Genomic DNA, 65,861 nt, shown 5'->3' with positions numbered 1-65,861 from the left:
TATGTTCCAACTCCCAGCCCTAAGTACCCACAGAAACCAGGGCCTGCAGAGTTCACTTCCCAGCCCCATCCCACTTCAGCCCATCAGACTGTTACCTGGAAACGCAACCCGAGGCAGGCTGTCACACTGACATTTATTAGGGAAAGAAATCCCATTTAGTACCAGGGGCCTGAACTTCTTAAACCCTTTGTGGAAGCTGCTGAGCTGTACGCTTTAGAGATGACATTTCTCTCAGAGCTGCTACTTCAGCATCATTGTTTAGAATAGGGCTGCAGGGCAGGCTTGGGTGCAGCTACTGCCCCAGGACTACAGCTGCTTCTTGAGACACTAGTTCAAACTAGGTCAGTGGGAGCTTGTTCTGAGGAGCAGCAGTGCTGATCCGTGGCTGAGGGAGGACAGTTCTGTACAAGCTTGCTCAGGGTTCAAGGGTGAACTCTTCATTAGAAGGAAAGAAAAACAGCCCCATGGTTTTCACATACATTTAATGAATAAAATGCATATCTGTTATTCATGTAAAAATGACTGCACAGCTCCAGAGTCATACGGCTGACACAAAGCAGTAACGTGGTTGCAATCAAGAACAATGACCCTTCAAAACCAAACCTCCAACAACCCCACAGAGTTTCACGTTACCCGACCTTCACCCAAAGGTTTTTACTGTCGCTTTTCACATCGTGAGTAACAAGTCCCTTAGTTACTTACAGTGGTGGGGGTTTCCAGGCAGGTGTTGAGTCAGCAAAGGTCTTGATGACACAGCAAACTTGAAATTTTGGAGTTCTGCTTCAGTTCTTGCTGCCATGGCAAGAGTCGAAAGGCACACTGGCTCTGCATGAAATCCTGACTCCTAATTTCCAGGTAGTCCCTTAGTTGAGAAAACTAAAAGGCGGCTCCCCGAGGTCAGTGCTGCTTGTTGCACAGCGTGATGCTGCTGCTGCATTGTCTGCTCTGCTGCAGTGGGTGCTCCTTTACAAAGGGAAAGCAAGCCAACACCCTTGGGAGAGCAGTAATTAAGCTACATTTGGGAGGAGGAAGGATCTCTGCTACTGCAGCATGGCTGCTGCTGGCAAATACCTTCGTAATGGCTACTTCTCCTTAGCCACTTGCTCTCCTACTAATTACACGTTGCTAGTACAGCATGAGCTGTGTTAGAAAGTGCAAGCCAAGTTCTCTGAGTACAGTGCTAGATCCTAAAATGGATTTCCCCTAAATCTCAATCTGTTTCCATCCCTACCTGCCAGACACAATGGATAACAGGAAGGATTAAAAAGGGATAATTGCAATACTCTTCCCCTTAGAGGGAAGGGAAGGAGCAGCTATAGTCTGTAAGTTTTGCACCTTACCACGGAACAGTCACTGCCAAAATTTTGAAAGAAAACTTTTGCAGACGCACAGAAAATGTAAATTCCTTCAGACAGAAAGGAGTGGTTTGAGTCGAGTGAGAGCAAGATGATGAATCTTGTTAATGTTTGTGGAGATAGCAGCTACCCCTGTCCCAGCAGTGGTAGCTGGTGGAGCTGAGAAGGTTCAGCAGGGCCAGCTGCCATCATTCTGCCACCACTCCCACTCCAGGCTCCCTACTCACCTCACACACATATTTTGATTGCACCCATATGACTGGGTCCTCCGTTGCTGGCTGAGGGTCTAGTACAGCTCCTTGAATACAGCCTCTTGAGTACAGCCACTGGCTCCCCCTGGCCTAAGTGGAGCTAAAGGCAACTTGAACACAGGCCACAAGTGGCCTCTGAACTGTGCCAGCGCCTCAGGGCGAAGGGGGGGGGGGGGAGTGTGGCCCAGGGGGAGTCAGTGCGGCACCTAAAGCTGGAATCTCAGAATAGAATCTTCAAGGTTGGGAAAGACCTGTAAGATCATCAAGTCCAACCATCAGTCCATTGCACCACATCAACTAAACCATGTCCTGGAGTGCCACGTCTGCACTTTCTGAACACAAAGCAGCAGCATTGGGAACTGAAGAGCTGCTGTTGTAAGAACAAATTATCCTACCCCCACACCCTCCCCCAGCTCAGGACAGGGTCTGTGAGATAAAAGGCAGAGCCTGGCTCTGAAGTGGTGGGCGTCAGAACACGTTGCAGAGCAGGAGGCTGTTTGAAGTGTGGTTGTATCAAGGCTGGGAACTCAAGAATTAAGATAGAGGCTTTGACCCCAACTCGCACATCTTATTTAGCTACGCGGGTGCTCCCTGGCCGCCCGGCTGCAGATGCCATCTGTGCAGCAGCATGGGCAGGGTGAATCAAGGACAGTTTCGTGCAGATTCTCAGCAGTAACCGTCCCCGAACAGAGGGCCAAGGAAAACGCTCACAAATTAAAAGCTGACACCAGACACTGGCACGACAGTCTCATCTACTCGTTACTGGAAGTCCTTTAGGAGGTCATTCCTGGGGGCAGAGAGATTATTATCCTGTATAGCTGAAGTATCCCATATCCGAGGTTGCAGAAGAGGAGAAGAAAGTTGTCCAGAAAGATGCTGGCAATGCTGAAGTACTGAAGAAAGAATTTCTAGCGCTCAGCCTTGGCTGCAGAGTTTAATTTTAACTGTGTTAAAAATAGAAGCGTATGATAGGAACCCTAACTAAAAAATTTACAGCTAGAGTATTCACACTGTGATTTCTCAGCAGCTCCTTTCCACTCCACTTCTGCAGCGTGGTGTCAGCTCACTGTAGCTCTACTGTTTCTGTTCAGAGCACCCCTCTACCCCACACTCCCCACCCCACCACTTTCACAAACACTGACCTCAGCAGCACCTTCCTAGTGATGTGGCCTCGTGTCTCTGCCCAGCACGTACAGTGCATGTTTCCTGCATGTGAAGAAAAGCAAATGGAGTTTTCACTCAGGTCTCCTCAAACCCTGCAAGGGAGGTGATGGCACAGCGTGCAGCTGGTCTTTCTGCCCTTGTAGCCTGCACCCTCCTTGCAGTGCTGTGTACAGCTATGAAGTTCTGGATTCTGCATCACGTAATGGCGATACAGAACCAAGTCACAGCAGAGAGGAGGTGAAGATTTGTTGACCCAAATGTTAGTGGGTAGGTGTTGGCTGCAAGTCAACCCTGTCCCCTCAGAAGCTGCAAACCTTCAGGTGATATATATAATTCTATTGCTAAGCAGTGTAAGGAAGGCAAAAAAAGTACACAATCCAAAGTCACAGTGACCTATAATTTGCTGTGTCTTTTTCTGCCTGTTGAGATGGCAAATTTAAGCTCTATCTAGAAGAGGCCCCAGGCTGGTCTGTAAATAGGGGTGACCACAGTGGGAACACAGATCCACCAGGAATGCTCCTGCTCTTCTGACTCTGCTCTGCCACACCCCACATTACTGCAATAAAACAAACCCACAGAAACACTCGGGTGCTGCCACGAGGCAACCACAATGCAAGAGAAAGTAAGAGTTTAGTCAGCAAGGCAGCTGTGTGCAACTCCTAATGGGCACCCACCAGGTCTAAAGCTCTCCTAGTCCCAGACCCCTCAGAGCTCCCAGAGGCTGTAGAGGCACTTCATGGCCACCTGCAGCAGTTGCTGCCCAGTTGTACGTATAGATGCTGCGGTACCTGACCTTTGCTGTCACTCCCCTTTGTCTGTGCACGAGGTCCTACTGCAAATGCACCTGTCTCACCTGCTGGCTTCTCCCAGAAAAGACTGGCGACAGCTGCCCCAAACCCCACGCTGCTCCAGCACATACAGAGGCAGCCAGTTATTCCACGCCACATGCGTTGCCTTGTCACTGCAGCCTTTGCAGAAAGGCCTAGAGCTGGGTTCAGTACTTGGAGCTGCAGAGGTTGTCCCACCATGAGCTAATCCTAACAAGTGCTTGAAGGCCAAGAGTTTCCCTCCACCCACGGGCATTTTGCGTAAGCATGAAGCAAAGTTCTGATGGATGGTCGCATCAACCACCACTTCACTTACCTAAAGCATCTGCACCCACTGAGGAGGCAAAACCATCCTAAGTTGTATTTCACCTTCTCATTTCTAAGGCCTGAGAGGCCACGTTTTCAGGTTGGCTTTGAAGGCCGCTAGGTTTTTCAGCCTGAAACACGAAGCACGCTGCTACAGCTCCGGAATTTTATGACAGGCGCTGGTCAGAGCTGTCAACACCAAGCTGCACTTGGACACTGAGAGACACCTCGAGAGCCACGAGTCCTTGGCTCAAGCTGTGGCAAGGCATGCCGAGACCCAGCGCCGCTCCCTCTCCTTTGAGGACGAGACGGCATTTCGTCTGAGCTCCGGCCAAACTGACGTGGCAGCACTGAGCTGGGCGCAGTTTAGCTGTCTTGGACTTGACTGATCCATATCAGTTTTTGGTCTAGATCCAAGCTGGTTATTTTTAAAGTAGGCTGTGATAAAATACAGCTGCTGTGGAGCGGCTTTGTCAGAAGTTTGCAGGTATTCATACGCAGCTGAGTGCGGGCAGGCTGCTGAAGCTCACCAGCGAGCCACTTGGTTGAATAATGCAGCCGTTGCAGAAAAGTTCCATCAGGGCTGTTAGCCCAGAGACCTCAGTCTTAATTTAATCCAGCTGCCACACAAGAACCATTATAATCAATGAACAAAAAGATGATGTGCAGAGTCAGCACAAAACACCGCCTTAAGTACCTGCATATTTGAGAATCCGAGTAATGCCCCTATTCATACATAAGAGGCTTCCAACTGGGCGCGTAACAAATGAAGTAGGTGGATGCTGGGCTGCGAGGCCTTTGGAAAAGCTGGGGTGCCCCAGAAACATGAAGCGCCTTTAGTCAGGGCTGGGCTGTCGCTGAGACAGCGCTGCGCGCTGGGGTGGTTTTCAGGCTGACTGCCAGCACCACTGCCCTGATACGGGAATTCCTGTTTAGGGGAGGCTGACACCACCATAACAAGGAGCAATTGCTACCGACCCTCCTTCGCACCGCTCTGACCCCAGACAGACTGTTCTGCAGCAGCACTACCCACTTGGACAGTTACCCTAAGACACTCATAACTATTTTTCAAGGTTCCTCTGCGCTGCTTCTTTCTGGTCCCTGGTAAATCAGAGCAAGGCAAATGTAAATTCTCCCCGAGTTTCACGCAGAGGGAAGTGCCCCCTGCTAATGTGCAGTGTTTTACCTTTGCTGTGCTCATTAATGCCAGCGGCCACAGTGTCACATACCCTCCCTTTCTGATGACAACGCACCAAAGGTGCAAGGAAGAACACAGAGTAATTATCCAGTCCAGATCTGGACCCATCAGCAGCATTCCTGCACTGTGCCAGAGCTTTCCAAGGTAAAAAAAGAGGAAAATCCCAATATTCTGCTCACAACCGCAGATGCAGTTTAAATGTTACAAATGTAATCGGAGCTGTCGTAAAAACTGCAGGCATGACATAGCAATTTCAGTAAATACAGCACGGTAAATTGCTTATTAAATCAAGCTGCCCTCAAACAGGAGCTGTGGTGACAAATTCACATGATACAATGACATAATTTAACTGCACCAAATCGCACCGCTCCCAATCCTTTTCTTCCAACCCTGGGATTTCAGAGCTGCTCAGCAGAGCTAAAAAACCTCCCTGAAGCATGAAACCTTCTGGGAGGCATAAGCAGCGTGCACAGAAGGGTAGTGACTGCTTACGTGCTGTGCTAAGATGGTCTGCTGCTCTCGGTAAATAGAACTTAACCTCCTGAACTTAAACCCTTGGACTCTGTGGGATGAGTACGTTTGTTTGCAAATGTTTTTCTCTGAAGGAGCAAATGGGCCATTCAGGGACTGTGCCTGGGGCAAAGGCAACCAGAAAGGTGCTGCTGGCAGTCGCTGCTCAGGCTTACTGTTGTCTGCCCAGTCCCGTGCCCATTCCGAAGCACAGCCCCTGCTGATGTCTGACACCACCCCGACCACAGCTCATTCTCTCCCATTCTAGGAAATTCACCTGTCTTACCAAACAGATCGGTCCCCACCTGAGCAGGTATGGCAGTGGGACACCTCTGAATTCATCAGGCTTATTACAGAAGTGACAAACCTCAATGAAGGAGGAAATGAGCGTTTTATGAACTGGATGCTCTGGGATTTGCCAGTGGGAGGGACAGCCCATGCCCACCACTGGGAATTCTCATCTCCACAGCACAGAGCTGAGAACAGCCGCTCTCATTTCTGAGCTTCCAAATCAAGGTCAGGAGTTACCAGGACAAAAACAGATGTTAAGTCTTTCACAACTAAAACTGCCACACCAACAACTTTATCTGATTTGAAATCCCACATTTTTCTTTAGGGCACACATGGAGAAGGTGAAATTTAAGGAAAATGCCTAGAATGCAACGATAGAAAGGCAGCAGGTAGGGCCAACCACACAGCGCAGGGATTACGACTGACTGTGGGTGTCCAAAGATCAGCAGCATGTGCAAAGGGTCTTAAATGGAAGTTGCCAAACACGTAGGGCAATTAATACAGCCCATGTGTGCACAGAGACTGACCCTCAGCACATCCAAACCCCATCAAAGGTAAGAGAGAACAGCTACAACTGTTTTAAGACAAAGCAATCACTTTATAGGTAGGCTGGGGAAAAAAGCAGCAGGTTGAAGTAGTCAGCAAGACGCCTTGCTACAGCAGAACAGCTTAAGAACACACTCAAAGGCTATGTCGCTGGAAAGGTGGCATTCACAGTTTGAGACATCTAACAGGAGACTGGAAATTAACTTTGGTATCACTGAGCCACCACCTGCAGGTTTTGGAATAGATCTGCCAACCCCAAGACACTTCACTCACTACTGATGCTGAGACAACGTGCTGAAGAGGAACTGCTCTAGTCACATGCTCGTGTGAGGGTGGGGGAATCCAGCCCACAGCCCACTGCTTGACTCTTGGAAAGAGCAGCAGCATCACACCATGCCTGCCGGGGGCCCGCTGCCCGGACCACAGGCATATGGGGGGTGTTTGGAAAAAGATTTATCATTGGTCAGAGAAGGGATAACATGTTACCCAACTGGAAGGAAGAAGCTTCTTCAGCCAAATGCTTGCTTAACTTAGGCACACAGAGGTAATTAATCTCAAGAGATCATCGTTTTCACCCTAAATCACAGGCTCTGCCTTTTGGAGACAGGAAGATGCAATTCCTGACCATTTTTATGATTTTTTTTTTTTCTGGGTGCTGGACATTATGGTGCTGTCAGAGCTAAGCCAGAGCTGCGGGCCTGACCCTGCACAGGAGCCAAGTAATATAAAGTTACCCATACACAGCCATTTGTGCAGCCCGAGCCAGGGCTGCTGCAGTCCTCTGCCCCGTCCGCCCGGGGAGCTGACAGGCGGATTCCCCGTTTACGAGGGGACGCCGCGTACAAACGCCGTTCTGACCTTTCAGCGCAAAGTCTCCCACACGACTCCAGGTTTCAAAGGCTGAATTTATCCTGCTGGATGCAGAGCATAAGCTCTGCTACAGCTTAGGAGGTAAATCCTCCCCTTCCTCAAATTTACAGATGCTTTTTTGAGCAGCCCACATTTTAAAATCCCCACGTAGCTTAATAGACCCACTGAGCTGAAACTGCCGTGACTTTGTTAATTTTCACCAATGCTTTCAACAAATGCACAATCACAAAAGAAATCCCTTCTACCCAGGAAGAAAGGTTCTTATTTTAGAATGAAAACAAGGGAAGGGAGTGTTCGCGTAGTAACCTCACTGCCTTGAGCACTGGTCTGCAGAATACTTTATTTAAAGCACAAACAAACAAAACCAACCCAACCAAAATTCTTTCGTTCCTTTTTCAAGTCGTCCTTCCGAAGGAGGATTGGATTGCCTCTTGTTTCTGAACCACTAGAAGTTGGCTGTTCGTACTCCTTTGGTACCTTTTTCTTTTGGTCACAAAGCTCCAAGGAGAAAAGGTGAGGAGCAGAGCAGGGTTGGACGCTGCATCCACAATGCTAGAACTGTCCACACAGTACTACTGACCCCCTTCAAGCCAGCCCTGCGAGTGCAGCATGAAAGAGCCTTACTGGTGACACTGGGGGCTGAACCAGGGGAGTGGGGGGAAAGAACCCACTTCATCCCCATTTACAAGAACAATGAAGGGAGAAAAAGAAAGAGCTCTCAAACCCGTCCAACCAAGACTTGAGAAAACACCCACAGCCTTGGCTTTGACTTCCCAGGAAGCTTGTGAGGTGAAACAGGGTGCTGTGGAGGTCAGCAGGTGATTTGCAGGACAGCCTGGCCAGGGCATCTGAGTTCGAAGTGACAGCAAACCAGAGAGCCAGCGAGGAAGCACACGACCCCCAGCCACCGTGGAAGCTGCACAGCAAAACAAGCGCAGTGGCACCCAGAGAAGTTCTTGAGGTGATTTTGTTAGAGGTGCAGCTTTGGGATTATTTTTTTCCTTGGACAGCCTACAGCAGCCTGGCGCAACGAATGCTTCTCCCAGCTTGTAGATTAAAGGTACGATTTTTCAGAAGCATCTACAGGCTTTAGCAGCCTCAACTGCACTGCAAATTCCACAGGAACTTGACCTGTAATTAATTCTGATATCTGTTTCTTCGGATTTCCCACAGTCGCTGTTAGTTTCTTCCCTGGGCAAAGGGGCTTAAGGGGGTTTAAGGCTTTCTTGAACTAAGCCCCTCTTTATGTAGCCAACTGCAGCACACTGGAAGCACAATTATGCTACTAAGATAAGACGAAATGCAGCGGTGATGCACCAATTCATCATTTGTGGGTTCTTCTAATGAAGCCCATTACTCACAGAAGAGAATTTTCTCAAGCAGTTAGTCACCAGCAGACAGCTTCCCCCATTACTCCTTCCTTTCCTACAGCTGGTAAACAGTCTGGTCCACCCCTCACCATGCCAAAAGTGCAATATTAGGAAAAGTCTACACCTAAATTAAAATAATCAAACAGTATTTAACTTTCCCTTAACCAAAAAAAACCTCAACAATGGAACAGCTTTCAGGAACAAGCCAACGTTTTTCATTAAAAAGACAAAACCAGCCCGCTGTGCTTTTAATACTACTGAAAGATATTGAATACCTTTCTTTAGCTTATTTTAATAAGCATAAAAACAAACTACGTGCTAATTGCAGCTTGCATAGAAACGTTTTGTACTTTGTGCAAAACTGTCTAACTAAGGCATGCTTGAGAGTTTAGGTAGCAACGCAGTAGTTATCAAGGAATGCTGAGAAACTGCAAGGAGAATTCCAGGCAGTCTGCAATCCACATCCACTTACACAGTTCATTTGACTTCAAAGACCAACAGCTGATCACTGCAGATCTGTCTGCAACATAAGGCAATATGGTATGTGTAGGGTCCAGCACCTGCTTGGGGCTAGTCATGGGTTTAACACACATAAGATCACTTGAATTCGAACAACCCGAGCCCTAGTTAAAAAGAGGGCTTTGGGTGTGGATTGGTAAGACTGTGCTAAAGGGAAAATGAAGGGAAGGGGACAAAGACATGAAAAAGTACAGCCCTTCACAGGAAGGGATTTTGTGCAGATTTTGTGTGTATTTTTATACCCTGAACTGTCCCCAGGGGCAATGTTTTTCCTAACAAACAATCTTATAACAAGCTATCCAGAAAAGTGTTCCTGGAACAGAAAGAGCTAAAACACTTGCCTCTTGCAGCCAACCTACAAGTCTCTATGCAGAGACACACCAGGGATCAGTGACACTAAGAGCAGCGCTGTGTAAAGAGCAGATGAAGTAGGAAGCTGGAGTAAAAGCAGTATCAGAAATCGCTCAAATAAGTTACGCAGCACAGAGGGAAATTATAAGGCCTAACATAAGGTAACGTGGAATAACATTTTGCCACCTCCTTCCCCCTCCAAATCAAGTATTTTCAGGAAATATTGAAGTAGAACTTTCTTTTGTAAGCAGCTTCGCATTAAAAATCCGTTTAACCTCCAAAAGCTTTTTAAAAACACATTTAAAAAACCCCACTAATAATAATCCTCAAAGTCCCCCAGTATTTTGTAACACAAAATGGAATGTTCCTGGGCAAGAGCTGCCAGCTCCTTCAGGAACTCCGGGAAAAGGGCAGCTGCGAGGACGGCATTCCTCACGTGCGCGGGAAGGCTGGGATGAGCCAGGCCTTTCTTTACTTTATGTCCCAGGAAAGGCTGGAGTACGGCCGGGCAAGCTTCAGAGAGGTTCCTTCCTTTCCCTGTGGTGCTGCCGTGCTGGACACTACCTAAAGCCAGGAAGAGAGGGGGAAAAAAGAAGAGAGTTGGTACATTACACACATCCAGGGTTCACACAGTGCCCAGCTCAGTTTACAAGAGCTGCGTTCAGAGCTGCGGTTTGCAGTACCCAGCTCGTGCAGGGAGATACTCCACTAATCCAACATTTTAAAGTTCTACGTGGCTCAATTGTATTGCATTTTTTATTAGCTATCTTTCCTCAGGTTATGTATTATTCAGTTCCAGCTCTGGTGAGAGAAATACGTGGACAGAAGAGGAGTCAAGGGAAAGAGTAATACAGATTTACCTTATGAACTAGCAGATAATACCTACCATCTAGACCCAGCACGGCTGCTCAGTTTAAATGGTACTGTGCTCTAGCCCTCCCCCACATCAAAATACCATTTGGACTTCACTGCTTGCTCTCTTTATCTGCACACCATGAATCAGCATGCAAATAGCTTTGAGGCAAAGCTACAGCACCACAGTTTGTAGCTTGCTTCAAACTCCTAAGGGAGGAAATGTTTGAAAAGTTGATTTTTTTTGGACAGCAGTAACACCCACTAACTACAATTACCTTTAACTCCCTGTAAAGCATCTAAAATTTAAAAAAAAGAGCAAGTGAGAAGCACCGTGTGCTCTGCTATATGATCTCTGCTGCCAAAGTTCAGAGCATCAGGGCTCAAGCATGAGAACGCGTGGAATTACAGTGACAGCAGCACTTAAACCTCAATCAATTGCTTCCTGCTTCCCCCTGAAGCAGAACTGCACTTTAAGTAAATGATAATTAATTTAGTGAAACTAAAAAGGTGACAAAATTTAACACTGACAGGAATAAATACCTTACAGAGAAAAACTAACTTGCAGAACTCGCTGCCGCAAGACGGCACTGAGGGCAGAACTGGAGACAGGTAGAATCCTGCCTGACTTTCCAGTGGGTGTTCTCATGAGCTATGTAAGTAAATCATGAAGAAAAAAGGACTGCCAGATCAACTCAAATGCTGCAGCTGAGCCAAGGGCCACATGGCTGCACTGAGAGGAGGTTTCCCCTGAAGTGGATGCAGTTCATGCTAAGGCAGCTCAGTCTCTGGTTACACCACCCTTTCTCTGAAAGCCTGGCAAGCAGCTAAGGCAAGGACCCGGAGATGAACGCCTCGCTCGCTCCACATGCAGAGCAATCCTGCCCTTCCAACAGCTCTGCTCCTTTCCTAGAGCTCTCCTAAGGCACTGTGGAATTACAGCGTGCTTCCAAATGCTCCAAAAATGTGCATCTTAATCATCTAACAGAGCTGTACTTTTCTTGAGTTTCAGAAAAACCAAACCCCAACCCTTTCCAACTCCAGCCTTATCAATCATTCATATTGTTATTCTACAAATTTTTATCTACTAGAGATAGAGAACAGAAATTTCAGTTCTGTGGAAAATTCAGACTGTGGGAGGAAAACCAACTTAAATTATGAATTACAATGAAAAGAGAAAGTTTTGAGCATCCCTTGAAGATTTTTTTTTAGATTTTCTAAAGTCAACATGTTTCATAATTAATATTTTAAGGTTTAATAGTTTAGCCAATATACCCAGAATGCTAGTACACTGTCAAAGCTTTTCTTCTTTTATTTAACACACTTCTCTTCAAAAAGCATCAAAATGGATACATTTCCCTAAAAACATCTTGATTCAGATTTGCCTGCTTATTGAAGAAGAAAAAAGGAAAAAAGCATGGAAAGCTGGTCTAGGGACAAGGGTTTTATACTTTTTTTTCTTTCACCAGGACTGTCTAACTTCCTACGAGGGTCAGGACACAAACTGCATCATACAACTGAGAAACTGGGAAAATGAGCACTCTGGAGATACCGCTACCAATGCACTGAAAGAAGGGCAGCATTTCATAGGGGATCTACATCATGACAGCTCCACACATCTAACCAGAACCCAAGCTGCTGTGTACGGAAACTACATACTGCTGCAAGCAGAAAATAAGCTGTCCATTTCTGCTCAGACACCTTCAGAGACCACTGCTGTCAAGAGAAAGAAATGCTCTGCAGTATTTGGGGTTTATATCTGCACTCCCCAGTAAGTCTGGCTTCTGTTTTTCCGATGTGGATTCTGTAGGAGCCAGTTATGTTCAGACCGACCCCTAGAGACAACCTTGGGGTTCTTCACCACTTCCATCTGTAGGAAAAAGCCCTCAGAGAACAGCTCATCTGCATGACGCTCAAGGGTGGTGTTCAAGCTAGTGTGAAGAAATCCTATGGAAGTTCCTTATTTATTTTTCATTTACTACTATTGTAGTAGTTCCTACCTTGCCCTTCCTAATCGATATAATGAACTACTGCAGGTTGATGGACTACTGCACCTACTTGCCCCAAGAATTGCAGTTTGATTACTCACATCACCAGTCTTGTTGGGAACCAAGGCTGCAGTTATCCAGACACCTATTTACTCCCCACCTATTTGTCAAGAGGTGCTTCTTTGCAGCAGTTGCCACAACACAGAAGAAAATGTACCAGGAGGGTGACTAAGCAGCCTTGAATCCAATTCCTAAATAACGGCCAGCATGAGTCAACTTGGCAAATTCTGTTTGTGATGTAGAAGTGGAAATATAAATAAATGCCATTGGGAATGCATTACATAAAAGTTCTTATTGCCAGCACCTGAAGAAGAGACACTAAATGTTGCCTCCTAATCTCATCTCACACGCTAGCTGCAATACTGTCTAATTGTAAGGCTTCCCAATGTACAGCTCCAGAATGCAAAGCCTAAAACAGTGCCAACACTTGCAATGTACAGCAGCTTTACAGCAGGCTCTTCCACAGACTACTGCTTCGGGAAGCAGACTTCGCAGACCGTAATTTTACAGACCAGAGGTACTGCAGACCTTAGAAACACAAACTTCTGCCTAGAAACCAGGTAAATTATTATTCAAAGCCCTGAATCATGAAGATACGATCAAAGTGGCACAGGGAAGAGTCCTGCTTTCCACACCTCTGGAAATTCAAGAAAAATACCAACATCTTTGCAGATGTTGTAGGAGTGGGTAGAGTGGGTGATCATTAATGACACCCAATGATGAGTTAGCACACATCTGTAAATGCAGCCTCTCCTAAACCTTGCTGCTGAGTCAAGCTCTTAATCACTGCAGTCACTGCTCTCACCAAACTCAACATTCCCATCATAGGGAAGTTGGCTTTTAGGGGCAACCTGCACCAAGCCTGGCCACTGCAGCAGGAACCTGAGAACAAGCACTTCCTCAGGGCAGGGCCCAGTTTCTACCAGTTGCCTGGCTGAATCTGGAAAGCTCTCAGAATGTAACATTCCCCATTTTTCTTGTTTGTACCAGCTTCCCCCACAGCAGCGTAAATACCCTTAACTGTCCAGACTGGTGTAGCATGCACTGTGCTTGAGAAACAGCAGATGTTACAGAAGTCCCCTGGAAAGCTGGCTTGTTGGGATATCTGCTTAACTCCCCACTACTCTCAGAGTATCCCAGCTTTTACACCTCCCACCCATCCCTTTGTCTGTTGGTTTTATTTTTCATTCAAGAAAGCACAAAGTTTTCTGGCTAATATCCATCTCCTTCAGTAGCAGCCCAAACCCCAGTATGAAGGCTTATTCAATTGTTGCAGAAACCAATTCATTCTGGACTTCTGTCCTCCCCAACATTTATCAAAAAAGAACCCCTGACTAGCTGAAGGTCAGGCTAAAAATAAAATGTAATCATGCACATATGCCATCCTACCTTATGCCTTGAAAGCAAGTTTGTTTACGGCCAAACTGACAGGGAGCCAAGAGCTGATTTTGTTACTCCTTTGAACATTTTCTGTAGGAAATAAAACCTTCTAAAGAGTGAAGAATATCCAAATAGACCCATATACTGTGACCTACCGAGCATCAGCAGTTTCAAGTCAACTAATGACACTCACAACACACCACACCTACTTTTACCCATTCTGTAGAAAATGAGAGGTAGCCAGTGAGTCATTCCACCCAGCACTCCTCTGAGCGTGGCAAACATTTACCTTTGGTTAGAAATTCTTCTGCAGCATCAGACATGTCCATACGAAAAAGCAAGTACTGCTGGGCCTCCAGGAGAAGACCTGGGAAGTCTTTTTCAACAGAAGCAAAGTGTTCAATTTTATTTTTCACAGATGCCAGCACCTGCCAACACAACAGAAACGATTACTCTTTCCTCTCTTGCTCCCAGTGCAGCCACAGACTCAATACTCAGGCCTTCTCTAGCTGCATTAAAACAGAGTTATGACAAAAGTTACAGTCACACAGAATTTCCAGTTCTTTGCACAAACGTAATTAAAACGCTGAAATGAGCTGAGAGGCTCTCGGCAGGTGGGAAAACAACAGGTGGAACTGAAAAGAGCCAACATAAGGTTCAACCAGACACCAAAAATACTGTTCTGAGAAGTGAAATACCTGATAAAGTGACCGCACACTAGGCTGAAACACCATGTTGGTGTTGAGCAGAAAGGAGCGAAGAAGAGGCTGTGGATAACTTGCCAGCTGAGTAATAATCCCAATAAGCAGCAAATTTACATGCAAGGAATTCTCCAGCATGTTCTCCAGCTTTGACAACACTACGCTGATGAACGGTCCTGCAAGAAAAGAAGAAACCAATTCTTTTGTTTCCATAGAAGAAAAATCCCAAGATCCAGGAAACAGGCATTTAAAAGGAATTTTGATCATTAGAACCAACCAAATGAGACTTCCCACACGCTAATTAAAGACAGCAGGGAGAAAACCCAAACTGTATCTGAACAGACAAAACAGAATTAACAGAGGTGTTAAAAGCTTCTGTGAGTAGAGCATTTTTGCTAGCTAGCCAAAGAGTTTACATTAATGGCATATTTAACATGCAGAACTATTCCACTTTACACCCGCCGATACGGATTGAGCCTCGTATATTATGGTCTACTGTTCTATTCCCCTTGAAGTCAATCGATAGCTTCAATGCAAACAGAATCTGTCCTTTTTTACTCTTCTTGTAGCTTATTTGTACACAGGCACCGGGCAAAGAAAATTACAGATAGATAGCTTGTCACCTCTAAAAACCGGTGTTCTAAAAATATGAATACGCTACTCTTAACATAAAAATCAAGACCTGTGATAGCTCACATCACAAGAAAATGCATTTTCAGTACTGCAAACTGTCACACAAAGCAGGGAAGACATTAAAATAGATTTATAAGGAAAATTATTGGTAGACATAGGCTTTATCATATAAATGTCACCAATAAATAATAGCTTTAGTTTGTGTATTCGTGCTGCAGGATAAACACTGCAATACAGAAGCATTTACCATGAAAGTACACAAACCCTTAGTGCTCAAGCTTAAGAAACCTTCCTAAGGCTGAGCATGACTTTAACCAAACACTGCATATTGTTAGCCCAAACAGCCAGTGAGATGCTTGAGACAACCTGTGACCTGATCACAAGTAAGGTCTTAGAAACAGCCTTCATCCCACAGCTAGTCCCACCACACTATTCTGGCTGCATAAAAGCTAGGGAAACCACCCACCCTGGGTGGGGGGACTACAGCACTATTAGCTTTTGAGGATCCCTCCCTAGTCCCCAGTGCAAGATGCATGCCACGGGCATTTCTAGGGTGAAGCAAATGACGATAATCTGACCCCGTTCCAGCTCCCCTCTGCTCACAAATAGCTGCCATTCAGCCCACCTGCACAGAGATGAGCCCAGACTGATATGCCTGCTGCAAACTATGGCAGAAGCTTCAAGAAAGCATTTCTGGGCCAGTGCAACGGTAAGAATCAAATCAGAAGCGCCTATGTCACCACTTCACCTAACAGGGCTTCAGTAAAGGTTGAAGTCTATCATGTTTTATAGCTGCCGTGAGTACAAAGCAAGCACTCCCTCGAGACTCATCTATCATGGCTGATGCTGGCACAGCTCTACTCACAAGAAGAAACATAGGAGGGCCAGCATTTACAAGGCTTTATGTGGCTGCTGCCCTTCAACCACATCAGGGATCAGAGGGAAGGTTAGTACCATGTCCTGCAGGACTCCCCCCTGCCTGGGTACCCAGTGGAGCAGCCCCAAAACCTTCTGTTAGTGTGCAGCTTCTCCTGTCCCAGCATAACCTACTGCCTCCCCTCTCATGTTCATGGAGACATTTCCACAGAGCTCCTGAAGATCCCAGTGTAGTGGGAGCTCTACTGTATGATGAGGGACCACAGGAGAAGGAATTGAGATATATTACTGTTTCGCTCCTCTAGGTCAGGCTCCAAGGCTAAGTAGGTAAAGCTGAAGCTGGCACTAGTTGTAAGTGCTGTATGCCACTGTGAGAGAGGGTACACCAAGATGCATTAGAACAATTCTCAGTGGTAAGAGTGTTTTTCCTCTCCCAAGAAATTATTGGAATGACAATCAGAGGAACTAAGCAGAGTTTGCAAGCCTTGTAGGAAACACAGAAAAACGGATGAGAAGTCAAAAAATTATTCAACTCCTGACTGCACATCCTTACGTGACCACAAAGTCAAGCACTGGGAAGGGGGGCAGAATATAAATTCCTGCTCCTGAACACCACATTCTTCCTTGCTCAGGGGAGAACACTATAGTGTTTAATACTTTAAAACTGGGCATAGACACCAACAGAACATTTTATTCATCGATCCATGGGCCTTTGTATTGCTGAACTTACTGGGTGAGGAAAAACTCTCGTTATTTGATTCTGCAGAGAGAAGCCTCATCCCATGAGAACACCCCAAAGCAGCAAGAGCAACTAAAACTCCTTCTCTCACACATCTATAGACATAAGATAACAAGTATAATATACTGTTATATTTGAAAGCATTGCAATCTCAACTTTCCTGAGATACTGTTATGAGCAGCTCCTCACTTGCAATCACTCATCTCCATCAAAACAACAGTCTAAGACTAAAACATGGTGTGGGTAGGGAGCAAACAGCAAGATTTTTGTGAGTTTTCTCTTTGTTTTGCTGAGCTGAGGGTTTGTGGGGTTGCTGTTTGGATTTTTTTTTTAGGTGGTGGTGGTGGTGAGGTTGAGTTTTTTGTGGGTTTGTTTTAGGTTTTTAAAGGAACAAATGGAGGGAGGGACTGGATGAAGAATGACAGACAGGGATAATATTTTTGAGCTACATTTGACAGCAGATAATGAGAAACAGAAAGGTTTGTATGTGATTAGCTTCTGGTACAAGGAAATTGCCACCACAGCAAAAAAGGCAAATTGATTGGAAAACAGGCTGAATTTTTCAATTAAGAGACAGTGCCAGGCAAGCTGGCTGCAGCTGACCAGAACGGCCTGCATTTCAATGGACATAAATGAATGTTTTCCCCCTTTCCAAGGAACGAGAAGCCAGCTAATAGAGGCTTTGGTTTGGATGAGAAAATCTAGATACATTATTATTTTTTATTATTTGCATTACTGTGGTATCTAGGAGACCTAATTAAAGATCAGAAGCCAGCAGTGCAAGGAGTTGTACACATAGAGATCAAAATCCCACTCTAACCTCCGATGGCACTGTCACTCCTGAGTGGCTTGGGCAGCCAGCGGAGACCAAGCTGAAATCGCTGCCTGGCACAAGGCAGGAAAGCATACCAACAGCGAGGGTAAACCTGACGCTGGAGGAACAGGATGCCAGGGCAGAGCATGGAGACCAGCACAGCACGTACAGACATGTCGCCAGTGCTGCCACCTCGTGCTAAGATGTGAAATAGAAGCGGGAAAAAAATATGGCAACGTGATCCCACATCCATAGTGTCAAGAGATGAAAACTACCAGAAAAGCAAATTATTTACCCGGACTCTGTATATTAGAACAGTTACTCTGGTCCCCTTTTGACTGAAAAAAGCTTTCCCTAGAATGATGGAGCTCTGACATACAAATAATGTATCCCCTGCTGAAGTTTTTAAACTATTACTTTAAAAAGCAGCCAAAAAACCCCAAGCAACCACCATTTGCTGTCACCACACTGACTGCTCTGCTCTTTCACGTTGGATCTCTTACTCCCTTTGGACTGGTCTCAGCTATTTGGGCTCCTTAGTGCCAGGACTGTTCCTTGCTCTATGTTTATGCAGTGTGCTGCACAGTGTGATCTCATTTGGCCACCTTTAATGACCATGCCTTCCTGTATTCACTATGTGCATAATTAACAGGGCATTCCACCTGTAAATGGAGCACTCTGGCTCCTCACAGCATGCTTGGGAGAGATATCCTCCTTTGGTCCAAAGGGAGATGACATGCTCTCCGCAGAAGGGGTGTCTGCTGAGAAATTCTCAAAGTCCTCCTCCTCTTCTGCAGGAGAAACAGGATCAGGAGTATCCAAATTCTGCTCCTCCAAGCTTGCACTGTTTGGATCCAGTTCCTTAATAATTTTGTCATACTGTGCAATGAAGTCCTCACCATCTGTGCTCAGCAGTCTTACACTTAAGTTACAATCTGCCTCCTGAGGAGAAGGCTTCAACTCGAAGTCTGGCGGTGGATCAATCTCAGTCATGTTCTGGTTTATTTGTTCTTTCATTACACCTTGAGTCAAACTTGAATTTTTCTTACTGTGCTCATCCAAGTCTGTTTCCAGCTGGTTCTTTGCAAGAGGCCCATTGACTACAGTTTGGCTTTGGATCTCGTGTTCTCTGGCTACCTTCAAAGTTTTCTCCTTGGAATTATCCTCTTGAGTATCCTTCTGGGCACACAACCTGTAAACTATAACATCATCCTGAAAGTCTGACTCCTCTATGTAAGATCCTTTGATGAGCATGATTGCATTTTTTTTCATTTCTTGAATGTGTTTGGGTGGCTCTGCAGGTGGTGGTATCTCTGTGCTTCCCATATCATCATACGGTTGTGGTGAGCTCACGTCAGAACCAGGAGAAATCCCTGTGTCATAGCTATCATCCCATTCTAGCTCCAACTGCATCTTCTCACCAAATGGAGTTACTTGAGAGGAGCTACACATGCTAGGTGTCCTTTGCTGGAGCTGAAACATGGGGTGTTCCACATCTGTACTGTTCTCCTCAGCAAGCATTTGGATAAAGGTGTCTGGATCAGGGTTTACTCCGTCATACAAGGCAGACCAAACCTTACAATCTTTCAGACACTGGAGAATGGCTTCTTGAGCTTCTCCCAGGTACTGCAAGTAGCTAATGTCCACAGCTCTCCCATATTCCACAATGCAAGTAGATTCAGAAGAGCGTCTACCAGAATCTGAAAGTAAAGAAGTTTACTCATATCATAATGTAATAAAATGACCCAAAAGTTCTCTAGCAAGGCAGTCACCAAGACATGGCAAGTAGAGTCTTTAGTCCCAACCATCCAATAAGGCAGGAAGACCAAAGCATAAAGACTAAGTGATTTGCTCATAAATGTACATGACTTGCTCCTACTGCCAAGAAAGAGCTGTAACTCAGGATTTCTGAAAGACCAGCCCACATTCAAACCTTAAGACAGCAACCACTTTGAAGCAGCAAAAGTTGCAGTCATGTATCTATCTGTACATGACTTCCATGAATACATATTCAAGCTGAATAGCTGTTCAAATAAGGTTTCAATAGAGCTAGATGCATAGAAGGAATTAAATAAGCTTTCCAGGCCATGCTTGCCCACTTTATTGTTGCCCACCACATTTCCTCCTCCTCCCATCCTTCCCCACCTCCTCCCACAAGCTGCTGCCAAATCAAACTCAGTTTATGATCTGGTCTTCCCCTGAGCACCAATTACCTTTAGTTTGTGCTGCTTTTGTCCACAGAATATAATCTTTTTCTTGGCTTTCAAGTGTCAAGGTGATCCCAGTGGAGCAGCAGACTGGTGTCAGGGCAAGCAGTTTTGCAGCAGATACAGAGTAACAGTCTCTCTCTTTCACAGCACACCGCTGGCTCAACATCATGTGGTTACATGGAATCAGGTACCTGAAACGGCAATGTCTAGCATCACTTCATCCTCCTTTCATGTCAGAGAAAGCAACAGCATACAAAATTCCCTTCCCACCTTCCTGCCCTCTCCAAATTAAAAGAAACAGCAATAATAATCTTGACAGCGATCCATACTCGAAACCTCTCAGGAGCACGAAACGCTGACTCTTCATGTTGTGAAGCTACAGCCTGATAAGGAACTGTCAAGATGAGTAGAGATAGAGGATCAGCTGTATAAGTGAACAGTCCTTTGCAGGTCAGAGCAAACTTGCTGTGAGAAGGGATGGAGGAAGCGTGGGGTGAGCAGGTTTCAAAGGCCAGTAGGGTGGTTTGGTCCCAATCTGAACAAGTTCTGTCTCAGAATCCTCTATTTTGGTTTCCCTGGGAAATCCAGAGACAGACAGTTTACATGTGCCAGGCAAGCAGACAGAAAAAGGAAGGAAAGGGTCATCAAGGTTTTCTACTGCACAAGATAAAGACTGAGCTCTCAGGAAAAGGAGGGCATGAGCTGAGGAGTACAAGGACTGCAGAAGTAGTCTCATGTTGCACTTATTTAAAGCATTTTTGCTCAACTTTTTAATAGTGCTTTATTAAAAGCTTCAGTGTTAACTGGACTGATGTTTTGCTATTTAAAATGCAATCAGATTCTGAAGGAGTCCTTAAAAAGAAGATTAAATACGGCACTCTACTGCTGTTAGTGTGGCAACATACTTGAGTTCATATAGGTCCTAACAATGCCCAGAACTAAAGGCAATTTCACCTTACTGCCTGTAGGTGGAGGGACAGATGGGATCCAAAATGTTCATGTGATCTGTGGTGCTACAATTTAGTTACACCAATATTTCCAAAATAAATAATCGATTCTCATCCAATACATTTACAAAGTTTATAAGCAAGTACTTTGAAGCCATGCAGAGAACCACCAGTTAAAAGCAAAAACAATCAATGCATTTAGTACACTGCATAATAACCTGCCTACAACAGTTCAAGAACCTGAAGTACTCTCGGTTGAGAGAGGAATCAAAAAGGTGGAAAACAACAAGAAAGGTGGAAGATCAAACAAGCATACAGCTCTGTATCACAGTGTATAATGCACTAGGGAAAACATGCAGGAGAGAAGAATTATACATTTAGAAGCAGGGAATAAGCAGTTTGGAGATGATAAATATATTCTTAGCTTCTCTTCTCTCACTTTTATAGAAATAAATCACAAGAAAAATCTCTTGCTCCTGAAGATCATGGGACGTAAATCACACTTCTTCAGGTCTGGTAGACTTTTGTCAGGATCATAAATATTCTTCTCTCTGCAGCTGCTGGGATTTCTGCTCTCTTGGAGAATGCTCATCTAGCTCTGCATCCACAGGCAGTGACTGAGTGTCCCAGAATTAGGATGAAAAGTGGAAAAAAGAAGTTTGGGCTTTACCTTAAAACTAGCTGTAACATCACATCTTCGCAGTGCAAGCCAATGAGTGTTCTGAACAATGCCAAGGAGACCACACAGAGCTGGAAAGTGATAAAAGCTGTCAGTTTTTCATCTGGAAATTATACCTGTTCCAATCTTCCCTGCATACTACATTACAAAATGGTTCTGCCAGAACATCATGCTTTTTATAAGACACTGTTAGTATGATATTTCATTTTGTCAGCACCCCGTGGGATTTTCTTTTTTTTTTTTTTAACTATCTAGAGCTATACACATAACATGCTGCATTTTAACAAAATCCAGAATTTTCCTTCAAGTAAACTTAAAAAGAAAAGCACCAATTTACCAGTCTTTAGGATAATTCAAATTTATTCAATTAATTTGACTCAGCATTAAAAGACCCCTGTAACTTCCAAGACTGTTAGTTTTTACCCTTGGCATAGAATTTGAACCAACTAAAGGTCTTTTCTGCAAGAAAACTTATAAACCACCTGCAGCTTCCATTGCTTTAAGTACAAGGAATGATTAATGTTCAACACATTAAGAAGCTGAATGCTTCTATACATACTGCTTAATATACTGACACAGACCAGGACTAAGGTAGTTTTTAATCAGAATCTACTCCTCTATGCCATAATATGGAGTGTTCACAATCCCTCCACTACAGGTGACTTGAATGGCCAGGAACTGTAGCAAGGCATAAGCTGATCCTTTGCCAGAGTTTCAAGTTGGTGTTTAAATCTTGCTTCTCCCTCTATTAATTACATAAGATTAAGTAATTACTATATGAAGTTAATTGCACTTTTCAGTGGCTAACAAAAAGAAACTTATTAGGAAAGATAAGGAAAACCCTACAGACATTTATCTACCTCACTTTCTCAGTTACTGAACACCCTTTGTAATTCATTCAGGATTAAATCCAGCATCCTTCCTGGGTATGGCTTCTCCTCCACATGATGGAATTTCCTCCTCCTCTCTCAGTCACTTCCCTTACTCCCACTGTTAAAATGCTCCATTCTAGCTCCGTAGCAGCACATTGCAATGCTCCTCTCTCCAGCCCATGCTTTCTCAAGAATGTCAACTTAAAGACTCTTTCTTTTACCGCTTCCAATTCTCTCTTTCAGACCAATGACTCAGCTCCCCTACAATATAATTGGCTGCCCATGAGATGACCAACACCAGATGAATGCATATATTTCTTGAAAAAGACATACACATACATGTTTTTTCCCTTACTTAGTAGCTCTATCTGTGGAACAGTTAAACAGCAAAGTTTAAGCCAATCTCACTCGATAGCCTGTGTAAAACAAAAGATGCTTTGACTGCATTCCCCAGTCTTGTCACTGACCTAACACCCAGAGAAGAACAAAAGAAATGAAAAAAGCAGAGAGAAGCAAAGACAACCAGGGAATGCTCATGACCTAGCTTGTAGTGAAGTAAAGTGGATGTCAGATTTGTTGCCTTGCCACCACTACCCACTACTTGTACTAGGAGCCAAGAGGAAGGCTCTCCAAGTTGTTAGGCCAAGACCTCAAGTCTGCAGAAATAGATGGAGAATGTAAAAGGGCAAGAGAAGAAGAAATAAGCAGAACTGGAGTTCTTAATAGGAATAGGAGCTGAAGAGCTTTACAACAAGCTTTTAGAAGAGGCCAAATCCTTCCATGAAATGTGTCTTTTAGCTGGGGACAGAGAGAAATTCTGATTTCCTCAGTGAAATTTATTGACAGCCACGTCTTAATTTTTCTTCATACTGTGAAAGTTCCAGAAAGCTGCTACTGCCTTACATTTTCCTATATTTAAGAAGTTCTAGTTTATGGGGAAACATTTCTCATTTGGCTTTGCAACCATATTGCAAGTTAGGAATCGTCTTTGTAAGTTAAAGCTAGTCTACTTATGCCTTTTGCAAGAAGAAAAGATTTAATGTACGCTCAGGAGACAAAGAGGATAGTATTTTTACAAGTCCTTTTGGCCACGTGTCTGTACATAAGTTTAAACCTGTGAATTATTAATAAGTGTTTTCATCAATAATTACATATGCAGCTTTTGTGCTATGGAAACACAGAAGGCTGCAGTTCTGGCTTTTAGCACTTGGCCAAGTTATACCACAAAAACCTCATTTAGCATCACAGAACCATTTTTTGGCTGAGATCCTGAGATGCTCGGGGCTGCAGAATTTTTTACAATTCCCATCTTGTTTGCCTATGGAACAGTAATTAATGATTAGCAGAGACAACAGCATTTGCATTTCTGTCGACAGAAGCTGTTTCAGTTTTCAGTGTTAATCCATCTTTGAGATGCAGTAACAGCAGCATATATTCCTACTTGCATGCACTCACATTTCAAAACAAATTTCAGATGAAGCTGCTGTTCCTAATACACAAATTTAGTGCACATGCTGGTATTCTGGCTTCTCCTGTACCTGTACTAAAACAGTATTCTTGGTTTCAATCCATGCAGCTGCCCATCACACAAGTTTCAGCCATGACTACCAGCTAAGCAAGGCTCACAACAGTAGCCCAGTGCAACAAGTAGACATTCTTTGTGCCAGAAGATCTAACCGTTAGCAAAGGTCTCTATCATCTCACTCTCCAGCCACTGTGCTGCACTGTGCCTAGGCTGAGAAGGAGCTCACTGCAAATTTCAGAAAAACCTTGCTACAGAGAGCAGTGAAGACAAAGAACCAGCAATCTGACCACTTGAGCAAGAAAGCACCCTTTTAGTCAAAGAGTAAATCAGAGCATAACACAGTTAAACAAAATTGCTAGAATAATACAGACTTGATTCCTGAAAAATTTATTGGCAATACTGCAGTTCACACCTTGGATCAGTTTGGAGACATCCTTAAAGGTCTCCCATCACTTCTCACAAGGACTGTGTGAAAATGCTTGTTGCTTGGAAAAACTCCAAAGATAAAAACACTCCTCACCACAAATTTATTTATAAGTCCCAGGGCGAGTTATCTATGGCAGCACTAATTCAGCAGGCTCCAAACTAAAAATGCTCCAAATTCACCTTTAATCTTCTAACAGAACCCAGTCTTCCAGAAGCTCTCTTCTCTCTCAATCCCATTTCCTGCACACACGAAGCCACCTCACACATTACCAATTTGGTTCAGTGGTAGCCTCATGTCACCACATGCACACACACAAAAATTGAGGGGGTGGAGAAATCACACATTGGTCAAGGGGGGTACTAAAAAAATTGCTAAATAGACACCCATTGAATATCTGGAACCTCACATGTAAGTATTTAACCCCCATCCATGCTGAGTACCTGAACTCGCTTCCTGCTTGTCTTACCCGGAACGGTGTGTTGATCCGGCTAGTCAGCGTATCCAGGATATGCACGTTCTCATGTCGGTGCAGCAAGATGAAACGGAGGAAGATCTTGAGGAGGGCTGGCTCTGACACACTGCGCAGAAAGAGATCCAGGTAGGCAGTAGTAGTCATCACTTCTTCAACAGTCACCTACAAGTGAAAAGAATGGAAATGCAAACATACTACACACAAAATACCCATCCATCCCCTACTCTGAGCTCTCCACTCAAGTTTTTGCTTTTGAATTTGCAAACAGCATGTTTCTGAATGACCCACAAGCATTTTGAACCCATTTTTTACCCCACTACTTCCCCAGGAAAAAACTCTCCCTCAAAGAGACACCTAGATCTCACACGCACTGGAATACAAAGAGCTGAATTACACTAGAAGCTCCCCCACCACTTTCTGCCACGTCAGCTCTTTTGCTGCACACTTCTGAAAATGCTTCTGAAGGATGACAGGTGTTGTGAATACCTGCATCTACCATTTTATTAAAAATGAATGACAGAGCACACTCAAAGCACAGTACAAACTAGATTTGGTTCTAGAGCTTTAAAAGAAAAAAAATCCCCATAGAATTTTGCCAAAGCTTTCCTTCGTTTCATCTTCCCACAGTACAATTCCTCATCTCAGTTTTTAAAAGGAGCTTCTATGTGCTTACATATACATACACACACCCAATCCAAAACCCAAAATCTTCGCTGCTGACTATTTGTGTATCAAAATACAATTCAAACACTCATGTGGCATTTGCATACCATACCCCACACTGCTCTGCTTATGGCAATCCTTTGGAGCTTATCTATTCACAGTATGCACTGGCAAAGCACAGAAAATTCCAAAGGCCACCTCTGCGCTGCTGTCGCAAAGTCAGCTTTTTAAAAATAGTTACCCAGGAACCTAATAAGCTTAAGTGCATGAAGATAAACCTTTAAATACAAGAATCTGCCTATATGAAAGGAAGTATTAAACATCTTTTGTTTACCAAACTTAGCTGGATAAATGAAAAGACTGATTTTATTAAAAAAAAAAAAAAAAGAATCAAAGCTGTCACTTAAGAGCTAAGAGGATTTACAAAATACTCAGAAGGGCAGCATTTACGTAACATGCTGTAAATATTAAAATCCCTGTTCCATTATGCTGCATGTTAGCCACGTACACAGTAATGTCATGCTGCAAGCGCTCTCTTCGAAGCATTTAAGATCCCAAGCTGATTCTGGCTGGTTACACAGAACATAGGAATGCTGTATGGAGCCTACAGACCTTCTGGAGAGGGGGCACCAATCAGGAGAGCACAGAGAAGCTCTACGGTCGTTGATTCACTCTCATTCTGCGGCTTTATTCTAACACACAGCTACGCCATAGATCCAGTGGCCTACCAGCTCATTTTGGCATGAGAAACAGAGCACCAATAAAGTAGTAACAGTTGAGTTTTTCACCACTATGGAAGAACAGTTCACCTTCTTGGTTTGTTGCTGTAAGAATGGTCAAAATCAAGCACTAAAACATAATAGTGAAAGGAAAGGAACAAGGCACGCTTTCCCAGGGCCTGTGATATTTGCAAGGCTAAGTAAGCAACAGCTAGATGTATTTTCTAAATCTGTATTTCCATGTTCAGTGCTGCCAAAGCCAAAAATGAGAATACAGTTCCTTTACAAAATAGACTCTATTAGCGTATGTTTCAGCTCAGAAGAGTTTATTCCTCCTCCTTCCCCAACAAGCGTCAAGTGGAAAAAAAAGTTACTCGGTTAAGCAACCCAAAGTTGCGAATTGTCAGAATTAGCACTGTGACTACAGCTCTAACTTAAATTCTGTATTACTGTAAATATGGTAAAGCAAACATGCTTATGCACACGCAGACACATTTCCATAGGGCCGCTGCCACAGTTCAGCCACCAAGAAAGGTGCACAGGAAACAAGCCAGGGGTGCCAGACAACGGAAATTGTTTCTGGTTGAAGCTGAGAATTTCTGGGTTTTTTTTAATAGCGGCAAACTGTAAAAAGCAAAGCCCAAGAAATCCATCATGTGACATCATTATGATAGCATACAGTTCATTGAAGAGTTTAAACCCTCTGCCAAGGAAAGGCCAGACAGAAGTAATACATCGTTATGTCTCTGCGTCACTTCTTCATCCTTTATGGGGAAAAGGAAGCACGTTCTTAGCCTGCGGGTTTCACAGATGTTTGCTGACAGCAGAGGAATGGGTCTATGTAGATGTATAAAATACTGAAGCTGTAAATGAAAGCAAGAAAAGCCAGCAGATTCACAAGGGCAGTGACCTTTCTCTGAAATGGATGCTCTTTGGACAACTCATCCTACATTTCTATCAGTGAGAGAAACCCATCTGCTTTTCAGAGCGCGTACCATGAATGAAACAAACGGCAGAAGAAAGCCAGCCAGACTACTTTAGAAAAGAAATGTTCCATTCTGAGAGCACGTTCAGTGCTCCTAACAGCTTAAGGACTAGACAAAGGAAAAAAAAAAAGAAATCATGTTTATTGTAGCCAATCCCTCACTCATACCACTAAACAGAGCTAGAAGCACCAACCAATGATTAATGAAGCCCAAACAGTTCACAAAGGACTGACTTACAACCTTGTTAAATCTCAGTTGTTTGAATCAAGGTTTTCTATGTAGGGTGCCACATTACACTTGTTGCTGAATCTGCCTCAACCATGTTTTTGAGAAAGTGGGAACACTGTAAAAATTTAATTTGATACATAAGAATCTTTTTTCATTTTTCAATGAAAATGCGTTGCCTTATCCCAACACTCCTTCAAACTTCCACAATAAATGAAATTAGGATCTATCTCACATCTTGCTGTGCAGCACTCAAAGCAGCCAAGTTAACACCATACAAGTGATTTTAATGCTATTATGTTCATATGCTCTCAGTGCATCTTTGCTGGCAACTTGTCCATACAAACCAGCAGAGAGACCTTCCTTGCAAGAGCAAATCAAACAAGCACGCTGCTTTCCAGCATTTCAAACTGAAAGCCATGTATGTCATTTAGGAAAAGATCAATTAACCTGGCAAGCAGACATCTGTGCTTTTATATTTGTATCTTATTTTATCACCTCACATCCTGGGTTTGCTTCTTCCTTTTACCACATCTGAAAGTAAGAGTAGCTTCTGAAGATTTGAGGCACCTAGAGAAGTATTCTGAAAAGGCTAATTTCAGCTCCATGGGGCTAATTTTCCTTCTACTCAATAGGATATATTAGCCTGCTGTGAACGAGTCTCTAGAGAACTCCCTTTTTTGCAATTAACTAAAGGACATTGGAGAAATCAGTTACACTAGGCAAAATCCAGCCCTGGCAAAAATCCTTTTAACTCTGTAAACCTTTCCTACAGATCACATTATACATAATGCATCGAGTGCTGAAAGTCAGACTCACTCAATTTGTGCAGCTATTATTGAAGATCTCTGTTTTCTAAGATACTACAGCTATGATGTTAAGCTTCACTCAGAATACCTGCCAATTGTCTAAACTAATGTCTTGTGAGACAGATACAGGTAAAGTTGGGAAATCCTTTCAAATAAATTCAAATTGGTATTTAGGTAAACAACAAAAGGACAAGTGTTCCCAGAGAACAAAGCATTTGCTACCCATGTCAAGTATGTCCACCACAGTCAAATCCTAGGGCAGCTTAAGAAACCCCTTTATATCTTTGTAAACATTGATTACAGTATAATTTGTCCAAATAAACTTTTAGGTAGCTCTCAGAACTGAGCATCTTCACAAGGATGATAAAAAACAAGCCGAAACATCCACCTATCCACAAGCTTGATATTTAATTTTAATTTTTTTTCTCTAATACTTCAAGTATGAAGAAAAATATCATAACTATGGTAGTTTACTAGAAAAGTCTTTTGATAACTAGGTTTCAAGTTATGTTTTTGATGAAGATATTTCAGCAATTGTAAAATCCACCACTGCCATAACAGCAAAAATAAAATCCCATCCATCAGGTAGCATCCCTTGCATTAGAACCCTTCTACTAATGTTAAAGACCAGGGATATTTCTGCTCCTAAAATAAAATTCTAGGACTGAAAATGAAAACTGAGAAAAATCCATATACATTGGAGTAATGAGACCAGTATTCCACGGCTTCTGTTTTCATTATCCACAGTTGTAACAAGTTGTTGAATTTTTTTCCCCCCAATATAAAGATGAAGTGTCTAAAGACACTATTCAAAAACTTCATCCATGTGTTTTTCTATATAGCAATCATTTTTATAGATATTTTATAAAATGTGATCTGCTGCAAAAGGGACTATCTGAGAATCTTCATAGTCAGACATATATTTGATTAGAGATTACTGAAAACAAAAAGCCACTTTTAGCCTTGTAATACCCTTCTCTAATTACGCAATAATTTTAGCAAACCTTTTTTTGCCTCCTCTGATGACTGATTAGATGGTGAGGCAGAACACTATAAAGAGATCCAGTTTTTACAAGTCCCTGTGCCAAGTAACAGGGAAGAGCCAGAATTACTGTCATTGTGAGTTCAGTTTAATATATTATGCTCCCTGTGTTAGACCAATTGCACTGATTCTTTATTACTGGCTATTTTCCCTGGGATCCACATACTATATTTTCTAATTTACAGCTTCATGCCCTTTTACAGGAATAGGGCTATCATGATTCCTCCTTTCTTCACATTTTCCTTTCTTACATGAATCTCATATTGCCTACGAAGAAACCATGAACGTTTGTATTAGAACTTATGCTTTAGATCCATGAGCAGTCTCAACCTGAACAAGCCCACGTCACTAAAAAAAAATTCCAGCCATTCACTCTCTCTTCTTTCTATACATTTTCAGTTTCTTGCCCCCTAATTACACTGGCAGAAGGGTTCATGCTTCACTTCCTTGCACAGTTAATTTGCTCAGAGAACTGGTTCAGGTTAAAGTTATCCAGGAAATAGAGGTGAGTTTTAACCTCTATCAGTCTCCCATAGGAACTGCTGTCCTGACAAAAGAGAGGGAGGGCATATGGGATCAGGGACAGGGACAGTCAGTGTGCACACTGGGGTAACCACAAAACCAGGACAGCTTCTACACCCCTCAGCTGACACTTTTAGAAACTGCTCCAATATATACCAGGTTAAAGTTCAACTCAGCTACAGTGTTTGATGCAAAAAGTGAAAGGTACCTTTAACACATATCCAACTCTGTAGTTGATAAAAGTAAGTTTTGTAGCGATTGATGGGCTTCTCCAAAGCATGAGATTATTCAGAGTTTTCCAGTAATACTTGGTTTACACCTTTTTACAGTAGCTGTTCAAACACTTTTCAGTAAGGTGAAAGATGGCATTCTTTCTAAATGGGAACTGACAGTCTTGCAGGATATTTATAAAGATGTTCCTTCTAATCTGTACAGTATAATTTACAGGTCATTTCCCCCCAGCTGAGCTGTGTAATCATCAAGCAAGTGTTATTGAATTATCACAGTAGCATACCGTGTTAGAGGTTTTCGTTTAGATGGGTTAGTGCACAATGTAACTGAGGTCTGTCTGACAGAGCTTATTTGACAGGACCATGCCAGTGCTTCCACAGAGCTGTTCTGTATACTTGGCCAACAGCAACATTTTAGTCTAAAATGCTTTTTTTCCATTATTCAGATTAAAACAAGCCTTCCAAATAGAACAATAATTATATCAGTTAGCATGCACTGCTATATTGTGTGGCATTTAATTGCTAAGACATTAAAATTTGCTTTTATCAAATAGTTTATGAAAATTTTAGCACTGTCTTCAATAAAATGAAACAACACAAATTACATAAACACTCAAGATGTTCTGAATAGCTATCTTTGTCACCCACATTCTCTGAATGCCAAATTAAAACTAAATCATATGTACTTACAGGAAAGAGATGTACATAACCAATCTGAGCTGTATCAAAGTTAGCATAATATTTATATATATTACAGTGTGGCTCCTAAGTATTTAGCACATGGTTTTGACTGCAAAATATATACATATTAAAGACCTTCTGAAAAGGACTGCACTGATCAGATTTTTACAAAAGGGCTGCAACTACCTAAAAGCATAAGGTAAATCAGCACTTTCTACTACCAAATATGTTAAGACTAAACAAAGCAGTGTGGTCTCCAGCAGAACCAGTAAAACTTAAACTTTGGTAGAGCTTATTCTGGATTCATCCTAGGATTTCAACTAGGCTTTAACTGAAGAGAAAAGTATCCTGATTTGTTTATGATTTGGCTTCAGAAGATCTTATTTTTTCACATGGCTCCAAAAAGTTATTTTTGAAAATAAAGCAAGAAATAGCCATTGAGACAATTCTGCTCAGGCACAGCCATACCTTCTGAAAAGTATGTTTTCCCTTAAGTACCAGAACCTAGAGAAGAACATGTAGAATCACACGATTTCAAGTTGTAACTGACACACCATCAAAAAATACTACTCTTAAATTAAGAACAGATTCTGCCAAATAACCTTCATTTTCTCCAATCCCAGACTCTTACACTAGAAAAGAAAAAAAAAGAGTTTTGACAAAATTTTAAATGATGGATTGTTACTGCAAAAAGCAAACTACCAAATTAATACTTTCTTCAGCTCTGTATTTTTATGGACAGAATATTTTATTCCTTCTATTTTTAACTGAATTCGTACAGAAATAGGGAATTTGCGTCCTTGCAGAAAGACAAATTCCCTCGATGTTATTGAGCCACTTTTTTCAATGTCTCAAGAAACTCAGATGTCAGAAGCAAGGGAGGTAATTCTTTGTAAAAAGCACCATAAAATCCAGACAACCAAAGGCCATGACAGGGTTACCCAGCACTGCCAGTTAACACGTGGCCCCAGCCACGTAGTGTAAACCTGTGCTCTGTGTACCCATTCAGCAGTGTGCTGCTTCTGAGACAGGAACATGTTTGGCAGCCGCTTATTCTGTGTGTAGGTGGGATAACCCACGCAAAGTGACAACAGACTAGTACAGGTATAAATTAGGCTACAAGAACATGCTATATTTAGGATGCTTATCTTTAAGAAATGAAGTTAGGGAGTCATAAACTTGAGAATGTTTGGGTTATTTAAGCACATTGCAGTTAATCTGCTACATAAATAACCTTAATGTGGCTCACTGTGAAAAACAGGTTATTTCAAGCCAGCTAACCAGCCCAATCAATTTGAAACTTCCTTAACTGGAAAAAACCCTCAACTAGCAGATCCTTGTTTCAACTCCATACTAAATTTCTGGGATCAAAACTATAAAAATCAACAAAGTAAAATATGTTGGTCTCCCCACCCCCGACTTCTTCACAGGAACACATCTCTATCATTAACACTCTTGTACTGTTCCATTCACACAGTGAACCATGTACATAGTAAGTATGCACAGGGAGATAATCTGCAAAAATGATAAAAGAGAGTCAGATCTTACATAATTTCATAAGTGTTACAGGCATTTCAAGACCACACACATACATGTCTCAGAGCTTTGGACCACATACTAAAATTCCAAGGTGCTTTTACTGAAATTCTACTTACTGCAACTCTTTTACCAAAAGTCTTGTTTGATAGTCCAATATTTAAAGTGGGGAGAAGAGAAGGAAGTCATGGAAAGGAGACAGAAGGTCTGCATGGATGAACTAGAAGCTTCTAACAAAACTGAAACTCAAAAAAGAAGACACAGAAGCTGGGAGGATTAGGAAAGCCAAAGCCCAACTGGAATGGAAAAAGGGCTTCAACAGAAAACAGAAAAAAACGTGCCTGCTGCTGAACGGGGAAGGGGACTTGGTGACAAAATACGTGGAAAAAGCCACAATACTCATTGTTGTCCTCACCTTGGTCTTTACCAAAGACAAATTTTTGACAGTAATGCTAGGTCCCTAATGAAAGTAAAAGTCTGGAGCAAAGAACACTTGCCCTTTGAGGAAGGGGACCAGGTCAGGGAAACAAGCTGAATGTAGATGTCCACAGGGCCTGATAGGTGATCCAGGAAACTACAGACTGGTCAGCCACACATCAATCCTCTGGAAAGGGATGGAGTAAAACCTCCTGGAGGCCATTTCCAAACATATTAAGGATAAGGTGGTGACTGGGAACAGTCAATGTGGTTTTACAAAAGGGAAATCAAGTCTGACCAACCTGATTGCCTTCTACAATATGATGACTAGATTAATGGATAAGAGCAGCTGACATTTATATTGCAAGGCTTTGAAAACCCTCTCATGTACAACATTCTCAGAAAAAAACATGAAGAATGCACTGGATAACTGGACAGTGAGGTGGATCAAAAACTGGTTGAACTGCTGGACTCAAAGGATTGTGACCAGCAATGAAAAGTCCAGTTAGAGGCCAGTGATGTGTGGTCTACACTGGAGACTAATCAGTCAACACTGTTTAATATCTTCATTAATGAGCTAGATGAAGAGATGGAGTGCACCCTCACACAAATTGTAGGTGCTACAAAACAGGGAGTAGTTGATAGACTGGGTGACTGCTGGGATTCGGAGGGATCTTGACAGTCTGAAGTAAGAGGCAAACAGGAACCTCACAAAGATCAGAAACACAAATGCAAAGCCCTGCACCTGGGGAAGAATAACCACAGGCACAAGCACACACTGTGAACTGACTGGCTGGAAAGCAGATTTTCAAGAAAGAACCTGCAGGTCTTCATGGATTAAAAAAACGGGCCATTTGCCAGCAACGTACCCTTGCGGCAAAGATAATCCACAGCTTCTGGGGCTACATCAAGAATGTTGCTAGCAGTTCAGTGGGGGACATCCTTCTCCTTTACTCAATACTGGCAAGACACATCTAGAGTGCTGAGCTCCCCAGAACAAGAGATATGCTGACACACTGGAGCAAGTCCAGAAAATACCCTCAAAGATGTTGTCCAGAGAAGTTGTGCCATCTCCAGCTTTGAAGATATTCAACAACCAACTGGACGTGTCCCTGAGCAGCCTGCTCTAGCTGACCCTGCTCTGAGCAAGGGAGTTGGGCAGAACAGTCTCCAGAGGTGCCTGCCAGCCTCAGCCATTCTGTAATTTTTCTCTTCAATTCAAAAATGAGTAACTCTCCTCACACCAGACATTTCGCTCATAGCTGCATACATCAGTTGCAAAGGCCAACGGATGTTGCAGTTACTGCACAAGGGATTAAAAGCTAAGAAGACTATTAACTACACAATTTTTTAATAGCTCTTGTAGAGTTTATTTTATTTTATATACTTGCATCAAGTAAATTTGATTTGGTGATCAGACAGGAAGTCATGTTAATATGATTTGCTTACGCTGCTGCTGCTGTTTTAAACAGAAATCAAGTTCTATTACATTGAGAACAGAAGAGATTGAAGACCTCTTTCCTAGATGTCTACATTCTTGACTGCAGCTGTCTTTGCAAAAACAATTAACACAAGTCTCTGTCTTGCTGCAGAGCAGTTTTTTCCTCAAAACATTACTTCCTGAAGCAAAACAGGAATATAGTAGAGCGAGAACAGTTCTGTAGTATGCCTATCCAGTAGTCATTCAAGAGCAGAAACAGGAGCTCATCTCTTCTGACTTTTGCATAAGGTACAACAAGGTCTGGATTCCCTTCCTTCCATGTCTAACACCAAGAGTTACCAGAAACAGCATTTCTTATTCAAGAAGTAAGGTTTATAGGAAAACCATAGGAATTTGGACCAATAATTAGCATCTCTTCTTACCACCCTTCACTTTAATCTTCCAGAGATACGTCTTCCTAGCCTGGTATTTATACCATGCTCCATTATTCACTGTATTTAAGACAGAACAAGTCAGAACAACCCAATCTGAATGACTGAATAAAACCTAACATTTTCAGCCACAAGTAGACTTTAAGATACCAAACCAACTTCACTGACTTTACAAGAAGGAAAAAAAAAAAAGAAAAAAAGAAACAAAATCAAGATCCATTTAGTATCATGTTCAAGGAAAGAAATTCTGTTTTAAAAACACTGTAGTGCATCTGGCCTTTCTCTCATTTTGGTCCTTCACATTCTTTTTTTTTTTTTTAAACCAAAAGGCTAATTACCACACTTAAGTCCCCAAACAGGTGATACAGTCTTTAAAGCCTACTCCTCAATTTAGCATGAATATGTTGAATGGCAACTGGAAAGTACTGTTATATATGAAAGAACTGTTGCACCACAATTATCTCTCTTTATGCACAGACATTTATCCCAAAACCAAAGACATAAAATCGTTATTTTCTGTTAAATTAATGTGGGGCACAGCACAGAAAGACCATAGAGGTCTATTTACTTGTTTCATTTTGCTGTGTAGTTTGGGTCTCACATATGAGAGCCTTGTAGCAGATCCACTAGATGGTGCAATCCATCTTCTCCACTAAATGAGTTTGAAGTTTATACACGTTATAAATTTTTAAAGAGGAAAAAGCCAATCTTAACACTAATCAAGGAAAGGTTTATTATTGGAAGAAGAGGGCACCAAAGTCAGGAAAGATTTAGGCTTGAAACTCAGATGTTAGCAGATATCTCCATTTTCAAAAGAAATTTGACTTCTTCACACAGAGTATGACAGAGATTCAAGAAAATTTTCATCACATGAAAAACAAATAATCAGAACAGCACATTTTAAGTGATTTAAGTAACATCATCAGGGAAATAATCAAGCTAGTAGGAGGTTGAGATTTACTGACCAATAACAGTGGCATTCAGCAGCATGCTAGTATTCAAAACAACCTAAAATTTGCCTCAAGTACTTCAGAGGTAAGAAACCAGTGCCCACCAAGACCAGAATCCATAAAGCTACGTTCTGTTATCTCCCTTGTCATCCAAGACCTTGAGCTAAAGCTAGTTAGCTTTTCACTTCTGATTCTAATTCCCAGTCTTGGTAAGGGATTAAGTCAAGATACAGAAACAATTACTTCCAGGTAAGGAAGAGATCTCAATGACAGACTACAGCCTTGATCTAGATTGCAGCCAAATTTTATTTCAGCCCTTGACAAGTTCCTAAACATCTGATGTCTGTCAAATCACTGAGGAAGATTCTATACTACCTACTACTTTTGGTGTAAGTGCCTACTTGCCACAAAGAATTGTATGCACTGCCAAGACAATCCTAGACTAGAAAGCAGGGTATGGTGTTTCACTGGCCACTCAGAATGGACAGATGCAGTGCTTTCTGCTTGGCAGGCTTAGTAAAAAATTAGCAGACCTTCAAAAAAGTAAAATATTAATCCTCACTTGGCACTTTTTGGTGGATTTTTACTCTCAGCAATTCCTACTTTTTCTCCTCAGATAAGGTGGGGTTTTTTACAGGGCAATGAAGACTGTTGACATTCTGCAACAGTGGGAAATGTAGCTTCCTGTACCCTAGCAAAAAAAATAAATTCACCAGTATCAGTGATATTTTGCACAGAATAATGCCTGAAATCCAAAGAAAAAATTTTTTTTTTCTTCAGAACACCATAAATTGCACAATAATACATTAGAAAATTAATACCAAACTCCATTTCTTCTGGACTTTATGAAAATAGCTCTACCAACCGTGATCAGGTAGTGTAAAACAATATCAACTTTGCTAACATTAGTGTAATATGTCTTGACTGAACATTTTCCTTGTGGGCACTTCCTTTTGGAAAAAAAAATCCTCTTGTAAACATATCTGCCACAATGAAATGTTATCTAAAAGGTCACTGCTTTTTTGAGGATACATCAGCCTATCACAAAGAAAGTATTTTGATTCTTCACTTAAGAATTTGAATCAGTCTTAGAAACACCTATAGCGTGCTTAATATATTACCTGCTTAGTGCAAATAGAAAGTATAGAATATCCATAATGCTTTTTTCTGTTGTTATTTCATGTCATGCTTGCATACGCTACTGACCTTATGGAGTGCAGGAGCCATTACTGGTACCAAAAATCCATTGTAAATGTAATTCACAAGCTGGTTACGTATCATAGGATGTGCCACCTAGAACGGTGTGGGAGAGAAAGAGACAGAAGAGTTCCAGTGAGATTTAAAACAAGATGTGGCACAGACTACTATTATCCTCTAGCAAAATCCTTTCCCATTTAACAAGACAGGTTCATTTCTCCTGCTCACCAGCATTTGCTATGATTTGAGTTAAAGATTTCTCCTTTTTCATAGAAATACACAACCTGTTTAAGTACTGTAAACCTGCCAAAGTTAGAGAACAGGGCTTTTCAATCTCCCTGCATGCTGACAAAGATGAATGGATGGATAGAAAAGCATGTATACCCCATGCAGCAAAGAAAGATTTGAGATTCTAAATTTAGTTTTTGCAACCTCATCAGGGTCATTTGAAGACTGACTTGCCATTGTTAACTTGTCCTCTTACAATTAGAAAAAGAACAACTGCTTCTCTATGGTTCAAGAGTAGGTAAATGAAAGCGCTCTCTAGCTATGGAGTAAGAACAGAGTGTTCTCCTGCCCTTCTCCTAACTGTTGTAAAACAAACAGAAGTGAAAACAAAACCTACATTATTAATTCAACAGGTTGCTTAGGAGCTTTTAAAAAGAAACTGTTATTAGCAGCCAAAACTCTACTTTCCAAAATGAAGGATTCATTTTGTTTTCAAAAGAAAACTTATTATCAGTTCATGTATTTAAAATAAATTTGACAAAAGGAAAAATAATCCATTCAGAAGCAGTGTAAGTTAATATATTCTGTTGGAAAGTTCACAGAGACTGGAATGTCACAGCTCACATGTGGCCACGAATACATTCTCCCACTTGCAATTCTTCCCAGAGTCCCTTTAAACTGTAACCCTTATTTTGGAAAGGGGAAGAAAACGAGTTGCCCCTCCTATGCTGTGATCCAGGCAAAAATGTAGTAAATGGCAAGAGGTCTTGGCTACACTGTCCCCTTTTAATCTCTGGCCAAAACTTTTACGTCAACCGAGCAAGCCACACCATGAAAACCATTCCATGCACAGAGCAAAAATTCCAGCAGTAATTGAGCTTTCAATTCAGCTGAAGAAAGACTATAAAGACGCAATCAAGCAGCAGTCAGAAACTGCTCTTTCTGCATGTCAGCTGAAGATCTTTACACATTTGCAGTTTCTTTGAAAAGAGGTTTTAAAATAATATGTTCATTTGTCTGCAGTAACCCCTGTATCAGTTTTTAAAAAGTGTCAAATATGACCTCCTGTGAATGTCTATCTGGAGAAGAATTATGCTTAGACATCAAAATTAATGTCTCCTATTCACATTTAAACATGTACGTTAAAAATCTTGTATACCACATTTAAAGAATGACAGCTACTATTTATTTTCACTTCCTCAATGCTTTAATAGTCAATCAGTTGCTTTACTGTATTTCGCACACGTCTCCCTAAAACATCTTTTATTTAACAGCAAATGTGACTAAATTTTAAATCTTATTCAGCATATTTCTTCAAGTAAAACAAATCTGCAGTTTCTGTAGAATTTATATCACGTTTAATAAAATACAAGTTCTATGGGGTTTTCTAGCCTTAAAAACAATATAAAAGACAGAAATACAATTTTATATTAGAGCATCAGGAAAAATAGTGAGGTATCAAAGCAAAAAAAAAAAAAAATCCAAACAAGGAATAATCATTAGAAACTGAGAGTAGATTCAAAACAGGCCAACCTAAAATGAATTTATATTTCTAGGCAAATACCTAAAATCTGTTTGGGAAGCTTTCTTTATGCAGTACTCACAGGCAAAACAGACTCTTGTATGCAATTATGAGAACTTAGACAAAGACATATTTTTTTTTAATGCTTAAATATATAAAGAACACATTTTCCTACGTGTAAAGGCATTCACTTTACTTTTAGCATCAACAATGGCATTAAAATGCAATAAGCATTTTTGGGGGTCTTTTTGAAAACAGAAAGTTCTCCCAATTACATAATGAAATACCAAGCCACCACATGGTTCTAGTGTTTCTATTAGAAATACTCATCACCTGAAAACTGAAACAATATTAATTCATCCTTATAACAAGGACAAACAGCATAAAGCATTCATTTTATAAGCAACTTATTTTAGTATAACTTCAAAAGTCTTTGCCATTAATAGAAGTTAATAAACTCTGTAATTTACACATTTGGAATGGAGGGGCCAGCTCTGCTCCATTACCTGTATCACTGCATTGCAAAATTCAAGAGAATTCATGAATTGTACAAGGGCTGGTGACAAGAGCCAGTCATCTTTCAGCAAACAGTGCCACTCCTCTCCTTTTTCTTCCAATTTTGTAGGCAAAGATGAATAGAGGCCGCTTAGTCCTGTTGCTAGCACCTGTATTTCAAAAACAGGAGAGATAAGCCAACTGTCCATCTCCTTGAATGGCAATGCAACAAATCATTTGCCTTACTAGTTTTAGTAACATAAGAGAGTGCTGAGATTAATTTAATTTCCTTTTGAAAGTGTCCTATGGCAGAAAGGCATGACAATTTTAAAGAGCTTTCCATATAATATCCTTCTCTCAAGAGGTAGTATTTAGAAGAAAGTGAAGGGGAAACGCAGGTTGTGGGGTTTTTTAGCCTGAAGTTATATTTTCAATACTTGTAAAATCATTTTACACTTCCATTCAGTTTCTTCCCAAAGAAGTCATCACTGTCATCCATCTACAGCTTGTTTTTGGTTGGAGATTTGAATGTTACTGCTCACACAGACCTATAGGAAGTGATTTCACTGGGAAACAGGAAACATTAGAAATGGAAGGGGAAGTGCCCTGCCCCCATGAAAAAACCTGAAGTCCAGCCTTCTGCAGCTCACAGATACATGTTGACTCTCATTCCTAGGTACGTGAACTCAGCTGAACCCACTTTGAAAACAACCAGCCAGCCTCTAACTGTTCATCATTTTTCATTTTCATTTTATTTATTTGGAGGGGGAGGGAAGAAATAAAAAAAAGTCTGAAATAATTTAGTGTATAGACATTGTTTCCAGTGATATTAAGTCTTACAGATGATTTATGTAGAATGTGTTAGTGAAAGACAAGATTGTATTTTTAGGTTTAAAAGTATATTTCCAAAAAGTTTTTTTTTTAATTTTTACTGAATTGGTGGATTCAGACCAAGTTTGCCATTATTGAAGTTCTTTGCAGCTGTAAACTTTCTAAATATTATTACTCATTCTTCTGACGTGATTTTATACATCTTCAGGATAATTTTTAAGATGATTCTCATCTTAATGGCATCATTACGTCTCAGCCTGATGAAAATCTTGTTCGCTTTCATTCAATAGACTCTTGTATCTCTCCTCTTTCTAGAAAGGGCTACTTGGCATCTACAGGGTTAGACAGTCAAAGCTTACAGGAAACAACTGTTTTATCTATCAGAAAACAAATAGCTGACATTGTGCAGGTCAAAGACCAAGGGTTCACTGAAGGGGGTTCAGGTTTTGGTCAGACACAAGCATAACCAATTAGAGTTGCTAACTCATCCAGTCAGACAAAGAAAGCATTTCTGAATGCTTTCCGTTCCTACATCATGTAATTTTGAAGATGGATTTATTCTAGCATACATAATTAAGACAAGGAGGGGACTACAGTGGAACATTCACTACTTTATCACACTAATATAGACATAGATATATAAAGACAGAGGCTGGAGAAATGTTAAAAATACAAGAATCTAAATTCATTGAGCAAAGCTGTATTTGTTCAATCACATTCTTCTGTTACCATAATCTTTTCTGCTTTTTTTCCTCTCTCAGAGTATAAATGCTCAAAGTAAAAAAATTAGAGACTTTACTAAACTTCACTAACCCCTCACTCACAAACCCAGGCTTCAGACTATTCTAGGAAGGAAAAAATTCTGAAGGGAGAACTTAAGTTTCTTTTCTGTTGTAACATGTTAATTAAAACACACTTAATTTTCCATTGTCTGCTTAATTACAGTTCATAAGCTAATAGCCTCTGAATAAACAATCTAATTCTCAGAGCTGTGTACCATCCACACTTCATCATATGGAAGTTTACTCCTTAAGCACAAGGATTGACTTTGAGCAAAACATACTACTCCCCACTAAAAGGAGCAGTGAACTCACCATCAGTCAATATCTTGAAGTCAAGAATTCTTTAGTTTGTCTGCCTCACTGAAGAAAAATGACAGGTGTAGCTGATAAAATCTATAAAGTTTAAAAAGCTCGTATTTTTGCTGTGAAATACAACCCTAATGGCTTTATGTGAAATTATGTTTCTAAAGCTCTGAGACAGAGAGTAGCCACTGGAAGCAATTTCATTTCTTCAGGTAAAAAACATTTTTAAATTGTCATAGAAGCAATCCTGTATAAACAGGATTACTGCTTGAAATCACCAACAGAACTCTTCATACTCTATAAGCAGGCACATAAAATAATGCACACATGCAGACTACATTATGGAGCTTTAATAAACAGAATGATAAAAACATCAATAAAAAACAACTCTGAAAGTGAAAGAAATTCTGAATGAGTTCACTCCTTGGAAGGGCAAGATTGGCTTTAGTTTTTGTTTTAGCTTCTAAACTTCTCCCAACATTCATTAAGTCAATCCTATATGCTCATGTAGGATCTCCAGCAGTTTCCTTCTCACCATTAATATCTTTGCAAACCTGTCTCCTTGATTTACTTTCTCTTGACACACTGAAGACACTGACTGACTATGTGATTTGTAATCCCAGACACGTCATAGGATTAAAATGTGGGTTTACTATATAATCAATTGCAATCTGGCCAGTTCATTCCCTTTAACTATTCCCTTTCCTTCCACATCTGTAGTTTTTATCTCTGTGCAGCCTCAACTTTTCAAGGACAGTGCAGAGCCATACTTCCTACTTCCATACTTGCTTCCCTAAGCTGTGAGGTATTTACAGACACAAAGCTTTATGGCAAGACTTTGAGATGCTACCCCACTCAAAACTCTTTAAGAAACATTGTTTTATTATTATTCTTCCTTATTATAATGCTGAACAGAAAATATCTTTAACCAGATTCAGAAAGCTTTCAGGTCCAAGTGTGATAAAAATTACATGGCAGAAAACCAGTACAAATGAGAAAAATTAGCCCAACATTTTTTCTACATGTACTATGTTAAAAGTCATTTGTTAGTGATGTAACTTAGTGCAGCCTGCCCTCTTCCTTCTTTACAGTTTATTCACCTACAGTTTTTAATATCATCAACAATTTTGTTTTAAAAAGCTGATAACCAAAGTTAGTTCAGAAAACAGTATCAATAAAGGCTTCGCTTTGGCACAGAACTAACACTGACTGTGGTATCTGAGACAGCAGAGCTTTGTGGTCAGACCCCATCCCAGGGCATGTCTATACTACACAGCAAGACACAGTAAAGAAAACCCTATATGCTACCAGCCAACCCAGAACCAGAGGTAGCATCTCTGTCACCCAAATGCCACTCCTACCAGCACAGGACTGCGCCAGCTGTCTTGCAGAGTAGCTGAGGCCACATCTGCACTGATTTGAGTGATATCCACCAATACCACTGACACCTACAGAGCCTTCCACCAGAACAAAACCGGTTCCCTCAGCTCATCACACCCAAACTGAGAAAAAGAGATGTTGTGCTAGTGAGCTAATTCTATGGCACTGCATTAAAGTTTTATTGTAGACTTAGGCCAGTCTCATTACTGTTCAGAAAAGTCTGATTTTAGCACATTTTGACAAGAAGCCTTCCTAATTAGAATGATTGTCAATCACGGCTCCCTGCTGTTTGAAGGTTAATATAACTGGCTTTTATCTTCAGTGTAAAAAGGCTGCCTTTTTTTTTTTTTTTCTAATTAATTGGGAGATGTAATTATGGAAGTTATAGCATGGATCCAATAACAGCATGTCTCAGGGACAGTTTGAGAATGAAGTTCATATTCTTTAGCAGCATCTATTGAAGTCAACTGGAGTTTCTTGGCACAAAAAATTTGATGCAATAGTTACAAATGAAAGTATTTAGAAGTTTGTTTTTGAACTTGTAGGCCTCCTCCAGCCTGCAAACCTGGCTCTGCTCCATTGCTCAATGGATATAGCAATCTCAGAGCAAATGCAGACCTGCAGCTGGAATAGCTGATACGCACTAATGCTTAAGGCAGGGATTCTAGTGTTCTCTGCTCTAAAGCTCCCTGCTTAATAGCTGTGTAAGGCTCTTCTCTGCCTCTCCTGACCTCAAACTGATTTTTGTGTTAAGGCATAAAGAAGCAGCTGTTGTCATGTCCATTCTGCTTCAGCTTTAAAACCACAGCTGGACAGCTTTGTTTGTTAAATTAGATTATTTACTTGCTTAACAGCAAATGTCTTTTCATGTATTAAGACTGGTTTGCCAGATCTAACACAGCACTACTACCAGGTTCTGTAACAGACTACAACATAGTGAGATGGTGGTTTGCCTGAAGCAGCCATAGAAATGTCCAGTTCTGTGACAAAATGCAAGTGTCCCTTCTATCTTGCAAAAATGTTACATTTCTATCAACTCACATTATTTTCACGCTTATTATTTGACCTGTTGAATTGATGTTACGCTGTGGCAAGCACAGCCCACCTTAGCTAGCACTTCCACCAGAAACAACAGCCTCAGAACACTGTTCCCATTTCTCACTCCCTTCACCTCCAGAATCTCACAGGGCCTCGCAGCGAGACAGAACATGTTTCCCTCCCACCACATTCTGCTCAAACTTCCTTCAGGTCCCCAATTCAATTCACTACGTGACTGCAGAAACACTTGTGCTGGCCCAAAAACACAAGACACTGGAATGGAAACAAGGAGCAAGACTGTTTGGGAGTGGGGCTGGCTTAAAAACAACATTAAAGTTTGTAAAATAGCTGTTAGCAGAAACAAACGTGCCACAACCCAATGTATCAAAAATAACAGAAATTAATTGTAAGAACACAGGGGAAGCAGTTTAGCATTAAAGATCCAGCAAACCAAGAACAACTTACTGGGCAAAAATAGGTGTTTTCTGCTATGTGGTTTGCAACAACATTGTTTTCAGCAGACAGAGACATTATGAAAAGCAGGGCATCACGGGCTTGTTGGCCTACTGTTCCTTCTCGATGGATGAAGGGAATCAGCAGAGAAAATATGAGGAAATTGGCAGCTCCTTGGTCCTCGCTGGTGTGGAAAAAAAGTTCTAAAATGGAGGGATCTTTGGCTATTATAGAGCAGAGCTGGTTCAAGAGGACGACCAACTCTGTTTCCACTGTTGGAGTGGTTGTTCCCGAGCAAGAACTCAGCAACATCATCAAAGGCTTCAAGATAGGCTTGTGATGTAGCAAAGGCTGATGAGACTGGGTTACTAGCATTTCATACATTTTGAGTTGCTCGATTTTTGTCTCATCGGTGAACTCTCGCCGAAGGCTCCAAAGAAAGAGCTTCTCCATGATGTTTTCTGAGACCACAAACTCCAGGATAGGCCCCATTGAAGCATCCTTTGCTTGCTCTTCAATTAATAAGAAAAGCATGTGCTCCACATAGTTCTGAACAGTGCTGGCCTCATCAGGTGAGATTGCCCCATACTTTGCCTGAGTGTTTTTCAAAGGATCATGCTTCTCTAAGATTTTCAGAACCTAAAGAGAAACAAATGCAGATCAGTTATTTGAATATATTTTTTAAAAATAGACCTTATCCCTAAGAGGAAAAAATCATCAAAATTATTCAAACAAAAAGCCCAAACACTTTTTATCATTTTAGTTTTTGTCTGTCAAGCTTCCTAAATTTTTAAGTTTCATGCTTGGCATGTACAAGGCCAAAATCTAATTCTTTTGTTTATTTTTATAAGCACGTAAATTTGCCAGTTGTACTGTAGCTGAAAACTTGGGAGTTCTCTGTATAAGCTAGGTTCTCTTAGCCTTCAGACACTGAGTTTTGATGATGTTCGCTGCAAGTTTCTTTACCACAGAGGACTGAAACCAGAGTGCCTGCTCTTCAGCCAAAGTAATGGTGATCAGCAGTATCAATATCATGAGATGACTTGCAGTAGAGTGGTAAGAGTGGGAGTGGCAGTGGCCCATGAAGTTCCTCTTTCCTTGCCACATCTTATATCAAATGGCCACTGAAACACACATAACTTTTACAACATTCAACATAGATTTTGAATGGAGTAACAATTGCCATCCCAGCACTTATACCCTTGGACTAAATCCTGGTTTGCATGCAATCACTGAAGCTCCTTGTCTATGAAACAACAGCTGTCTAGCCCTTTTGTGGAGGATAATTGCTACAAACAAACAACAGAACAGCGGCTCCCCTAACATGACAGCATCACTAGAAAGAAGGTGGCTCTTGAATGACGGTGCCTGTGACACTAGAAACACCTCAAACACCAGCATTTGTTTAGTTTGCTTCTCAGGACAGCCAAAACCCAGCAAAAAGCATCAGCACAGAAATAAATTTTACATAACCCATTAGTTATTCATGCTACTACAGCAAATAAGACCTTACAGTATGGTGCTCAGAGCAAAACATCTTTCCCTAAAAGCAATTATTATCTTGAAGACATGCAAACAAGCTTTAGAATGTACCGTAGTGCATAATCACATCTATCCATAATAAACACCACTGCATACAGCTCTGCACCACACATCTTACAACACTTTACAAAAGCCAGGCAAGTCTTACCCAGCACAGCGAAAGGAAGCACGGAAGTCTGCAGCAAGGTCCAAGTGACAGTGAATCACTAGGAAAGCCAGTAAGATCATCTAGGCCTTCCATAAGAAATTACTGTGTCCTACCACCTCCCATTTAGATCCAACTCTGGAGTTCAAAGCATGATTAGTAAAGGGTAGTCATACCTTAAAAGGCCAATTACCTTTGTGTTTTAAAATGTTTCAATGGCAGCTATTACATTTGCCATGAAAGACATTTGATCCAGAGCAATTCAGGATTTTCCCAAAAGGTGGACTGAAGCAAATTCCCATTAATGCAGCTTACTTCAAAAATCAATAAAACTAATTTACATTACCTGTGCCCAGTGTGTTCTAAACACTATCATGCATGTTTCTGGGTCAACACCCTGGAGGCTCGGAGCCTGACGATTTTTGCTGACACTGGTTCCAGAGGACATTATAAATTTTCCAAAGGTCAAGTCAACTAGGCCATGCTGGATTTCTTTTGAAAATCCTGTAGTTGGCTACATAGGTTCAAGCATCATGAGATTGATACCGTGTTTGGAGCTTCAATATCCTCAGAAATCTGAAGAAAAAAAAAAAAACCAAACCTAAACCAAACCACACATATACACATAAAAAGGTTAACTGAAGAATATATAATGAAAAGAACACACTTAAAGAGAACACTAAAACCATTTTTCTGTTAATTCTGTTGGAGGATGGAATTTTTTAAAGCATGTTATATGGGAACATCTTCCCAAACTTTTCCTCATGGTAATATTCCTAACGCTCAAACTTTTAAGATCAGTGACTGAATTAAGGTGCTACTGAAATAAGCATAACAGAAGCTCATTCAGTAAGTGTTTTATGCAGGTGTCACCATGTTTTTAATTTTTCATTATGACGTTTTTGCTGTCTGACCACGTCTCTTCAGAGTTGTTTAGTAACTAAAGTTGCATAGGCTATACAGGTTAAAAAGTAGTACAGGTCATTTCTGTATTTTTAAAAACAGTATTTCCATTAATAGATATAGTTACAAACTTAAATTTTCTGTCAGAAAGAATATCATAAGCAGTTGGAAACATCTGAAGAACACCATATGCAACGTAAACCCAAACCACACAAATGATAAGGCCTTTCTGTATCCAAAATCAAATATATTGAGATGTCATATTAAAGGACAATGAGAATAAGAGCAAACATCAAAACATTCTTGTCATCCATTATTAAGTATTCTAGATACCAGAGTATCAAATAGTTGCACACCTGGAAGGGAAAGTTAAAATGAAACAAAGCCAGGTATCTTCCAGATATTTGAGAGGCTTTAGAGAACACACTATTCCCTCAAGCACTAATATCTAAATCACACAGTTCCCCTTCACACCCCACACACCACTTTTTTTTTTTATCCCCACCATGAGCTATCCATTTCTGCTCTACTTTTTGCAAGCCAACTAGGCTTTTATTTAATTCAGATTCGGACCATAGCAAAAACCCAACAAAACTCCCCAAGAATCCACAATATCAACATACAGAGAGTTTAGGAAGACAGCAAATGCACAAGTTCCAACAACTCATGTAAATCACAGCAGGTTTTAATTTTCATTAGAGACTCCATTTTGAAGCCCTCTCCTTTTCTTCAGCCATCATTAGGATTACAGTGTTATTCACTGGCTTAATGAAACAGACAGAAACTTTTTGTACCATAAGCTGCCACAGCCCATTCAGCAATTCTTTGCCAGTATAGAAAATATTTCTCTGCATATATCTTAAAATATAAAAATCTTCTCTGCTCCCTACATGATTATACTCTTTAAGCTGTTAGCACAGCAAAGCATACAGCCTGTCCCAAAAGTAATTGCAAATTTTGCTTTTTTCAAAATGTCCCAAAATATACAACTTTAAGGGTTCTGAAGCAAGCAAAAAGCAACAGATGGTTATACATTCCCCTGTACCTATATATGTACATTCATATGCTCAAAATGCAGATTCAGGGTTTTCCCCCCTCCATCCCAACCCTTGCTTCTTACAGCACGTAAGATGCATTTTCTAAACACTCTCACTGAGATAGAATTAACATCATCTAGTTCATCCTTTTTGCAGATAAAACATTCCAGGTGTGGAGAAGCCAGCATAAATCCTGGATGGTTTATGTTTGGTTAACACTGCTTCCAGAACAAAGCTGGCACTCCACAGAAGGTACCCCTTGGATAATAAACCACCTGGAAACATGCACCAGAGACCACTGTGCAAAAGCAGTGAGAATTGGCTCATGAGAGCCTGCTAATGCTGGGAATGAAAGTAATCCCCTTATAAAATTTTACAAAATCTCTGCACTCCACACCCCCTACTCCATTCATACTTCTCACCTGCCTCTCTCTTCCTTGCTCAGATTTGCCTAGCGCTTTCAAGTACTCTTCTCCCCAACAGCAGTTTGGTTCTTATGCTCATTTAATTGAAAGCAAATATCAGCATACTGCTACTTCATAAACATTCCTGTAAAAAATTTTTTTTCAAAATAACCAAACATCAGACATCAAAGTATCAGGGAACCCAAATTCAGGGGCCTATGTTCTGGTTTGGTTTTATTGGAACTGACTTGAGTCGGTACTACTATACGTTCAACGCTTCTGCTGACTTTCAGTTGCAGCTCAGAGTTCAATGTTGCTACTAAAAAACATTCTGAAAACATGATGCATGCTTAGAGCCCATTAAGAAAAAGCCTGCTCTAAGGAGTTTGCCTAATACTGTAATATAAATGAATATTTAATTGACCCATTCTTCAGATCACCTGTTTACTTCTTTCTAGTTCTGTCAGCCTTTTCCTTCAAACAGAAATCTTCTCATCTCTGTAAAAGTTCAGCAAACTCCTCCAGGCAAGAGCATCCTTCACTGCTCTGCCCTGATTCACCCTTCAAGCAGATCTGTCCTGTGCATGAAGTAAGTAGCTTTGGGAAAACTACTGTGGTTGTGTAATTAAAGATGGTATCATAAGGCACAGCAAGAGAACTTCATTAACAAGGCAGAGGCAAGCTCAAATCTGGAAATTACAAGTTGCTTGACTTCACAACTAAGAGTTCATTTCAACGTAGACTTTGAATGTTATTTAAGAATTTAAAGAAACTGATATTAATTCATCACATGACAAATTCTGTCAGCAGTACAGCAGTATGAGACTAAGAGTAGAATCAGAAACATCAGATCAGCCTCCACTATTTCAAAAACAGTATAGGAGATTATGGCTTTCTTCAAGATTGTTGATTAAAAAAAAAAATCCATGATCAGTGATGTAAGGCTCTTGAGATGCATGCAAAGCTCTAGGATGTACCACACACAGAGCAATCCAAAACCATTTAAACTTGTTACCCTCATTTCTCATCTAATCTGTTCTAACTCTCTCTCCTCCCTAGCCTTTGCAATTTTCTCTTTTCCTCACACATGTTTCTTATCCCAGCCCCAGGCTGTTATTCCACAAACTTCAAGATGGTATTGCTTGCCCCCCCTCTGCCCCGATCAGACCCTCCTTTACATAATTCTTACAGCTTTCTAAACATCCTTATTTTGGGGTAGCAGTTCCATAGTAGCGCTTTAGTCATTACAGACTCCTGAAACATTGCCCTACTTCACTGCAGATATGAGGCCACCTAAAGTGAACAGATACTGTGCAGCTCTCACAACAGTCAAAATACAGCAAAATGCCAAGTGATCCAATGACAGAATTACCATTTGTGTGTGTAACAGGGAAGCCCACATTCCACACAAGTGCTACTTAGTTATTGATGTTTATGTAAGAATTTATAAATACCACTGTGTTACTGAACACTCAAGTCCTGCCTCTGTTAACAGCTTACTGAGCAGGTAACTTGCTGCACAAGGAGAGCCTAAGCCAGGCTACTATACAGGAATATCAGATACAGCCGCTGTGAAAGAAGCCTCCAAGACAAGCAGGTGTGCCCCTCGTGCACTGCACAACGTCCCCCAAGGTCTTTTTTCATCAAGATGTTTAAGAGCTTCCTGCCATTTCCAAATCCTAATTTGGGCACACTCAAGTTACAACACGGAGTTCTCAGATACAAAGGACATTAAAAACTAGCAGCATTTTGATTCAAATCAGATCTTTTTCAGAGTCAGATAACACTAGATCAGAAGGGAAAGGACTTTCAGTGTTGCCAACTGCAGAAATGCCTGCCAACCATAGGAAACTTTTAGGAAGGTTCCCCTGATCTGCCTGGTCCATTTACTATGCCTGTTATTACATGCATAACTACTACCCCATTGCCTGAAAAAGATCTTTCAGAGTATGTGATGGACAAACACTGTAAAGTAGTAAAATTAAACTAAAAACTGCACCTACCAGTAGATTGCACATGCATACAATCACAGGATTAAAGCCATTTACATCTTGTAGTAGCAAAGAATCATGAAAAAGACCATTTGTCCCTTGGTGACAGTCAGTCACATCCCAGTAAAATTCAAAGCATTCATTCTGAATTTTCACTCCTATTGAACTCACTCATAATCATAAACAGGCTGAGAAAAGCATTAAATGAAGAACACTAATACCAAATTTAAATAAATAGCTGAAAACAACTTGTCTGCAGCCAACATTAAGCTGGCGAGGGCTAAGTTCACTTGCATCTTGTCTAGCTATACAGGATTAGAAATCTAGGAGTGGCAATAGAACACAGACATTATCCTCACAGCAGCAAATACTATGGCTTTTTAATCATCTCTAATTTAGAAGTAACAAGACAGCAACAAGCAGACTACAATGTGCAATAATATTTCTAAAGATCAAATCAATTCCCTTAAGGAAGCAAGTATTTCCAGTTTGGAAAGCATCTAGGGATACTGGGATTTCCTTAATAATACAAAACACTAATAGACTGTGCAGGCTTCAAAGACTTTAAACTCTCTAATAGTGTTTTTAAAAAGCATAGAACATTTTTGACAACTTAAGTGGTCACAGAGTAGAGCCTAAAACCAGCAGACCTATTTAAAAATGGAAAGTAATTGAATTGGAAGTGATATTATCTTTTCGGATTCTTCTCAATCTAAAGTTAGTATGCTCTGGCTGTAGCAGTAGCAGAACAAATACATTTATTATATTTGTGGGAAGCATATTTTGTTACTAGAGTAGTAGTTTTTTCTTGATTATGTTGCAAGGCCAAATGTGCCATAGTACTGCAAGATCACATTATTCCCTGCGAAGTTAAACTAACTCAAGTTAAACAGGACTAATAACCTGACCATATTGAGCCCAAAGGTGAGAAAATAATTCCTAAAAACATCAATTCATGGAGCAAGGGGTAGAAGTGAAATTAGGGGCCACTAAGAACTAAAGTAATGGCTTACTTTAATCAGTTCATGGTTAAAATTTTACAATAATTTAGCCTTTTCCCTCTGGTAAATCCTACTGAGGGTATTACTCCACCATTTGATAGTCCTGACAGGTACAAATACACCACTCCCAAGTCCACTCAAAACTGTACTTCCAGAATGCCCCACTCAAGATCAATACTTTGACCCTGCCACACAATAGCAAAGCCTTCTTAGCAGGGAAATTTTTCTGCCATTCAACCATATCTTATCAGTCATTTAACCCTATTATAAGGCCAAGTCCACGTACATGTGCCTTCTAGAGCTATTTCAATTGCCTATACTGACAACACTTTGGTCTCTAATCCCTCCTCCCCTACACAGGGCACCTGCCCTTCCTGCAAAGGGTCTATACAAGAAGCCCCAGCATACAGATCACACGCATGAGGAACTGAAATTCAAAGGGACAAGTCACTGTCTCCTCAAAGATCTTCCTATATCCTTTGTGTAATTGGACAACAGCATGTGAAATTAGGCAACTAATCTGCACTTATATAGACTTTGTTGGTTTCACATTAAGTATAGGCTTGGTTAGTTGGTTAGGGCTTTTTTCCTTCAAATCTGGTCAACAGTTGCATATACGAACATGCTGACAAACCTGTCTTCTCCCTAACCAGCAGAGAAAGTTATACAGTGACATACAGAAGTTACCGTGGCTGAGCAGCATGGGACGAGAAGAGGAGGAAGAGAACAGAAAACTTTAGTACAATTCAACCTATTTTTTTTTTAGCAGTAGTCCACAATTGCACTGAGTAGTTTTAGATTAATGATGAGATTGAGACCCAGTCATTGAACTTGTGGAGGATACCTGCTTTCAGTTTTCCTTCAAATGTCTGTAAATCATCAGCCCTTTTTCCACAGCCACGTACAGGGCTGAACTCCCCAGCCAACAGGAGCACTTATTTTACTGCAGAGTGCACTGGAAGAACAGCCTACTAGAGAATCCCTTGTGAAGTCCACTCCCACCACAGTGGCTCTTTTCAGAAGTTTCACTTTTGAATTAAAAAAAAAAAAAAAAACAACAAACAAATAGTTGTACAAAAGTTTTCAGGACTGGGGTTTCCAAGGCAATGCACAGCATACAAACAAAGGATACACTGCCTAATACAGTAAGGTACACAAGATATGCTGCAAGGCTCTGCAATTCAATTATCAAAGATGTCTTCTGTCAAAATGCTGTGTTCTCCAATAGTTCTTGAACACGTGTACCTCTGTTACCAGATACTGTATGCTTTTGCTCTACCAGACAAAGCTTTCTACCATGTCAGTACAAGTACACAATAGAGAGATGGATAAGAAGCCTTGATGGCCATGAAAGAAACAGCACATATCAAAACATTTTCATAGAGGGCTTGAAATTAGCCGACTTCAAAGAAGCAGAGGGAAATTATATGGTCTAATGCAAAGTTGTGAAATGACGTCTCTGCTGTCTCTGATAAGTAGATGAGGGAGGGTAGGAGAAAAATGAGTGGCAAATTTTAGAATTTAATTCCAGCTTGAAAGGGACCTTGTTCGGGTTTGTTTATTTTTGATTGAAAAGATAGCCTTCTGCATAAACCTGGCAGTTTTTCTTTAGGGACTAGGAGGGTTTACATTTTATTAACAAGAGTGTTTCAAAGGAAGATGTCAGCTCTTTCAAGTGAAAGGACACATCCTGCTTGTGGTTACATTTTGCTACAAAAGCAAAGCCTATGAACAACAGTCACATCCTTGCTCCTCATAATGATCCTACACATTCACCCCCAGAATACAGAAGGATTATAGCTTGCCCACTAGAGAGCAGTAGGTCTGTGGTAGGCAACTGAGGAAATGACAGTGGTTAAAAGCCACAGTATCAGAGTGGTTTTTGCCTAAGTACTATTCACCTTCTGAACCTCTACTAGCAAGAAAGCAACAGCAGATTACTAGAACAGTTTAAACTACATGAAACACGCATCCCCCCCTTTCATCCTTCTTCATTTGTTCTTTCATGTTTCAATGCTGCAGCCCACCAATTATCCTGTCCTTTGTCTACCTCAAGCAAACATCTCACATTCAGTCAGCCTTTTTTTCCAACCTATCTTTTCTACCCAGTATCTGCCAAGACACTATGCCATCCGTGTGTGGGTGGGAGAAGATATGTTTTACACTGATAAAGCATCTGCTTAAAAGCCTAACAGAGAACAAGTCACCACAAATTGTAAAGCAATGTAGTTAATCAAAGTATCAATCTGTTCTCATCAAGCACAATTTGATCCAACCTGCTAATGTGAAAGTAAGACTGTCTTGTGACTTGTCCCCACAGAGACTGCCTAACAAGATCTATCTCATGAGAGAAACTACTCTCAATATGGTTTATAATGAGACAAAAGTTACTATCCCATCTATAGTCAGTCTGCTGCAGTAAAAAAACCACAATTCATCTTTTTCTCAAATCTCTAGGGAGCTGTACTACTCAGATGCTTATTGCAGATCCACATCAGCTCAGACTACTAATTGGGGTACCACTAACCTCTTTACGTGATGGATGTAATCCTGTGGCATTACACATTAGGGATCCAGGTTACAGCGTAAAACTAAACACATGGTTCTCCAGACCCATGAATGGGCAACTTTCCCCCAATAAGCACGGCAACACTGACAGGCAAGGGGTACACCTCACAGCCCCAGCTCAGCAGTGGCATAAATGTGCACACTTCAAGGGCAAACAACAGGATCACTGGCAGCCTGTGCACTGGGACACAGGCTAAGCCAAATCCCAAGAGCTGGCTTTCAGAGATTTCTGCTGCATGAGTCAGCCAAAATAAAGTAACAGCAAGGCCAGTTAGGTAGTATTGGTCCAAGATGCAATAGGCTAACATTATACACCGTGGTCCTAGGGAGGTATACAGCTAACCAGCAGAGACAATTCATCAACAGGCATGTTTACAAAGCTAGAGAAATGGCAGTGATTGCTTAGGAAAACTACTTGTCAGAGTACTTTGCAGAATACTTGTCAGAGATCTTGACCTCCTTAAAGTGGGCTCTATTTAACTGAGCACCAAAGAGCACATTGATCTACCACATGCGTTTGCATATAGCCAATTTCACTGCAATTTAAGAGCATACAATCACTGAAGTTACTCTTGCAAAGTCCCAGGAGGAATGAACTACAAGTTCACATATCTAGGTCATAAATCCGAAGCTAGGGAGGGAAAAGGTTGCATTTCTGGTGGTGTGTTCCTTTGAGAGAGATGAGGAATAGAATACATCTGTTTCCCCGTTGTATTTATCTGCCCACATTTGGCCCACTACCGAAAGGCAACAATTCAGTAACAATCGGTGGTTCAAAACACAGAATAAGTTGGTTAAAAACTTAAGAATAAAATAGCAGTCAGGGTTTCCAAGATCCAAGAGAGAGATCTCGATGGTTTTAGTAGCAATCAGGCACACTATGATTTAAGGTAGGTTGCCTGCTAACAGACAACTGCTGCAAAAGGGATATTAAAACCTTAAACTAAACTGGAAAAAAATTAAGAATAGCAGCTCAGAGAAGTTCTTTTCTACCTATGCAATGCAGGAAGACAGATGTCAAACAAATAAATTCAAATGGTTTAACTTTGCTGGTTCATTCCCAAATCACCACCAAAATTGCTGACCCAAGAAAAGCATTTTTCCATAAAAAAAAACAAGTCTTAAAATGTCTGAGGCCCAAAGACTAAAGTGTTTGGTGTTTTACTGAGACAGGCATTACAAGCAAACCAAAAGTCAGTTTAAAACTTTGTACTATGCTTTCATACGAAGTTTCAAAGAGAAAGAGAACCACCCCAAAGGGCACAGCAGACGTCACTTAATGAAACCTACCTTCCATTCCCTGATTCATAGGGGAATTGCAGATGATAGCTGCTGTGTCTACACTAGTAATTTTGTTTTGTCATAATTGAAGTGAATTATTGCAAAAAAATAGTTGTTGCCAACCTTCCCCTCTCTACTGAGAATTTGCACAGGGTTTATTTCAAAATTTATCACTCTCCAGGAGTGGAAGGGAGCAACACATCAGAAAGCAGACATTTTACAGCAACTACGTTATGTTCTGGTTATGCTAGTGGAAGAAAGAAATCAAAATGATTCATGCCATCTGCAACATCGATTGTGCTTTCCAAGGTACTTCTGACATCTGTGTGGCATGGTGACATACAAACTTGGCCCCAACATGCTCATAATTTAGGAAAGCCACATGCTACTTGAAGTCATGACAGTGAAGTGAATGGAACATTTTTTTAAGAAAGGTGAAACAATGTCTACAGCTAAAGGTATAAATTAAATTCATATGGAATGATTAAGTTGCCTATCTAGAAAACCTTCCTGACAGGAAGATGAATGAGGCCAGCGAAGCAGTAGAGGACTCTATACTCTGAAGATTTAGAACTATTTTCAGAACACTGGCATACTGAGTAGGAAATACTACCTGAGAAAAAGATGGTCTGGAAAAAAGTTATCAATATACCTGTAATTATCATATGTAAGTTATAGAAAACAAGATTAAGCTATATATTTTATGGCACCAGAAACAATATGTAGGACAATTTTTCAAGTGATTTGTATAACATGTCAAACTACTCTTTATAATAAGCATAAGATGACCAAGAATAATTTTCCCAAGTTTACAAAGTGACATTAAAGACGTTTATGCTTTCAACACTGATCCACAGTACAATGCAAATGCACATACTATCTAAATATTCCACGTTTCACGATAAAGGGGATTCTTGTTTCCAAACTCTTCGATGATGCTGCAGATTCTAAATACAGCTCAAGCACAAGACACCATTAAGATTATCCTGATTACTTGATCAATAAATTGACCAACAAGCTCGCCCAGAGGGTTGTCATTAAGTTTTGACTGATAAAAGAACTTCTGCTTTGCAGATGGAATTCCTCTCCTGTCTACATGCACACATTACTTCTTTTTATCTGTCTCTTTCAAATAAAAGACTCTGGAAAAGGACAGAATATGCCACAAAGTCAAAATTGTGAGATATAGAATGGATTGTGCACAACATTTAACATACTTACTCTAGAAGCATTTTTATTTCTCCTCCCAGTGCTTCATTCACAATACAAAGTTGGTTTATTTCCTGGAGAAAAAAAAATTACTTTATAACTGTATATAAATTTAGGTGGCTCTCTATCATAAAATAAAACCTTTTCATACTTCAACATGTTCATTAAAGTACATGGACTATACTATTAGAACTGTCTTGAATCTGTTGTTTATCTTTCTGCACGTGGTGAACTGAAACTACTTGTTTTAGAGAAAATTACCACCCCAAGATACTTACTCACCAAGTCCGTATTATTTCTTACATTCTGAAGTGATAACCTGTTAGTGATACAATGAACTTACAAAGGGAATGAGGAAAAGCCAATTGTTACACAGCTACTGGACAACTGTTTCACTGCACTGTAGGACGGCAGAAGCCACTTTAAACCTAGCAAATTTAATGAGCTACTAAAACCAGAAAGGTCATTCTCATATCTAACCCAACGTATCACCTGACATTAGGTAGGGGGCTATGATAAAGTATTATATTTAGTGGATTGATACTTTTCAATTATGAGCACTTTTAGTTTTTTAAAAAAGAAGGCTAAAAAGACCAAAGAACAGGAAATACACTTTGTGAACCAACATTGTTTGCATCAGACGTCTGCATTTTACCCTGAAAAAAGCTCCAGGATCTAGCAAACTCCCTTTGTCCTAAATTATGTTCCAGGCTTGGCAAAGAGAAAAGCACTTGCAAAATCCTTTTTCATTTTGTTTCTATGACTTTGAATTGTCAAATCCGTGGCAAAGCACTAATTAAATACTACTCCTTGTGATGAGACTCACAAATCACTATAGCACACTGCTCACTGAAGAACATGGATGAGGAGGAAGGGGAGGGGGCAGGGGGAAAAAGGGCAAAACAAGCACTCCTTACAAAACCCTACCCCATCCCTCCAGCTCCCCATTCCCAAAACCCCAGCTATTTGGTCTCACAGGAAACTGCCCAGAAGCACTGCTCTCCCTCTCTACTCCAACACAGAGCAGACAAGCAGAAGTTGAAGATTCTTTTTATATTAATTCCTACTCCATATTCAAGAACCTCAATAAAATAACACTTCCTCATCAGTGAGCACAGACTCATGAAAAAACAACATCTGCGGTTACACCCTTATTTTAAAATATTAGTTCAGATTTGCAAGTTGAGTGGACTTTGACAGATTATGGCTTTCTATATGTACAGTTCATTTTCTATGCTTTTAATACCCATGGTAGCAAACAGTAAAATCCAAAGTGGATTGTTGGCATTTTTATTGTGTTTAGTGTGTAAAAAGCCAAATTAAAGAAAAAATCCCATGTTACTGAATTTGTATTTCCGTTTCTATTTATTTTCATTACAATTCATACAGGTGGTAGATATTTTTCCCTCTAAACATCTTCAGCTTTCCTAGGAATAAAATTGTGTCATGTTAAGTTGCCCATCATACAGAGTAGAAATTAAACCTTAATTTCTGATCTTGTAACACAAGCCTCCTCTACTGCAAAAACATTACACTTAAACCACCTAGTTTTCTGCAACTAGAAACCAAATGACATTACACCATCTTCCATTCTTGTGACTACATTTGCCTGGATAAGACATGTAAAAGCAATGGCAAAGAGAAACATTTAGAGTCTACACAACATTTGTCTCAGACACACTGCCAGTATGCAAAAAAGAAACTGATAAATAATCAAGGGAACAATTTATGTAAAAAAAAAAATCCAGGTAATCTGACACTTTCATAACAATTTCTTTTCAGTCTTGCCTTTGAACCTTTGGGAAAACATGAATAGAAATACAGGTGTGTTTCTAGTCCAGGGAGGAATGAAGATCAACTAGCAACTTTCATGCCCTGGAGGGTAAAAGAAGGTAAATAATAGCCCTTTCCAAATTGCAAATGAAGACTATACATCTCATAAAGGGAATACTCTGAAAAACACAGAACCTCAGGAAAACAATATCTACTGAAAGGTGGGGTAAATACCAGATGCTAGTAAAAATAAAGTTTTGTTACTATTTACATTTTTTAATACTTGGAATGGTTAACACTGAAGGTCTAGTAAAAGACCAGTGCTGGATGTCAGCCTTAGCAGGCATACTTCTCTGTACAGATAACCTAAAGTCAAACCACAGCCTCACCCAACTAATTTTGTAACACCTAAGGAGACGTGGGAAAGCACAAGTTCCACCCATCAATAGGTTGTTCCTACTCCTGCCCACACACCTCCAGAAGCAGGGAGTGTCTGTGTGTCTCTGGGAAGCCTGTTGCTTCTCACCTCTACTACCAGCCTTCTGTCTGAGGCTGTTTGAGCTGCAGAGGCTATGGTACACCAATACTTTATTTTCTTCTCTCCCATGGCAAATGGTGGGGCTGTTTCCACCCCAGGGGCAGTCGATTCCAGGTTTACTGGACACCCCTCCAAGTCAAAGCAAACTGTGGCCTGCACTCTATTTCTAATAGCTGAAATAGTGGTCTGTACAGGTGGGCAGGAGGACACATTCTCTTTGAGTTGTTAGACCCCTCAGGACAGCACGTCCACAGCTGAGACGAGGTAAAAACAAAGACTTTCCTCATATTGTTGGAGTGAGACAGCCAGTTCATTCACTGCTGGTGCCTCCTCACTCCTCCAGTCCATACGTGCCAGTGAATTGGTGTACAGTGATGGCACACTCTGCACAGATTTATGCCATATGGGTCACGTACACTAGATTACATCAGCATCAACGAGTAACTCCACATTGTCAGGGTCATAGTAAACCATCTCCTGCATCACTAATTCCCTCAAATATTGGATACCTTGCTCCAGGATGGTCCACTTGTCTGGCCAACACACATCTTCACTGAAGTACAGAAGCACATAATACAATGAATGCTTATCAGAATTTTGTTTGTAATGCAATCAGGTTAGATCTACTATTATCCCAACCTTTCCAGCCCCATGTTGGGCACCAAAGTGGCCTGTCATGGTTTAAAGCCCCAGCCAGCATCTGAGCACCACATGCCACTTGCCCACTTCCTGTCCAAGGGAAATGCAAAGGCAAACCTCATGGGTTGGGATGACAGTTCACTGGAACAGCAAAGGGAGGGAGAAATAACAGCGACAGGACTTAGAGTAAAATACACAAAGCTGGTGATACACCATGCAATTTCTCACCAAACAACTCAGACTATACAGCTCAGAGCTGTCCTGAAGCCACACTGTCCTCCCTCACCAGCCCTCTCTATGATGCCATGCTATGGAATGCCCCCTTTAGTTAGTTTGGGCCACCTGTCCTGGTTGTGCCCCCTCCTAGATTCCTGGGTTGCCCCCCACCATTCTCATTAGCAGAGCAGCATGAAAAGTATGAGAAGTAATAAAAGTCCTTGACTGGTTGGCAACAACTACAAACATCAGTGCATATCAGCACTGCTTTCATCCTAACTCCCAAACACAGCACTGCACCAGTTACTACAAAGAAAAATAGCTATCCTAGCCAAACTCAGGACAGTCTGAAATCCAGCACCTATCCTCTCACATTTTTCTGTCTTCTTGAAAATTGGCAAGCAATAGATATGCTATTCCAAATGGCAAACTGAGCCTTATGCAAAGTTACATACAACATACCAGTACTCACAGAGCTCCAAAGGATCAAACAAGAACAGTTGGAAGAGGTATGAGAAAGTCTGTCTGTATGTACAAGTCTTGAATGTTAGTCAATTGTAACCACCACATATTTGAAAGTAAGAGCTCCAGTTTTATTCCTGAGGACATGGCTCTTGACACTGAATTACAAATTTATGATTTTTTTTTCCCCAACCTCTCATTTAAAAAGGGAAGTGGGATATAAGATTAGAAAGCATACATCAAATCACTTTTTTGTTGATACATCAGTTATGAAAGTACTTCAGTACATGCAAAACTATCATATCATTTACCAGTTATCTCTCTGCCATTTTACTCACTGTGTAACGGATGCCACAGGCACTCCAATAATTAAGCACTTCAAGACTGTTTCAGAATACTTTGTCTTTTTGCTAGTCAGCATTCGGATATCCCTGCTGTTGTCAAGCACACTTATACTCTGAAGGACATTAACCTCCAGTGCCGAGAGTCACACAATGTCTCAAGAGGCCCTTTATTGACTTTATGGGAGAATTTGCATACAATCAAGCATCTGCGCTGAAAAACTAACTGACAATAAATGGTGTTATTAGTAAGTCAGCACTAAACCAAACATACATGACTAATGACAAATGGAAGATTGTGAAAACATCTCTTCAGGAGTGCCGGTACCAAAAGTGCATCCACGTGCAATTATACATACCACAGCAATCAACCTGATTAGAAAGAACCAGTCCCCAAAGTTGCCAACACTTGAAAATTCAAACCCTCTAGATTCAGCGTGTACAGATGGGGTTGTGGCCGTGCCTGTCCACACTCTACCTCAGCAGGACTGGGAGCCAAGATCCACAGTTTTCTCTGACACGTGAAGAACCCTCGTTTTCCCTGTGACAGCATATTTATCTACCAACTTGACTATCAATAAAATCAATGCCAAAAAAAAAAGCAGAGTAGTGCGATGGATGACAACTAGCATAGCAAACCTACCACCAGCAACAGTCAACGGGCTCTGTGAAGCCACAAGGGCTGTAACTACCACTATTAAAACACAGTGCTACAGCAGCTGTCCCATGTCACATCCCTCAGAGTACGACAAAGGATTTTAAGGATCAATTTAACACATTCTAGTAAGAAAAGAGATTCACCTTGCACCCCTAGCAACCATTTAAATAACAGATTCTCTCATGACATGTTTCAGAGTGTCATGGTTTAGCCCTAGCCAGCAGGTGAGCACCATACAGCTGCTTGCTCACCTCTCCCCTGGGAGGGCAGGCAAAGACAAACCACAGGGTTGGGATATGGACAGTTTACTGACACAGCACAGGGAGAGGGGACAACAGAACTTAAGACAGAATACACAAATGGCACCATCCTGAAGCCATGAGGCACTGCTCCTCCCTGACTAGCCCCCTTTAATAGGGAGCATGACATCACATGGTACTGAAAATACCCTTGGCCAGGTCAGCTCACCTGTGCTGGCTCCTTGTGAAAATTAACTCTATCCTAGCCAAAACCAGGACACACATTCCTGAAGTATTAACATTGCTCTAGAAAGATGTACAAACATTAAAGAACAACCTGAGAATATTAGTGTAAATTTTTCAAAATAAGGACTGCATGGAAGCAAACCTGAACCAAACTGGCTTACAAGTGGAATAATTGAGTTGTGTTGCTTCAGACACCAGAACCAACTGTGTTCACTCATAATGACTGAATCTTACAAACATTAATTGGGAAAACTTCAAAACCTGAAAGTTTCAAGATAGATTGAACAAGTTCTTTGGTGCGATTTTATGAGCAATTTGTTGGGAAAAATGTATTAAATGGACTTGCCAGAAAAATTCCCTCAGATCTACTGAAATCTCTCTTGCTCTGAATAGTATGCTGGGGACACAGGATTCATCACAATCCATAGTGGTACCTGCCTACATCCAAGAGTTCAAGCCAGGAGACTTAACACCCTCCTCCAATTCCATTCTATTACGTGACCCTAAGGCAAATCACTCTGCTCAGTTTCTCCTGTAAGATGAGAGCAACAGACTACTGGAGAGCTCTGATTATTATTAGAGCAGCAAGTCATCATTATTCAGTTGACTGTCTGGCTGTTTTAACTGCCCTGAAAACTCTGAGTCCCTATGCACCACACTTGGACAACACACTTGGACTTACAGCTCCCATCAGAAACTCTTACTTGGCAAAGTGCTTCTAAACCCAAAGCCTACAAAAATGAATTTCATCTTACCTTCATTTCTATATTTTGGCATTGCACAGAAAAGATAAGACTCAATCAAGACCCTCTAAATGAAGAAACAAATACATTAAGTGTTTCAGAACATCAGTAGGAGGATTTCATGCAATGTATGGCTATTATTAGAGTGCTATTTTGCTTAGCAGATCAGAGGATATAATGAGCAGATGATGCAGCCGTGATTTGCGAAGCACAGCCATATTAAAGACTAATGAGATAAATGAGTTAAAATTTATATTTTGCTCCACTGACAAGGTTCATTGGCACACTTATCTCCAACACCATGGTTTGAATATTAAACCCACTTATTAGTGTCTGGTAAAGCTAATTATAATGCTGAGTGGCATTAAACTATAATGACCAAGCAGCACGTTAGAATCACATCTTTTAGTATTACTGTAGCTCTGAACTTAAGTGTTCTGCACCTAGAAAAGAAAACCTACCTCACCCCTTGAGCTCATGCTATGAGGAAGCACTAACCTTCTGTGCCTTTTTCCTGACCCTTTCGAAAGCCCAAAGCCATGTTCTAACAATGCAACAGGCAGGTAAACATTGCTCACTATTATGATTTCAATGGTGTCTGTCTGTCTTACTGCAGGATTAAGTGACAAGTATTTTTGTATCTACAATCTATTACATTACACTTGACATATACTCTCTAATCCCTAACTGAAAAAGCACTGAGGTACTGACAAAATTAACAACAAAAGCCTGGAGAACATATTTGTTTGTTTCTACTCACCTTTTTCACCATCTTCTGTCAAAATAACACACATTACTGAAAAGGATGCTGAAAATACAATTTAGGCCTTATGCTACCCTATGTATTTTTATGCCACATCTATCTAACATAAGCACCTAAATGGACAACAATCATTTTTAAGAATAACATAAGAGGACAAGGGCCATAACATTCTTTCCATTTTAATGCCTGCAATGTATCTGTCCTGTGACAGCAATGGAAAGAAGGCAAGACAGGGGATAATTAAATGCCAACTATCCATGGATCAACAGTAACCAGTGTCAGGACTCATATGTGCCAGTCCAAAAAGAATTTCTGGTAAGCACAAGCTTAAGATGAACAGTTCCTATGGGAATTCCCCATCCCAACACAAAAGCAGCATCAGATCTCATTCCATGAGAGCCATGGAAGATACAACACTGCACAGCAGCCATTATTACCCATTCAAAGTAAAATATACAAAAAGAATGACAGAAAGTATAAAAACACTACAGAAAAAACCAACTCCACTTCTTATTTCTAAAGGTAATACTGAAAAGCAAACATTCCTTATGCATATAGAAAAGGCATTGCAGAACTACTAGAATTTTTTCTTCTGTGGGTAAAATGGCACTTACAGTGTGACAATAAAAGAAACTAGCTAAGCAAATCATGTGTGAAGCATTAAACGAAACTTTTTGGGATGTGCTTTTGTTCCTTTCAATTTATCACCCAATTTAAACATGCAGCTTGTAATACAATCCATTCCACTTCAGCCCAGCCTTAAAATACAAGCATGCCATATTTCAGTACTTGAAGCAAAGAAATGCAGTGGAGCTCAGAAGCAGAAGATTCAGTATATGGCTTTATGTGAAGCATTCTGTTGCATCTCTGGCTGTAGGAATTCATGGCTGCACACTGGTATCCCCAAGTCCATGCTGTAGCCAGCACAACAACCACAAAAAAAAAAAAAAAAGGAGACCAGTCCACAGAATTACAGGATGTTAGGGGTTGGAAGGGACCTCAAAAGATCCTCTAGTCCCAACATCCCCACAAGAGCAGGATCACCTAGATTAGGTCACACACGAACATGTCCAGGCAGGTTTTGAATGTCTCCAGAGAAGGAGACTCCACAATCTCTCTGGGAAGTTTGTTCCGGTGCTCTGTCACACTCACAGTGAAAAAGGTTTTCCTTATGTTCACATGAAACCTCCTATGCTCCAGCCTGCACCCACTGCCCCTTGTCCCATCACTGGACATCACTGAGAAGAGCCTGGCTCCATCTTCCTGACACTCTTCACATATTTCTAATCATCAATGAGGTCACCCCTCAGTCTCCTCCAAGCTAAAGAGACCCCACTCCCTCACCCTTGCCTTATGAGGAAAATGTTCCACTCCCTTAATCATCTACGTCTTCAGTGGTAGATTCTAGTGCCACAAAACCACCAAGCCAGATCAGCTCCACCAGAACCTCTCAGCAACTTCCCCTCCCTCCTCCCCTTCCTGCCCAGTGCTCTTCACATGGTTCCTACTGCACACATCAGATCCACATATCAGAAGCCAAACCTGGATAGGAGCATTTGTTGAGTGCTCAGAGTATCCCTCCCAACAATGCCTCGAAAACGGTACTTGGACTTCAGAAAAGCAGACCCATCAAGCCTCTTTCCCTAAGGGAAAATCCTGTCAGCCTGATCCTGTAAGAGTTCTTCTCTCTACACAGGTTCTTCCCACAGAGGAGAGGTGTCTCTGCAGTCTTTTACCTTCAATACATTGCAGTAGACGTGGCTTTTCCCAAGCCATTTTGAGTATGGTTTGTTTACTGAAAGAATAATCAGAGAAGCTGCTCCAATTACTCTTTCAACTATGCTAATACTTGGTAGTTACGCTGAATCTAAATGCTTCAATACTCCCCTGCACCTATAAACAACAGATGCATCTAAAGCATATTATATTTTTAAAAGAGACAGCCAGCAGCACAGTATTCCCACAGGCAACCTTGTCAGGAAAAGACGTAAGTGGTAAATAATTAATTTTCCTAGGTTAGCTTGCATTGCAGACTAGAATTTGTGAGGAACAGTGCCATGGAACAGCAACTAACAACTCCAGTTTGTATTCCTGTCCAGTAAGGAGCTTCACCTTACATGCAAGCACTAACAGCAAAAGTTTTATCGTCTCGGAGGCAGGAAAAGTGAAGAGCACTTATGCAAGTGCAACACAGACTCTTCTCCGAAATACAAAGATCTCAGAAGTCTGTTTCACTACAACTATATTTTTTATTACCTCCTTTTTTAACAGTTCACAGGCCAAACACAGATAGATGCTGAGCACTGATGTCAGACTATAGCACACAGAGCCCTCCAGTATCATCTACCCTACAAATAATTAAAGACATTGTTCACCTCTTAGTATGTATTTTTTTCTCCTGCATTAAAGATGCTTGGCAAGAAGGTGGGGTCAATTCTAAAGAAGAGCAGGGGGAGGGGGAAGAGCACATTCCGGCAAATCCTCTTTTCAACATTAAGTTTAGCAGGTTAACAAGTAAAGGACTAAAACAGTACATAAAATGTTACCAGAATCACAAAATGGGTTGGGTTGCAAGGGACCTTAAACTAGTTCACCCCTGTGGACACCACCCACTAGACGAGGTTGTACAAGCCCCATCCAGCCTGGCCTTGAACACTGTCAGGGAGAGTCAGGTACTGCAAGGCTGCTCCAAGGTCTCCCTGGAGCCTTCTCTTCTCCAGGCTGAACAAGCCCAACTTTCTCAGCCTGTCCCTATAGAAGTGCTCCAGCCCTCTGTTCATCTTCGTTGCCCTCCTCTGGACTTGTTCCAAGAATTCCATGTCCTTCTTGTGTTGGGAGCCCCAGAGCTGGATGCAGTATTCCAAGTGGAGTCTCACAAGAGTGGAGTAAATAGGCAGAATCACCTCCCTTGACCTACTGGTCAAGCTTCTTTTGATGTGGGCCAGGATATGGTTGGCCTTTTGGGCTGAAACCACTCACTTCCAGGACATTCACTGCTGTACATCCTACATTTGTGGTTTGAAGTGTCTGAAATTTTGTGTAGACTATCAATTGATGAATTGTCATATCATACTTAGAGGTGAATGATCTAAATCTTTTACCACATCTATTTTTTTTTGCCTCAAAAGTACGGGCAGATCATATCTAAGAATAGTTCATACAATCAGGAATAAACTGGCCTTTGAGACAAGACTTTTCAGAAGGTAGTTCCTTTTCCCTAGAAAGGATTCACAAAAATGGACTAGAAAACCATATATATAAACATTTAAGAAATTCCATTAACATATTGCTGACACAGTTCTCTGGCAAATGAGGTATTTCTTAAGTAAATCTATACCTGGAGGTACCCGTAAAGGAGACAGAAGAGCCTCTTGTGCTTAGCTTCATTTTGAAGCCATGGAACTAGATCTAATAACCCAGGAATTTTTCTTCCAAGTATAGTTTTATTTCTGGTGACTTAGAGCAAAGTTGATGGTCCTCAAGATCCTATTTCCTTTCATTTCAGTCACCTGAATTTTTAGAGGATCAGAATACAGTTAGGTATTTCT

The 65,861-nt window shown here is 41.1% G+C and overlaps 1 protein-coding gene across 1 annotated transcript; it reads right to left on the bottom strand.

Moving 5' to 3' along the window:
* Window positions 1-9,871: 9,871 nt before the first annotated feature.
* On the bottom strand, window positions 9,872-45,749 carry FHIP1A (FHF complex subunit HOOK interacting protein 1A; the record flags this gene model as incomplete). The annotated part of the gene is made up of 11 exons (XM_084263531.1): window positions 9,872-10,122; window positions 14,128-14,266; window positions 14,537-14,715; window positions 18,264-19,301; window positions 19,815-20,002; window positions 21,429-21,508; window positions 24,728-24,895; window positions 36,592-36,678; window positions 38,839-38,997; window positions 43,627-44,253; window positions 45,648-45,749. The coding sequence occupies 11 exons, from the start codon at window positions 45,747-45,749 to the stop codon at window positions 9,872-9,874; spliced, it is 3,018 nt and encodes a 1,005-aa protein (XP_084119657.1).
* Window positions 45,750-65,861: the final 20,112 nt, after the last annotated feature.

Source organism: Gallinula chloropus, assembly GCF_964237585.1.
Source record: "Gallinula chloropus genome assembly, chromosome: 4".
In the NCBI taxonomy this organism is placed as follows: domain Eukaryota; kingdom Metazoa; phylum Chordata; class Aves; order Gruiformes; family Rallidae; genus Gallinula; species Gallinula chloropus.
The sequence above is the reverse complement of the archived record's forward strand: the minus strand, read 5'-3'. Positions and strand labels throughout refer to the sequence as shown.